Here is a 72,089-nt window from a genome sequence, read left to right as displayed (position 1 = left end):
TAAAATAAATCATCACAGCTCTCAAGCTTAAGAGTATATAATCTTGGGGCAGCTGGTGGCTCTGTCATTTAAGGGTCCGACTTCAGCCTAGGTTAGGATCTCACCATTCCTGAGTTCAAGCTTCGTGTCGGGCCCTGTGCTGACAGCCTAGATCCTGGAGCCTGCTTCGGATTCTGTGTCTCCCTCTTTCTCTCTCAGCCGTTCCACTGCTCACAGTGTCTCTCTCAAAAAAAAATTGTTTTTAATTAATAAAATAAAATAAATAAAATAATATAATCTTGGCAAAGATAAGGAAATTCAGCAACTCACACCAGAGTAGCTAATAACTCAAGCCTGTTGGTGAAAGCAGCCACAAGTCTGCAGGTGAATCACTGAAGAAAGTCCCTGGGCTAAAGCACAATGTAGGCACTGAAACCCAACAGATGCTCTGAGCACCAAGCTCTACCAGGTTGGCCTGGAACTGCCTCCAGCTAGAGGAATGGCCTTTTTAACATTTGCCAAGTAGCTATAAACCTGAGGGGTTGTAACAGGAGTCCTGTTCCAAATTGTCTCCTATGGTTGCTCAAGAGCCTATCGATAAACCCTTTTGGCGTTCTGATCAAAGCTTGCCTCTTCTGTTCCCTAGTAGGTATGTATCCCTTAAAACTGCCTGAGTGTGAACTCTGGCTGTACATGCTAAAAGGTTCAAAAATATTCAGCGTGGCAAGACCGCACCATCACTTTCACTGTATATAAATTATTTTTGGGCAAGAAAAACGTCAAGTATTCAACATAGATGTCTCTTGAAGAAATCTTTGAAAACAGACATGCTTTCAGTCTGTTGTTTTATTTAAGAATAACAGGCTTACGTGGGAATCCCACTATTTATGCAAAAAGACATCGGAGAGAGACTTGTCACATGTGCTCCTGCGAGGGAAACTTTCTCTCCCACTATTCCTCCCACTTCTAAAGAGGCACTCCTCAGGCTTGCTTCTGTACAAGCTTTAGAAAGTAGGCAGAACAGGAAAGGATGACAGTGTCATTCCCCGTGACAGCCACAGCATACAATGAAAACTCCTCTGCCACTCACTCAAGTGTATTCCTTTCTACTGAGGCAAATTCTGATTCTCTGCAGTCTTGACCTCAAACCACTAATAAAACCATCATAATTATGGACTTGCTGACAGCCTCCCGCCGACAGGAGCCATAGCAGCAGCAGCAGCAGCAGGAAGCATGAGGGTGGATCACTGTGTGGGACGGGGGAGGAAGAGATCAATAGCACTGAACGTGGGGTCTATTCTCCGAAGCTTCCAGGAACAGGGTGGGGGGAGGGTGTTGGGACGAGCCTCCTCTCCCCCAGAAGCTGCAACAATGTGGAAACAATGATACAGGTGGGAACCCCAGACAAAAACGGGCCAGAAGAGGCACCATGCACTTGCCTCTGCCTGGAGTGTCCTTCCCTGCCCCTCTCATCACAGGAATTCTACCCACCACTAAGGACCACTTAAATAACAGCAGGAAGCCCTTCCCAGCCTTCCTCTTCTGCTCTCCTCTCCCCCCTCTCCTCCACTAGTACATTCATCTTGACTTCCTTTAGGATGTTAACCTCTATATCACTTACTCTGCTTTATTAGTATTGAAGTGTATCCTGTTTATTGTGTTTGAATATTTTTGTGTTTGTCATAGAAACTATAGACAACTTGAGGGTGGAGGCCAACACTAGGTTCATCCCTGTATCCCCCCAGCACTAGGCATAGGGCCTTGTTCACAGCAGTAGGCAGGGCCTTTGCACATACTGTTTAACTTACCCAAGGAACACTGCTCTATTCTCCACCCACCCGGTTCCTTAAGCAACTTCACTACTACTTGTGAAGAAGGGAACGTTATCTTCTCACTCTTCATGCATCCATTTGTGAGGAATTCACAAAGTGACATTTATGGTCTTTTGTCCCACTCTGACACACTCCTTCATCCTAGGACAAGGAGCGACATTTGATCAGAGTGTTTGCAAGAAGGGATTGTGTAACCCCAGTTCAATCCTTCTCTGATTCTATATTCCAGCTTTCAAGAGGGTGTATTCTGGTCTGCAATCTTGCTTGTAGTTTTAAAGCATAAATTCAATTCAGAGAAGTCTGATGAAGCTTATTTGAGCATATACATAAGCTCTATCCTAAATGGTATCCATAATAAAGTTGGTATTTTGACCTCCATCTGTCGGATTCCTTTCTCTTCCTCTCAATTGTTTCCAAACTCAAGCAGGAGAGGAGTGTTTTGTATGTAGTGTCCTCCTCATGTCTCATTACTAGTCTTATTTCAGATCATAACAAACACGTCACTTCCTTGAAAGCTCTTTCCTGACCATTGAAACTTGGTTGGGTCCTCCTATATATCATATAGTCAATATAAGTAAATAAATAAAACTTTACATATGTTTTTTTTTTCCTTCCATACCACTTATCCCAAAGCCTATTTTTCTGTGGTATTGCTTTCTTAAACATTTTATTATAGAATATTTCAAAAATATACAGAAGCAGAGAGAATAGTATATGGATTTCCACATATCCATCAACTAGCTTCATCAATTACCTATCCAATTTTATTTCATCTACACCACCACCCACAAACCCAGACAACTTTGAAGAAAATATCCCAGACATCACATCGTGGTATCTATATTTACAGCGTGTATCTTTAATATACAAGCACTAACTCGTTTGAATTTTTTACTTTGCCTATTTGTAGGATTATTTATTTTAATGCTTGTTTGTTCTCCTTCCCTCAGATTACAAACTCCATGTGTCAGACACCTTGTCTGTTTTATCCTCATTATATTTCTGGTATATAACAGGTGCTCAATAAATTAAATGTAAACAAGCAGGAATACATTTTAAAGGCGAATACAGAAAACCGTTTGCAATTTCAGCATCCATTCCCCTTCTTTTGTTAACAATACCCAGGATTTGGGGGCACGTGTGTGGTTCAGTCGGTTAAGGTCTGACTTGGGCTCCGGTCATGTTCTCAAGCTTTGTGAGTTCGAGCCCTGCATCGGCCTCTGTGCTGACAGCACAGAGCCTGGAGGCTGCTTTGAATTCGGAGTCTCTCTCTCTGCCCCTTCCCCACTCTCATTGTCTCTCTCTCTCAAAAATAAATAAACATTAAAAAAAATAAACAATACCCAGAATTTCCTTCAACTATCAGTCCCCGTGACTCATTAAGTATTGGCTCTGCCCCCTGGCTCCAGGGTTATGGCACACGGCTCAGTGACCAAGCAGAGTAATGCGACCTCTCAGCCAATGTTACTGGTTTAGTGATGAGCATAGGACCCGATCACAGACAACAGGATGCTGGAAACTTGGTGGGCAGCCAGGAGTGAGGCAAGCACTCTCTCCTACTGGACGTGAACCCAGAGAATTAGAGCCTAATATCACTGCCAGGACAGAGTGTATTTGAAAATGGCTCTGACACAGAGGCTGTAGAACTAAGGGACAGATAGAAATCAGGCTCTGGAGAAAGCAGATGAGTCAAACCTTGTGGGAATCATACCTCCCTGGGATTTTTTAAGTTAGGTTACTCAACGATAGTCTTAAACAAGCTGGGTAATGGTTTCCAAGACTTTTCAGTTGTAAGTTCCTGTCTGATTACAATGGGAGAGGGGAAAGAAAGAGTAAAGAGAAAACTACTTGGATGATAAATAAAGTATATTCTTTTCACTGAAGGACTTGGCCTAGCGCTCACAGATGCCGAGTTTTACAGCTGATCAGGCCTCTAGCCCTTGGATCCCTCACTTATGTGATGAGGGGAACTAAGTGGCCTCTAAATCCCCTTTGAGAAATTGTGTGAGTTTCATGGAGAAAACCTGGGGAAGCACATGGTGGGATCTGGACTTCTTTGCTGGAAATAGCATCTGCTCACTGGCATATCTCCTTTCTTGGTTTAATTCATTTTAAAGCATTTCATATCTTCTAGGAAAAAAAATAATGACTTCCAAAATAAGAAAGACCCCTGCTTGGCAGGTCTCTGTTGGGCAACAGATAGTCTGTAGGACAAATTAGTCTTCCCTCACTCATTGTGGCCCAAGACCGTAATATAATATCAGCATTATGAAAACACATTCAGATATTAGGCATGATCAACAGGGAGCTGGAGATAAGCTTTCAAAACTTTTCCCCAGCACAGACTTTGCTTTCTGCAAAGAATAGGCTCACCTCAGCTGTTACGGAGAACACTTGCTTTCTCTTAAACACACAGGTCTTTATTTCAAACTCATCTTTCTGAAACAGTATGAAAATGTTCACCTGGTTGAGAGACAAATCTCAGAATAATATTCAAAGGGAACAAAAAAATTCATCTAGGCACGCCCGGGTGGCTCAGACAGTTAAGCATCTGACTCTTTATTTCGGCTCAGGTCATGATCTCACAGTTCATGAAATCGAGCCCTGTGTCGGGCTCTGTGCATAGCACTTACTTTCTCTCTCTCTCTCTCTCTCTCTCTCTGTCTCTCTCTCTCTCTCAAAACAAATAAAATTTTTAAAAATTTGTCATATATTTAGGAATCTCTTGGCTTTATAGTCTGATATAGTTCTTAAATTCTGTTAGGAAAAATACGTTTATGGAATTGCAACTAGGAATCCACTTTTATGGAAATGAGGTCAGAATAAACTGTGGCAGGGAAAGAAAATGGTCTCAAGAAACATGGAGATAGGTCCTCTGGCTGTAGCCCTCTCATTTGCTACCTACTCTCCCACTAGGTCAGAAGGAAAGGAAGTTGGGCTGTTAAAAAGCCTCTTTTTCCTTTTTATTCTCTTCCACTTCCCAGAGGGTGCAAGAGCAGGAAAGATCGCTCATTCAAAGATCCCTTCTCTGATCTTGCTGAAATCTATATTTATCCAAATTTCTGGTGGTAGAGATTTGGAAAGTCATTCTAGGGAGCAGTTTGACAATAGAGATATCAAAACCTTAAAAGCAGACAGATCCTTTGTGTCACCCAAGATGGATCCTGATGCTCCCTGACTTCTGGAATCCACTCCTTGGTGGAGCTCCTTCCCACAATGTATCATGGCTGCCAGACTGCAATAGCATGCTCCTGCTGCTGTAACAAGTGATCACACATCCAGCTACTTTAAACCATGTAAATTTAGTACCTTCAAGTTCCAGAAGCGAGAAGTTCAAAATGGGCCATAATGGGCTCATAGCAAGGTGTTGACAGGATGTGTTTTCTGCGGAGTCTCTCGGGGAGAATCTGTTTCCTTGCCTTTCCAGCTTCTGTGGCTCGTGGCCTCCCTCCAGCCAGCAATCACACCACTCTGACACCGATGTCTGCAATCACATCTCCTTCTCTGACTCTAATTCTCTGGCCTGCCTATTTTACTTCTAAGAACCCTTGTGATTACATCAGATCCACCTGGATAACCCAGGATACCCAACCCACCTCAAAATCCTATTTTAACAACACCTGTAAATTCCCTTTGCCAAAGAAGATAACATATTCACAAGTTCCATTGTTTTGGGACATCTTTGAGGGATTATTATTCTGTTTGCCACAGTGACCAATAGAAAAGGCACAAGTAACAGCCTCTGATTTCCTTTGAGAGGTCATAAAAGCCAATGCAACTTCTGTCTTGCTTTCTGGAGTGTTTTCTTCTGGGGAAATCAGCTGTCATTTGTGAGGACACTTAAGCGGCCCCTGTGGAGAAGGATGTTTTCCCACCCGCAACCAGCACCGGATTCCAGCCACGTGTGTGAACCACATGGAATGGATCATCCAGCTTTGGTGAAGCCTTCAAATGTCTACAGCTCAGCCAACATCGGCCTGAAACCTCAGGAAAGACTTTGGCCAGTCCTGAATCCCTGACCCAACAATAAAACATTATTTTTATTTTGTGCCTCTAAATTTTGGGGCAATTTATTATGCATCATTATAACCAACATACCCTTTGACCCAACAGTTCCACTCCTAAAAAATGTAGTCAGTGGCATGTGGAAAAAATTCTGAGGCCAGAATATTGCACAAAGCCATTACATGGACACAGAATTCTGAATAGAGAAACCCGTCAGAGTTGTTTATTAACGAAACATTAAAAACAACCTAGATATGCAGTTATGGGGGATTGGTTAAATAAAGTAAAACATACCCATGTAATAGATGAGCTTGTATCATGTTGCAGAACATAAAAATCATGTTGTAGAACAGTAGAAGTTTTCAAACTTTTTCTAGGTAGAACCTTTTGTGTAAGTAAAAATTTTAAGAGCAGCTTGCACAATCAAAGCAAGTCTTTCCAGTTGAGGTAGGTTCAGCTTCTCAGAGCCAGGCCCTGGAGGTGGTGCACCCCAAGAACACTGGGGATTCTGGGAGCACAGTTGGGAAGTCACTGTTCTAAGAGAATCTTTAATGTCACACAAGTCAGTAAGCCAACTGAAAGAAGCAAGATCCCTTTTTGTGGCAATGTGCCTGTCTACCTCGCCTACCCTTGCCCTCAGTGCACTGGCCTTCTGGCTTTCTCAGCTCTCAACCTAAATATTGCTTTCTGAGTAAAACCTGACTGGTCCGTTTCTTCTCGCCATACTAACCCCGAATGGATCAGGTCCCCTCGTCTGATGCTTTCGTACTATCTATAACTATTTTCCCCACTATTTATCACCATCATTTCATTATTTCATTAATAACTTTCTCCCACGCAGGACTGCTAACTTCAAAGTGATTAAAAACATATATATATAAACATATCATTTGTATTAGTTTGGTAGGACTACCATAACAAAGTACCAGAGACTAGGTGGCTTAGCCAACAATAATTTATTTCTCACAATCTTGAGGCTGGAAATCCAAGATTAAGGGGTTGGCAGGTGTGATTTTTTTCTGAGGTCTCTCTCCTTGGCTTACAGACTGCCAATTTCATTGTGTCCTCACTATGGTTATGTCTGATCTATGTGTCCCTGTGTTCTACTTTCCTCTTCTTAAAAAGAAATGGGTTCTATGGGCTTAGGGCTATTATGGACTGAATATGCCCCCCCCCCCCATTAATATCATGAAGCCCTAATCCTCAATTAGATGGTATTTGGAGGTGGGGCCTTTGCAAGCTAATTAGCTTTAGATGGGTAGGGCGCTCATAATGGGATTAATGTCCTTGTAAGAAGAGGCCAGAGCTCACTCTCTATCAGCTTCCTCTCTTTCTCTCTGTCTCCTTCCTCTCCCCGCAACGTCATGGTTATGTAGGGATAAAGTGAGTGGCTGGCTGCAAGCCAGGAAGAGAGCGCTAATCAGGAACCAAATCTGTTAGCACTCTGATCTTGGACTTAACCTCTGGAACTGTGAGAAATAAATGTCCCTTATTTAAACTACCCAGTCTATGGTGCTACATTATAGCAGCCCAAGATGACTAAAACAAGGACCACCGTGATGTGAATATCACGTTCTCATCTCTGTAGTGTTCTTTCCAAAACCCACAACCTTATCCTAACCTTGAAAAGAAAAAGAGAAAATCAGACAAATTCAGATTTGAGATAGTCGATAGGATATGTGTCCAGTACTCCTCAAGGCTATCAAGGTCTTGGTGGGAGTGGGGGTGAGGGGGAGGAAAGATTGAGAAACTGTCAAAAACCAGAAGAATCAGGGGAGGGAAGATGACAAATGTATTGTGTGCCCACTATTGGATCCTAGAACTGAAAGAGGACATTAACAGAAAAACTAGTGAAGTCCNGATCTAAGTTGGGGGGAAAATATCTCATAATTCTGTAGAAGCAAGGTAAGTTCTATTCTCAATACAGGAGTGTGAAAAGGGACAATAATCTCATTAAACCCACAGAGAAAAGTCCCTGTTGAAAGTAACTTGCTAGAAAATTCAGCTCTCATTCTATATACACTAGAAGCCTCTTGATAATCGTGTATAAAATCTATTAGAAGAATACTGCCTTCCTTTCTATTCTCCCTTACACATGTTACAGCCAGAATGCCAAGTCAGCTTGCAACTATATTATATTAAGAAAGTATATATTTATTTAAAAATAAAAAAGGGCTTCAAGTTGAATAAACTGAGATCTACAACCATTCACAAAATAAACCCAATACTAATGCAACTTTAACCCCTTTAAGGAAGATTGTTAAGAGATACAAAACTTCCAAGGGAAAATAAAAAGGAGTAAATGATTTAACAACAACAAAAAAGACATGTATAATCTTGCATAACCATATCAGAGGGCCATTCTTATAAATTTAAACCAATAACCAGAATAATACTCTTTCATTTCAGTGGTACTGTAAAAAGCCACTCAATTTAGAAACTTTTTGAGGACTCTTTCAGGGAGGGAGATACTTTTTTAAAAATGTGAGTACATTGTCTTTTGCTCAGATAATCTTTTATGTTATCTGAGCTGCCATCCTCTTTTCTGGCCTTTTCTGTCTCCTAATTCTGTAAATCCATCTTTCTCCTCTGTCTAAAATCAGAGAGCATAATTAGAGGGCATGTGGCTCCACCTTTTATGGAAATAGCTCTGCTCCTTATTTGCATGTGTTTGGACCCATTATCAGCTGTCTGTAAAAGCAGGAGGGTGACCATTCCTCCTTATTATCCAGGCAGATTCTGTTCAAAGCCAAAGATTAGAACAGTGCAAATGGTAGAAAATAGCTTTTTTTTTCCCTTTGAAAAATACAAGAGCAGTTTAAAGTGAATAGAAATTAGTGGATCAGTGAACTGGAAGGAAACGTTATTGCCTCTGAAATAGCCTTGCTCCCACTCAACTTTGCATAACAATATTCAGTTTGCTATTATGTAGCAGGACTTACAGCCCGATGCCCAGCCCAAATCAGGAAAGTTCTCTCTACCTTTGGCTGGATGGGAATGGTATGCACAATGCAACCAAACATAGCTAAACCTTTGAGAGAGGACGGGGTTTTGTTTTTTTTTTTTAAATCTAGGCAATTATTTCTGCCATTAACAGGTGTAAAATGTCTTCTAACAAGAAACTGCAGAACAGCAAATGTGCTTTTGAAATATGCAGCACAAGTTGCATATAAATAAGACATTCTAGGAGTCTGTCTGCTTCAATTTTATAAAGCAGATGTCTGCTGTCCTAAGCAAATAGTTCAAGTTGTTTCCAAAATATGGAGGCAAAAAGCAATAGAGGTACCATTTACACACTCATTAGTAAGAGAGGAAATGCATCTGCTTTGGAAAATTGCTGCTCACTAAAAAGCAAGTTTCCCTAGCAACGGCTACATCACACAACTCTTAGCCCACTTCTAAGCTTCGAGAGAAATTATAGGAAAATATATAAAAAGATTCTTATCGAATATTTTTTATCTTTGCCATGGGAACGTTTCCCTTAAACTAAGATATGCCTAGGGAAATTAAGACTTGCCATACACCAGGAAAAAAAATTTTTTTAAAGGACATATCCAGAATTACCCATCCTTTGCTAAGGGCAGAAAGATGGAAAACCATTCTATAACATCAGATGACAGGGAGGCAGGAAAGAGAAAGGTGGGGGAGAGAAAGAGGGAGAGGTGTAAACAGGGAAGCGGATAGGGAGGGGATTCCCTGCCTCTGGCACCATCCCAGTAGGGGATATAGTTGGTTTGGTGACCTTGATTCCATTCTTTCCTTTGTAGATTCTTTGGTTTCCATCCTTAATTGAATAATTGTTCCAAATCAAAGAATTTCTAATTAGATAATAACAGAATCAATAGGTAGAGGCTCTAAATCCCATAATTCTATCTGTAGTTACTTAATCTCATTTCCCACCTCAGCTGCCAGTGGTGATATTAAGGGAGAAGTTGGGCATTTCTTCCGTTATCCCTCTGTCTGAAAAGCTTTCATGATTCAAAAAGGTGCTTAGAATTCTCTCAAAGTTCATCCAAATCCAGTAGAGGATATCTTGATTTTTTTAGAAAAAACCCAAAAATCTATAAAATATGTCTCTTTGCCATGAGAACTGAAATAATGTCTAAAAATAAAGTGGAACATCTGAAATTTCTAGCATTTCTGGATTGTTCTGATATGTATGTGTTGTTTTAACTGAAATGCTGCTTGGGAACATAGCATATTTCCTCTCAGTGAACTGTTAACTTATAATATCATATTTGAATGTATTTTAATTCCTGATTCTGGTTTTAATGACATAAATACCAGCTTGTTTTCAATGTCTTTTAAATTCACCAGATAACATTTAATAGACTATCTCTTACTAAAGGATTACTTTCGGTTCTACATCTCAGAGAGCAAGCATGAGGGAGCCAAAATAGTAGGAGCAGTTTTCAACCCACCAATATCATGGTACTCTGAGATGTTGGGGGGGGGCGCGGGTGGCAGAGAACAAAGCAAGTATACGGCTTTAAATTCAAATGCACCATCCTGCAAAAAACCAAGATGATAACACAAAGGAAGAAAGAAGCTGAGATCAAGTCAGTACCTGTTCTGTGCTAGGCATTTAATTCACATTCTTCCTTTGGTCTTCACATTTTTCATATGAAGGTTTTGAAGCTCAGAGATGAAGTAATTTGGCCAGCATCACAGAGTAGTGATAGACCTGAGATTCAAACCCAAGTCTGTCTAAAACCATGTGTTCTTTCTGTATATCTCTCTTGTTCCTCTGGCAGCAGGGGTTATTTTTCCCCCCAATTTTTATAGCCAGACTTCTCCTTGGCAGGGCTCACAAACTTAAGCCTTTGTTCTTTCTAGACAGAACAGTTTGATTTACAAACGTGAATTAATTGCCAAATTTAAAGCCAGAGCTTTCATATAAAATCTTGACATGGGGCTTCTTCTCCTTAAAAAAAAAAAAACATGAAAAAATGCAGTAGTGCCAGGATTTCCTCATAGCAACTGATACCGGAGGGATGGCTGTGCTCTTTCTTCAGGTGTCCCCAGCCTGTCACACACACAAGTTAACTACCTGACTCTGATGGGCAGGCATCTGAGTTTGCCATTTCTGGATTCATTATACCAAAAGAAGTCACCCCATATTCTGAAAATCATCTGTAAGTAGAGCCAGTGCCTTGGGAACCAGTACAGGTGGGTGGCTAGAAGCTGCAAAACAGAATGAAGGAAACAAAGAAGACTGAAGAGCAAGATGGAACCTGTTAGTTCCTGGGTGGAATCTGTTAGTTCCAGGCACCTGGGTGGCTCAGTTGATTGGGCATCCGGCTCTTGATTTTGGCTCAGGTCATGACCCCGGAGTCATGATCCCAGGGTCGTGGGATCCATCCCCACATTGGGTTCCATGTGAACGTGGAGTCTACTTGAGATTCTCACTCTTCTTCTGCTCCTCCCCCTGCTCATGCTCTCTATAAAAAAATAATAATAAAAAGATGGAAACTGTGAATTTATTTTGACTTGTTCATGTTCTAACCAGGAAAGAAAATGAGCCAAGATGTTTGAAAATTAGTCATTAAAAAAAAAACCTGTCCTCAGCTGAATAATGATTTTCCATGAATTTCAGTTAAGAAGATAAAAAGAGCAGGGGTCAAAGAATCTAAAAACTAGAGTTCTCATTTTCACTCATTTTGCTAATTCACCTGGTGATCTGTAAGTAGCACAAAGCCCCAGATGGTTTCAGGTGCTGTATCTGTAAATGGAAGGAACTGGATTTTTGCATGGCCAGCAGCCATGCAGGCATAAATAAGGGAAGACAGTCATGGGGGAGGGGACTGGGTCTACACAGCGGATGCTGTTGCCCCACTGCAGGCCAGGGTTGCCTTCAGGAATCTGGGCTGAGGGTGGCCCAAATGCCCCACTTTGGACAGAATAGCCAGAGACATGTGTGAGCTGTGTGCATATTTTATTTTATTTTATTTTATTTTTTTAATTTCTATTTATTTCTAGGAGAGAGAGAGATAGACAGCGTGAACAGGGGAGGGTCAGAGAGAGAGGGAGACACAGACTCTGAAACAGACTCCAGGCTCTGAGCTGGCAGTCAGCACAGAGCCCGATGCGGGGCTCGAACCCACGATCCGCGAGATCATGACCTAAGCGAAAGTCGGACGCTTAACCGACTAAGCCACCCAGGCGCCCCAACTGTGTGCATATTTTAATTTGAAATGACTGACTTTAAAAAATATTATCAACTAATTCAAAAATTTTAAAACACCACTTAAGCCACCTGTGGGCAGTGAAAGAAAACGCCTCTGGGCTGCACTGGCCCACATTTATGCCTCTGGAAGAAACACTATTTAGCATCAGAATTCTGTGATTTTAAGTAATGATTAGATATAATCATCATTGGGAAGAAGAGAGGGGTGTAGGTGGGTCTGTTTTCAGTGAAAGAGCTCAAAAAGATGAAATGTGTGGCATTCGCTAAGTGGCCCGTTTTGCCATCCTCCTCTAATCTTGCATTTCGCGAGCACAAAGCAAGAGATGTGGGCAGATGGGTTGAGAGCATCACTCACGGAGTCTGATGAGGCGATGCGGCTCGAGAGGAGAAGGAGGAGCAGAAGGTACAGACTGCCCCCCAGCAAAGCATGATAATTGCACCCATTCCAAGGAAAAGCCACAAAGGAAGTAGGTAAGAACATTTAAAAAACATGTACTATGTGCTTGGTACTTTCTATATCCCATTTAGTCCCTAAAGCTTTAAGGTAGACCCTGATGTTTCCCATCATTATAGTAACAACAACGTACTGGGCATTTTTCACGAACCCGCTATGGTGGGAAGTGATTTAACTTATGTCTTCCATTACCAGCCCTGTGACAGGGTTCTTCTATGGCCAACACACAGATTGGAAGGGTAAGATGTCAAGCACATTCAGCAATATGGCCACAAATCTACAGCTAATTAATTAGTGGTGTGATTCGAACCAAGGTTGTCTGTCTACGCTCCACTTGCTCTTCTCTCTTTTCTGCATCTCTGGAAAGTCAGGGGACTGATCCAAATCCCATTACCAGGAAGCAGTAGGATCAAGATTGCGTAGCAACTCTGAGCACTCAGAACCTCTGGCTGCTTGTTGTACTGTCTGTCACCCCAGAAGCACCAGGCCAGACACAAGTGCCCAGGGTACAATGCACTTGAAAACTGTCCTCCCTAAACTCTTGAATTCACACACTTCCCCCTTTTCCTTTCATTTCTGGAACAAGTTACATAATCCCTGGCTCCCCTAGAGAGGGAATGCAACTCTGGGCTAAGATAATTAGACAACATTTAATAGTCATTCTTTCTCCTTCTCCAATAAAGCAAAAATATTAGAGTGGGAATGACACAGTACTTAATTTTTAAAAACGCACAAGAAAATACAGAGCATCTGAAAAAAATGCCAGTGTGTTGAATATATTTCTAATCAGTGTGCCACTTGCTTCCCATGTGAGAAAAATATTAGAGACATTATTTCCAAATACCAAAAAAAAAAAAAAAGCAAAATAGGCTAAGTATAAACTGTTATGAGCTAGACAGAGCCACACTGATACTGACACCAATAAGTACACAGCACATGCACTGTCCTAATCACTTTACATGCCTTCTCTCATTTCATCCTCACCCAACTCAACTTTTCAGGTTTGATCACTGAGATACAAAAAGGCTAAGGGATGTATGTGCCCTATGTAACACAGTAAGTGGGGGAGCCAGATTTCAACCGCAGGCACATGCTTCCAGTGCCTCGACACCCTCTCATACGTGTCAAGTGACAAAAAGTACAGTCTTACTTGGCCACAGCCGTTAAGAATTGTAGGATTTGAAGATTTCTCTTTTCTCTGGTTCTTCCCATTCTCTAGAAGTGCATGATTCACTTAGATTATGATTCAAACAGATAATCTTAGTATTTATACTATACCTATAGAAATCTTTTTAACACACATATTAATTCCTACAGATTGGTAGGGCACTGTTGAACACGAATACTGAAAATCACAGACTCCTTAGGCATGGGGGCACTCAGAATTGCATATTTAATAAAGTATTAACTAAATCACAAACTGAGATAGGTACTTACGTGAGGCACAGGCACACAGTGTCTGCTTAATAAATGTCTGATGAGGGGCGCCTGGGTGGCTTAGTCGGTTAAGCGTCCGACTTTCGCTTAGGTCATGATCTCGCGGTTCGTGGGTTCGAGCCCCGCGTCGGGCTCTGTGCTGNAAAAATAAAATAAATGTCTGATGAATGAATGAATGCCGTGTCTCTTAAAATTTACATATTCATTCAACAGGTATTTATTTGGTGCCAACTCTGCGTCGGGCACTGTTCTAGGCCTGGACAAACAGTAGTGAGCAAAACAGACAAAATCTCTGCCTTCATGGAACTTACACTCCGAGGGAGAGAAACCAAAAATAAACAGGATAAGGAAGATATTTAGTATGTTAGATAGTCATAAAAGCTAAGAGGAAAAAAATGAAGCAAAAAAAAGAGTATTGAGACAGGTGTGGTTTTGCAATTTTAGATAGGGTGGCAGAAAAGGGGGTCCTTGACTGAAAGAGTCAATGCTTTTCAAATAATTTCCCCGGTAAAGATTTTACACTTGCTTTTAAGCATTTCAAACTTTAGTTCGCAAACTTATATGCGAAGTGAGTATTTACTCAAATAGATTCAACTAATATTGTTGGGTATGAGAGATGTGGTTTCACAGATGCAGAGGAAATTGTAGAAAGTCACAAAACATGATAGAAAAAGAGGATATATTTTACAAATCCCCAAAGAGCAGGTCTAGTTTATTATTGTTATTTATATTGATATCTGATACTTCAAAACTGGATGTATTTCCAAATGAAACCTAAATAAGTCAATCCCATCTGGAGCCTTCTTGAAAGCAATCCACCCTCACAGATTCCTGACGTCCTTGTGTGCCCCCTACGCTGCTGCCCGTGTGGCCTTTGAGGTGGAGACTCTATGACATGGTCGGTCGCCCACACACAACCCTCCCAGGTGTCAGCAAAGCAAATCACGATGCAAAGCACTTATGACCACCAAGCAGATAAAGCAGATTTGACTTTTTTTTCTCTCTCTAAAATGTGAAGAATCACTGATGAAAACCCATTCGGTATCGAAGCAAAATAATTTCACAATATCAAGACCTTAAAAGTGGATACTATGGAATTGGGGTTAAAACTCAGATTATCATTCAATACACAACCATCTATAGCTAATTCTTTATAAAATAATGAGAAAAAGCCCTATTCATTTTCTTGAGGTTTACTAGCCTTATCAGCACTTTCTAGGGTGAAATTATACGTTGGCTCAGCAAAAATGTGTAAAGGGTCTTATTTTTTTTCCATTTTTATTATCACTTTATTTGTCCACAAAGAAACTTTTATCAAGCTTTCAGTCTGTAAATTTGTCTCCATTTGTCCACCGTTTACTACAATAGGTATCCATTTTTCTAAATATTTTTTTAACATTTACTTATTTTTGAGATGGAGAAAGACAGAGCACGAGTAGGAGAGGGACAGAGAGAGAAGGAGACACAGAATCCAAAGCAGGCTCCAGGCTCCAAACTGTCAACATAGAGCCTGACACAGAGCTCGAACCCATAGGCTGCTAGATCATAACCTGAGCTGAAGGCAGACGCTTAACTAAGATCATGACCTGAGCCGAAGTTAGACACTCAATCGACTGAGCTACCCAGGCGCCCCTACAATAGGTACCCATTTAAAAAATAGATAAATATTTGAAATTATTTTACTTTTGGAAACATACTAACCATTAGTCAAATATGTCAGTTTCTTTGATTTTACATTCACTTTCACACACAGGCTATGTCTGATTCTCATATAAGAACCTAGATATCTAAAAATATATCCCAAACCTACTTACTGACCATTAAGCCTTCTGAATCTATTTGAGTAAATAACATATATTTACTATGTAGAAAATCGATAAAGCTCTCAATTATAGTCAGGCGCACAGAGAACTACCCAAATGAATTAGAGGTGAGGCCACTCACCTACGGAGCCCTCACTCTGTCAGCTCCATTCATGTTTCGCTTCAGCCTAACAGCTAAATGTCACTGTTTCACGCCAAATGCACCAAGGTCCTTTCTGGTATCAATATGCCTACTTCAGAATGAGCAATATTTTAGCATCATCAGAATTAACCATCCACTAAATTCAATTTAATAAGGTGGCATCATTCTCAATGTTTCACCTTCATGCACAATTTATTATAATCTCATATGAAAAGCTAAAAGTCAGAAAACACATATGCTATCGTATTCCTGAAAAGAAAGCCCTCTTCTTGAGTAGTTTTAGACACTGGGTAGCAACTCAGACTGTAATTGGGTGTCTTCTCAGATCATCTGACAGAATTCGCCTTGAAAAAGAGATTAAAGACAAAATGTCAGGGTTTACCGATTGGTGAGAAATCCCCAAATTCTTCAGCCCTTCAGCACTGACAAGATGAGAAGCCTCAAACAAGGACTCCCAGGGCTGTTCTGAAAGCAGACGCAGTCCCTGGCTCTCCTCAGGCACTCCCTGTTTATACCATAGAGCGAGGAGACACAGAAATGCTTTATGTGATTTCAAAGGGAGACTAGAAATGCACTTCATCTGCATGTACATCTTTTCTTAAGTTTTATTTTTTATTACTTTCTTCTGGCTTACAAGAAAGAAAAACAGCAGGCACTAAAAACTGAGAAAGTAAAGAAGCAAACTGTAAGTAGGGACTGTCAAGTAAAATCTAATATTAGAAACATTAACAAGGGTGGTGTAACATCATTTTGTTGGCCTCTCGTTAAAATGGTGCATCTGAAGTTATTTTAAATTCAGGATAAAGGCTACCTTGAGACTTCACGGGAAGGTCCTAGTTAGATATAGGTGATACAGATACAAAGCTCCCATGGTTAAAAAACAAAAACTTTAAGGATGGAGCAAAGGAGCTAAATATTTGCCATGCTGACCTATAATTCATTGGGTCAGTCACTTGCTACCAACTAAATATGCCAGCTGTGTGCTCATCTCATAAAACGGCTAGGTTTTCCACGAGAAAAGCAGAAGCCAACCACAAGAGCGATATTTTCTCAGCAGTAGCAGTGTGCAAATAGGTATGTACAGTGAGCAAAGGCAGCGGGTGCCCCATCAGGCCAGAGGCTCTCGGCAGCGTTGATGCGCTGCTGTGGTCCTCTGCCTGGGCTAGCACATTGAACAATAACTCATATCCGTCACAAGATCACTCGCCAGTCCTCCTCGGTTAAATGGGTCTTTATTTTTAGAGAACAATGGGGATTATAGGAAGCTGGAGGTCTTACATCACAGAGCTATAAATAGTTGCTGTTAAAGGCAGCCCTATGTTTTTGTTTTTCAATTTTAAAATGAAGTTGATACCCAGGAGGGGTTTTTTATCTGTTGGACAGTTTCTGTTGTCCCAGTGATGTCATCTGATCGAGGTGATTAAGGACTTATTTAGTTTTTCAATCAGACAAACTGCTAGCTCTCAACAGGAATTTTAATCAGAAGGATTGCTTGCTGAGTTGAGACTGTCCCCAGCGAGCAGAACATTACTGACCTTTCTTCCACAGGAAATTTAAATTTGTATCATTTGGCTGGTTAGGATTTCTGCCATTTCCCTGTGGATCAAGATTAGAGATGAACTTTCAGTTCAGTCATACATTAAAAACGCAAACACATAAGCTGTGAAAAGCCAGAAGCCGAACGATGTGTTTCCCCTGATGCAAAAGGTCATGGCTGGTTTTGCTCATTCATTCCAGCTGACCACAGGCTCCTGTGCTTAAATGCCCTCATTTAGGGAACTCAAATTGGAAAATAGCCATACTTATGGGTCCTCAGCATGTTCACTGCATTAAGATTATCTGCTATACTTAACCTAGCTCTCTCATCTGTATGTTAAAGGAAAAAAAATATTTCCCTTGTGACAGACTAGACCAATCAGGACATTTTTTTTAATGTGTAAATGAGGTTATATTTATCAGAATAGCTCCGATTTGGTCTAGAAAGTTTCTGACTAATACCACCAAGAGGAAAAGAAAAAAAAAATTCCAAGTAAATACTCCTTGGAGAAACCTGCTGCTCTCAAAATAAGCATTTTCAGGGCACAGACTCCTCAAACTGCTGAGTCATCAAGTATTAATAAAGTAGGTTAGGGAATCACACAGAAAACAGATCCTCTACTTCAATATGGTCAGTAAATGATCTCCTAGATTAAATTTGCAATTGTTCTTTTATTTCTTAAACAGAGTTCATAAACTGATACAATTATGAAACAAAACCATCTCTAGGACCTGACACAGCAATCATTTAATGACTTCAGAAGAGGCGAAAGTTTAAAAGGTCTTACTCTAGGATTATACCAAAGATGAAGCAAATTTAATAGCAAAAAAAAGACACAGGAATCAAGGGTCTGAAACCAAGGTGAGGCTAACATTTCCACCTCAACATTTATCTCTAAATTAATCTTCAATTTCATTTGTTTAGCTACACTATAATATCTAATTCCAAGAGGATCTGCAATTAATTATTACTACATACCAGGAAACATTATGAAAATATCTAAATCTAACCTGATGTAACTAATATAGAGTTCTAGGTCAGTAAGCAGTTTAGAACTTTTTAAAAATGTTTTTATTTATTTTTGAGAGGCAGAGAGAGATAGAACACAAGTGGGGGAGGGGCAGAGAGAGAGGGAGACATAGGATCCAAAACAGGCTCTAGGCTCTGAGCTGTCAGCACAGAGCCAGACATGGGGCTCGAACCCACAAATCATGAGGTCATGACCTGAGCCAAAGTCTAAGGCTGGGAAGCAGTTTAGAACTGCTTTTTAAATGCTTATTTATGGGAGCCTGGGTGGCTTAGTCGATTATGCTTCTGACTCTTGATTTTGGCTCAGGTCATGATCTCACAGTTTGGTTCCTGAGCTCAAGCCCTGTATCAGCCCAGAGCCTGCTTTGGATTCTGTCTCCCTTTCTCTCTGACCCTCCCCTACTTTGCACATGCACGTGCATGTGTGCTCACACACACACTCTTCTCTCAAAAATAAACATTAAAAAATTTAGGGGCACCTGGGTGTCTCAGTTGATTAAACAATCGACTTTGGCTCAGGTCATGATCTCCCATTACTGGGTTCAAGCCCCCCGTCGAGCTCTCTGCTGACAGCTCAGAGCCTGGAGCCTGTTTCAGATTCTGTGTCTCCCTCTTTTTCTGTCCCTCCCACCCCCTGCCCCCCCTCAAAAATAAATTTAAAAACATTATTAAAATTTTTAAAATTAAAAATGTATGTATACATTCGGTAATTCTATTAATTTTACCATCTGTTTAAAAGATGCTTTGTAGTTTAGTCATGAAAGGGCTGGGGGGTTTTTTGGTTTTTGTTCTTAAATTTAAATCAGTGGGCTAGAGAATGTTTTATCTCAATAGGCAAGTCTGATGATGCATTGTTTTTATGAATTGCCTTCACAATGAAAATGAGTTGCACAAATGAGAGAGGAAAATCATTTCAGATTTTCAGCTTGGTGCGAATGCAAAATTGCTTGACACTCTTCCTGGGAGAATCAATTCAGATATGACATTGGTCATATCACTTCTATTGCACGATAACAAATATCAAAGATACCTTGAGAGAATAGCTCGCTCTTCATGGCAGAAGAATATGCCCAAAATGGTTTTTAAACTGAGTTTTCATGGTCTGTGAAATGCCATGGCATTATTTTAATGGTTAAAAAATGAAAAGTCAATAAAAATGAGTGATGTAAACATCCTTAATCATATGCCAAAGGTGAATAGATGTCTGTTGCTTTATTATAAGCTGGGGGTGGGGGGGGGAGGGGAAAAGAGAAACCATTGCCCAGACACTGTGCTAAGCAAAGGCATGTTAACTTAGCTCACATCCTCCACAATAAATTTAAAAAACCGAGTCACCAATTCAGTAGCTCAAGGTCATACAGCTAAAAGTCTCCATGGCAGGGTTCATGCCCAGAATTCAAATCCAAGTTTTGTCCAGTTTCAAGGCCCACGTTGTTTCCACCTCATATTCTGCAGCTTGGTTTCACACTGACCTGGCTCCTCCAGTCCCGCAGCTTTCAATTCGATGACGGACCTCAGCAGTTCTGAATAGCTAAAAGCATGCAGAACAAAGGTAGCTGCTTCCTTAAACTCACCTTGCTCTGTTCTCCCTGGGAATTCTGGGTAAGACACTCCCAGTCCGTCTCCAAGTGATTACAAGAAGTGCCCGAGCTAAACAGTGCATGCAAAGAGATTTTAAAGTCATTCCGGCATAATTATCCTAATCAACAAAAACCAAGTGCAGCTCAATTAAACTTTTGAGAAGAAAAGATTGTGTGGGAGTTAAATTAAAGCATAAGGTCAGGCTTTTACAAGGTGCTCCAGATTCTATCACCTTGCTCTAATTCTTGCATATTTCAGCAGTCACGATTTTTTGTGACTTCACAGAAATAACAAGTCATTTAAAAAATCCCGAGATGCTTACAAAAGTACTGTTAACACACACTGTGTATCCACATATAGCCCATAGCACTGAGAACATTGGGATAAACTTGGAGGTCTGCAATTGCAGTTATTTTTATATATAAACCAGGTGAACATTTAAAACAAAAAAAAGAAGAGGTGAGTGTTACTGAACCAACTTAGATTTCTCAGTTTCCATATTGTTTGCATTTCTCCTTTCATTTCTGGCACTATCAGTGTCACAAGGGTTTGAACGGATCTAGAGCAATTATCTGGAAACCCTCACACATAGACTGACTTGATCACACTGAAGCCTTTTATTCACATATTTTTTCAAACATTAAGTGAAATTACTCACTTGTAAAGATTCTTCATCTCCTTAACAGTAATTTCAAAGTTTCTTGAATAGTACAACAGTGAGAGCAAATAACTATTATCAAATTGTCAAACAGATATGTCATGATAACCCAACTGCATGAAACCTTTGGTTATATGTACACAAAACAAAGAGCATGTTATCTGTAGTTTAAGAGAAACTCACAGGCTTTCTGGACATTGACTATCATCCTTAAAAGCCACCTACTACCTAATTTGTGTGAAAACACTGTGTGCACATAGTAGGTTCTCAATCCTTAATCCTAATAAGCCTAAGCACTTAAAAGAATTTTGTTTAATGTTTATTTATTTTTGAGAGAGAGAGAGAGAGCACGCAAGCAGGGAAAGGGCAGAGAANTAAGTACAAATAACAGGTATGCCCTACAGGAAGTTAACTGTAACTAACTGTAGCAAGGTTAACTACAGCAAATAATTGGTGGGGAAGGGGGTATGTTACGCTGTCTGTTTTGATGGGAGCCATGAAAGCCACCTGGTTCTAAAGAAGGAAAGAAATATGTGGGTTAGNCCAAAGTCAGACACTTAACTGACTGAGCCACCCAGGCACCCCAAGCCTAAGCACTTTTAACCCAGAAAATTGTCAGAGGGAAAAAAATATGCATATGTATATATACACATACACACACTATAACAGTGACTGATTTCAGAACAAAACACTGATAGAATGAGTATGAGGCATACCATGTATTAGGCAGGCCTTGAGAAGGGGCAACAAGACTCCCCAGGAACAGAAGCCTATGAATGGGGAGTCATTCATTAAACAGCCCACATAAAGATGCTTGTTAGTACAAATTTTTTATGGAGTAACCAACTGCACACAGGGCTATTATAAACTTCAATTAAGTATCTCGATTTGTAGGAATGGAACACTACTTAAAAAGCCTTCAGGTACAAAATGTTTTGAGAATTTCTGTAATTTCAAAAAGGTCCAATCACACACTCACCCTCCTCCACCCCAATTTTCCATTGCTTCAGATGTTTTTATTACAACTAGCAGCTACAGAGATATTGTGAATGCAGATTTCAGCCAAACAGGCTCTTTTGCCTTTTCCATTTTCAACCAAATAAAATTTGATTTTTAAGGTTTTTGCCAGTCTGTCTATCTTTCAGATATATCACAAAACCTTAAAGAGAAGAATTAATATAAGTTGAGGCTTTGTTACAAAATGAAGAATCTACAGTTGTGCATAAAAAATGTGTTTTTACTTCAGAAGCTATGAAAAAATAAGCTGCACCAGTCAGAAGAGATTTTTGGAAATCAGATCAAAGGATGGCTAATATATTTTTATATGAAAAAAGAAGACAAGCTAAATTCTCAGCAGTTCTTGTCAAAGTCAGTTTGCAGTGGCTAGACGACAAATAAGGGCATCGTTAGCAACTCAGGAAAACTGCAGAAATCATTGAAAATTTCCCCTCTGGGTGCTCAATTTACCCGAGGCAAAACAAAACAAAACAAAACACCCAAAACCCTTAAACCAAAAATACACACTAGAAACTGGACCAGGCATTGAGATGACGGCCAAACAAATCTAATGAAGAGATGTAAACATGCAGGTTATGGTACATGTAAATATTTTCTTCTCCCTAAGGAGAGAAAGGAAATGATGACAATGGACCTCCATTCCTATTAAGTACAAATAACAGGTATGCCCTACAGGAAGTTAACTGTAACTAACTGTAGCAAGGTTAACTACAGCAAATAATTGGTGGGGAAGGGGGTATGTTACGCTGTCTGTTTTGATGGGAGCCATGAAAGCCACCTGGTTCTAAAGAAGGAAAGAAATATGTGGGTTAGGGGAGGTGGGTCTTTGGACCACACTCAACCCAGTGCTTCATAAGTGCTTGAGCACCAGCCTCCTGTGCTACAAAGGGTGTTGGCGTCAGCTCCAGCTCTTTAGTTGTGGCAGAATCAAGGGAAAGAGGGAGGAAGAAGCCACTTTCTAGACACTTGCTGTCATTTATCCCTTTGTTGCCAAAGTTTCTGGCAACAAAATGTANGTTAACTGTAACTAACTGTAGCAAGGTTAACTACAGCAAATAATTGGTGGGGAAGGGGGTATGTTACGCTGTCTGATTTGATGGGAGCCATGAAAGCCACCTGGTTCTAAAGATGGAAAGAAATATGTGGGTTACGGGAGGTGGGTCTTTGGACCACACTCANCAGGATAGGAGCGTAACCATATGCACAATTTACCTGTCATTGCAAGAGAAATTGACCTCTGGGGAGATATATTTTGTATGGGTGTCATGGGCCAGAAAATGTGATCAGGACTTTTGCTAATCATCTGAGAAAAAAGGTCTTCACATGATCAGAGATGGCTACCTTGAAGAACTGTGGAGTAAGAAGCAGAACGTTCTGAAGGGTAAAGCAGTATCATGCCTTTAAAAGACATGACTAAAAACCGTGACGAAGAACACGACCTCACTTGAGGCACAAAAAATGGATTCTGCAAATGGGATATTCAGCAAATGTTTCACCGCACGGTTCAGGAGTCCCTAACCAAAACTATAACGTATGCACAGGAAAAGGTTCACAAGAGAAACTTCAGAAACCTGTTGAGACAGACGGGTTCAGTTCGGGTGTCTTTTATTTCCCAAATTGTATTAAGACCTCAGATTTGGAACTAGAAAGCAAATCCAAAAAACTCAAGAATGACTGCACTGGGTAGAAAATTACTAGCAAAGAGATATAGAATAAGAATCAAAATAAAACTGTCCATACATTTTTTAAGTGGTTCTTATTTTTTAATCTTGCTAAATCTCAAACCTATGTTCAAACACTTAATAAAATTCTAAGAAACTGGACTTGATAAGAATCTTCATGTTATAATGGAGGTGGCCGTTTAGATCAGTGATTTCCAGACTCATCATCGTAAGTTAAAAAAAAGTTTAAAAAATTGAGTTGACATCTCACATATACTTATTTATATAATTTATGCATTTACTACTCTACTGACACAGTATATAAATGATACATACAACAAATACAATTTTTTATTTTCTTCATTTTAGAGAGAGAAAGTGAGCGTGAGTGGAGGAGAGGGCCAGAAGCTGAGGGAGAAAGAGAACCCCAAGCAGGCTCCATGCTCAGTGTGGTGCCCGTGGAGCCCGATGTCTCAATCTCACGACTCCGAGTCACGACCTGGGCCTAAATCAAGAGCTGGATGCTTAACCGACTGAGCCACCCAGGTGATCCCATCTAGAATCTTCTTAAAGCAGTTGTGGGGTAAATTAACACAGCCATTCAGATGTTGCAAACATGGTTTTTACTTGGCTGCACTTTATTCAGCAACTACTATGTGACAGGCATTTTATATTACATGCATTATGTCTAATTCTCACGAGAGCTATGAAATAGAAATTATTTTACCTATTTGATATTAAAAAATGAAACTAAGTGTCATGATCAACTTTAATCTACAAATAAATGGTGGAGCCAGGGTGAGTATCTTTAAAACAACAGAAGCAAAGTGGTCACAACCATAGGACATTATGTGCAGGGCTAGCATTTAGCCTAAGCTGGTTCCTTAAGGCCAAGAGAGGGGAACTGAGAAACAAATGATTGGCTATTAAAAATTACCCTCAGACACTTCCACCTGCTCCTCTCCCCTTCTACCCCAGCAAACAGCCCTTTTAAGTCCTACAAAGAGGCCTGCAGGCCAGAGTTCTGTAAGTGGTTATGGCAGTCAGGCACATTCGGCCCAGGCTAAGGTTCCACTCATCTGAAATCTCTGAGCCTGACCAGCACTACTTCCCTAAACACGGTTTTCTAAGCTTTAAAGAGAACGTGTGAAGGGTGACTTTTGCAGCCGGCAGAGCTCGTGTTCTGCTCTGCACTGAGGAAGGGAAGAAATGGAGAAGATGGAAAGCTGGGCTCCCTCCTTACCCTTCTTCCCGGCCTGACTCTGTGGTAGGAGCATCTTAGACTGTTTCTTAGCGCCTAGTGTTTCCAGCTGTGCTCTCAATTAGAGTCTGAAACTGGCTCCTTCATGCCCCAAAACTTATTCTTCCTCCAGATGTATATACAACTAATATCTGAACACTCTGGACCGACAGAGACACGCAAAAGATGAGGTCAGAGAGGCTGGGGTAGTTACTTTAAGGTAAAAAGGGGTGGGATTAGGAGAAATGCTGATTGTAAAACTGTTTGGCAGTTTAAGTACCACGACTTGAAATTTCACTGCTGAACTCGTGAACGGAAAACATGAGTCAAATACAGTAGTGACTCAATATGATTTCCTTTCCTGGACATTTTTAGAAAGATACATGACATACTTCTGTTCAGGTTGGCTTAGACAGTAGAAAAAGTAGAACAGGGGCACCTGGGTGGCTCAATCGGTTAAAACGTACCGGACTCTTGGTTTCGGCTCAGGTCACAATCTCATGGTTTAGGAGTTCGAGCCCCGCATAGGGCTATGCGCTGACAGCATGGAGCCTGCTTGGGATTCTCCCCCACCCCCACCCCGCCCCTGCCCCTCTCCTACTCACTCTGTCTCTCTCTCACACACACAATAAATAAACTTGAAAAAAAGAAAAAAAGTTGAATGGATGAGTCTGGAGGCCTTCTCCAGTTTTATACTCCCACACAGGCATTCTCCCCACTGGCAAACCCCTGTCCACTGTCCGCACCCTCTTCACTGTCCCCACCCAAGTAGGGCTTCCATGTGAAGCTTTCCCAACATTTGAGGTGGAATTCAGAACTCTCTCCTCTGCATGCTTCAAAAGATCTTAAATTTATGTTTGTTAAGAAAGAGGCTTGTACCCTCTTTCTCTCTCTCGTTCTCAAAAAAAATACATTAAAATTTTTTTTTAATTATAAAAAACAAGTAAAGATTTAAAGAAAATCTGGGGTCGCCTGGGTGGCTCAATTGGTTAAGTGTCCAACATCAGCTCAGATCACGATCCCATAGTTCACGGGTTCGAACCTCACATCGGCCTCTGTGCCGACAGCTTGGAGCCTGGAGCCTGCTTTGGATTCTGTGTCTCCCTGTCTCTCTGCCCCTCCCTCATTTGCTCTCTCTCTCTCTCTTTCAAAAATAAACATTAAGGGGCGCCTGGGTGGCTTAGTCGGTTAAGCGTCCGACTTTCGCTTAGGTCATGATCTTGCGGTTCGTGGGTTCGAGCCCCGCGTCGGGCTCTATGCTGCCTGCCAGCTCAGAGCCTGGAGCCTATTTCAGAGTCTGTATCTCCCTCTCTCTCTGACCCTCCCCTGCTCACGCTGTCTCTCTCTCCTAGAAATAAATAAAAATATTTAAAAAAAACCTTAAAGTTATGTTTTTAAAGAATAAAAAATAAAGAAAATCTGGAAAAAAAAAATCCCCCTCTATTCCACTGTGAGGGCTTGATCAAGCAAGTATTTAAAAAATGAATTTCAGGGTAGGGTGTAGTTAGGCAATGTTACACCAAATGTGGTATAATATGTCTTTCCTCCCCAACAAAAAGAGTCAATTTGTCATGTTTAGTATCTTTCTGAACTACCAGTGAGTTACTTTATGTGGTCTACCACAGAACAATATTTAGTCCTAGAAATAACCTAACTTAAAAAAATTTTCCTTTTGAGGCATCTGGTTGGCTCAGTGGTTTGAGCTTCTGACTTCGGCTCAGATCATGATCTCATGGTTCCTGGGTTCGAGCCCTGCATGAGGCTCTGTGTTCACAGCTCAGAGCCGGGAGCCTGCTTCAGATTCAGTGTCTCCCTTTCTCTCTGCCCCTTCCCTGCCTCATGCTCTGTCTCTCTCAAAAAAAAAAAAAGAAATTCCTTTTAACTTTAGTCATTTATTATAGGAGCATGACACCAAAACTATATGTAAAACACTGAGAATAACAAAACTCAAATCTTACAAATATTAGAAAGTAAAATACAGAAATCTACCAAGTAACTCAGGGTCCTCGTTAGCCATATTAAAAGATGATCTATATGAAGAAACTCCTTGAGCAAAACACTTCTGATATAGTTCAATATCTTATACAAATTATGCCAAGAATACTCATTTTTATTTATTTTTTTAATATAAAAAAATTTTAAGGCCAGGGGGGAGCAGAAAGAGAATCTCAAGCTGCAGCACAGAGCTGGATGCAGTGTGGGTGCTCAGTCTCACGAACCCTGAGATCATGATCTGAACTGAAATCAAGAGCCGGATGCCTAACTGACTGAGCCACCCAGGCTCCCCAAGAATAAACATTTTTTAAATGTACTGCTGACCCTAAATAAAGCAAACCTTCTTTCTGTCATTCCCAGCCCACCCACGCCAGGATGAAGGGCAGTGCGAGAGAAAACAAATTACTAAAATATCCATTTATTTATTCCCTCATAGTCTCACCTTCCCTCCCAATTCCACGATTTCACTTAACTACCCTCTACTTTACCTCTTCTCCTCTCGGATGCAGGTCAGTAACCAAGGAGAAAAGTGGAGATAACAAGTGAACCCTGTTGCCATGCCCTGATCCATTTTAGATTCAATTATTTTGTTAAGCTTTTGCTTTCCCCAAACTTCCCCATGAAGGCTTCTTCTTTTTCTTCCTCCCTCCCTTCCTCCCTTTTCTTTCTTTCTTTCTCTTTCTTTCTCTTTCTCTTTCTTTCTCTCTTTCTTTCTCTTTTCTTTTTTCCTTTCTCCTTTCCTTTCCTTTCCTTTCTGTTCCGTTCCGTTCCGTTCTTCTTTCTCCTGCCTTCCTGCCTTCCTTTCTTTTTCACCTTCTACACAGATCAGCAGTGAGGTGTGCATATCCAAAATAAATTGGCCAGGCTACTGAATGAGAACAAGTTAGGTCTTTATCAGATTTCAGTCCCATAGGATTTCAGCTCCTTTCTTTCTTTTCTTTTCTTTTTTTTTTAATGTTTTATTTATTTCTAGGAGAGAGAGAGAGACAGCGTGAGCAGGGGAGGGTCAGAGAGAGAGAGAGGGAGTCACAGACTGAAGCAGGCTCCAGGCTCTGAGCTAGCTGTCAGCACAGAGCCCGACGCGGGGCTCGAACCCACGAACCGCAAGATCATGACCTGAGCAAAAGTCGGACGCTTAACTGACTGAGCCACCCAGGCGCCCCATCAGCTCCTTTCTTAAACTGCTATGTATTCAACACAACACTCACTTGGCATGCATCTTGGGCTACCTTACTTCCCACCTCCTCTCCCAAGAAGAGTCAGGTCCTTGAAGGTGGAAACTATCTTAAGCCTTTTTGTACCCTGAGTGCCAGCATGTGCTCAGCGGGCACCCTATGGGTGATGGTAACATGCATGGGCCATTCTTCTCTGGTCTCAGGTGAGGAGACAGGACCTGGAGCAGCCTCCTACTCAAAAACATTCAGACCACTTACCAGTTCACAGTATAACCTACTGTAGGGAGTGTAGGGGTGTGGGGGGTGGTGGTGAAGAAATAGGTTTTATCTCCTGTGTAATGCTTATCAATTCAGGAGCAGCTGCCTAAAGCACTGGGTTGGGAAAGATCTGGACTGGGTGAGAGACTGCGCACTGATGGATTAGTGATGTCTGCCCCACTCACAGGGGAGGCGCATGTATGCTCAGTGTTTGCCATCCTAGCTCCAAGCACTTGGCCAAAATCTCCATTTCAGTAAGTTCAAAAACTTCTTCCTGCTTCAGTTCCTTTCCTAACTGAAGCATTAGGCCGGGGATAGAGGATTCAAAAGTCTTCCAGATATATATTGCTATGTATCCTTTTACATAAAAGTTTGGTAAAGAATACTCTTCCTGGTGAATCAGACTGAAAGGTCACCATGACGCACCTTGTGTTCCCCGCTCTTGCCCATAGCTTTTCCACAAAAGCAAAAGCATCAAAGCTCTTCATTCCAGAAGCGACACCAGCCAGGATCACTTAAGGACTCCAGCGACGGTGCAGCTACTCTCTTTCATTCTAGTAGATGCTGCATCCTTCAGTTTAAAGAACTCTATTCTCCTCATCCTGTGCTTTCCCATACATCTGTACATCAAAGACAACCCCAAGATCAGGGGTAACAACATTAGGAGATTCGGTTTCTGACTTTTCCTCTGAAATCGTTTCATAAAACCTTGCACAAAGCCGTTTCACAATGGTTGAGAATATAAATTCAGTATCTCCCCCAACAGGAGCAAAGAAATGTCCTAGGGGCTCAGCAAACTCAAAATAACATATCAAACCCCATTCTTCTTTGGATTTGTTTCTGGCAGTGCTCCCCTCAGCCAGAAAAATCCTTAATTTTTTTAATGTAAAAGATCAAAGAACCCATTTCATAATTCTTATCTAAAGCAGCATATTACAAAGCAAAGCACATCAAGTAGGGACAATCTCCACTTCCAGCTTTATAATCGAATTTATTTTATTTCTAAGGCAATCTTCATCAAGTTGCACTTTCCTAATCAAATTATATTGTTTAAAAAGGCAATTTTGCTTACTACTCACTGTCCCCTCTACATTATGGTAACGTGCACCCTTGCTCTCTCCACCCCAACCCTTCCAAAGCTCTTCTGCCACTTACAAACTGCTTGATGGCCTCTCCTCCTACTTTCTCTGAGAACAAACCACTTATGCCAGGGTCATTTAAACGTTCCCTTAAAATGTTTTCAGCGGTTGTAACGAAACAAAAGTCTTTCCAAGATAAAAGTATGTCAGAATGAGAAAATAAGTAAAAATCCATTCCTTTTCTCGAGAGTTCAAGAAATATTCTTTGCTCAGTTAAAGGCCAATTTGCCTTTGTAAGTTAACTTACAATCTTATAAAAGCTTCCCAAATCCCAAATGTTGGAATCATTTAAATAATTTTGCTAGGGAAGGAAATAGACACACACGCAGGCATTATATAAGGAGAAACAGCCTAGAACAACAGTAGCCTAGCTGAGCCGGAGTCTGGAAGATCTGTGGGTTCTAAGCCAGTTTACATCTTAATCTACCACCAAAAGTCTTTTTCTCCTTGACTGCTGACTACAGGAGCCCTGGAACAGAGGTACAGACACAGTCAGGCAGAAGTCAGAGGTGCAAGAGAGGCTCACCTCAGATTGGAGCAAAGAGTGAAATTCCACACAGGGTGCCTGGGGGGCTCAGTCGGTTATGGGTCCGACTTCGGCTCAGGTCATGATCTCATGGTTCATGGGTTTGAGCCCCATAGAGGGCTCTGCGCTGACAGCTCAGAGCCTGGAGCCTGCTTTGCTTCAGATTTTGCGTTTCCCTCTCTCTCTGCCCCTCCACAGCTCACACTCTCTCTTTCTCTAACTCAAAACTAAACATTAAAAACATTTTTTTTAAAAGTAAAATTCCATTGCCTTTCTATACATCAGCTGAGCCTCTAAAACATAGTATTCTTCCAAAAAGGAAAAAAAAAAATCGTATGGTACTGCAATTTGTTTAAAGGCAGGCACTGTATAACATCATCAGGTGCCTTATGGCCAACAGAGCCCTGTTTAGTATGAAATACTAAGCTGAATAAAAATGGGGGAGGGGGGAAGAGCTCAAAACCAGAAACCATATGAAAAGTCTATACAAAATGGGATTGTTTTTTTCCTGCAGCTAAAAGTGATCCAGACTAGGGGTGCCTGGATGGCTTAGTCGGTTGATCGTCCGACTTTCGCTTGGGTCATGATCTCGCGGTTCGTGGGTTCGAGCCCCACGTCGGGCTCTGTGCTGACTGCCAGCTCAGAGCCTGGAGCCTGTTTCAGTCTGTGACTCCCTCTCTCTCTGACCCTCCCCTGCTCACGCTGTCTCTCTCTCTCCTAGAAATAAATAAAACATAAAAAAAAAAAAAAAAAGTGATCCAGTCCAACCATTTTTCTTGATAGGACACTACCTACATTAGGAGCACAAGATCATGGAGGGCAGAGAAAACAAGACTGAAAAAAGCTCTCCAAACACACTTTGTAAACTACGATCTAGACTTTCAAAACTTACAACCAAACTGAAATTTATTTCTCTTTACTAACCAGATCATTGCAAATATGTCGTATCTCAAACTTCCTACCCCTTCATTTTTGCCACAGAGGTTCACTTGTCTTTAAAACCAAAACGAAAGAGCAACTATTTTTATTTAGTTCAAGAAATGACTTAGGTGCACACGCAGGGACAGATCTCACAGGCACCCAGTTGTGCTTCCTCATGGACTGAATACATACCATTGCCATGAATATATCCTTTACCCTGAAATGCAAATGAGGTATGAAAGTAATTTTTTTTTACAAAAATGAGCCCTAAAAACAAGTCCTTAGGTAGAATTCTTTAACAGTAACTAGTCTGCTGATGATGGACCTTGTTTAAAGCACCACACAACAATGTGTGTTTACATCACCCTTTTATTTCATAGTTAGAAATAATACAGTTCCACAGGGTAAATCATCAATAAATAACGTTGTTTAATCATTAAACGTAAAAATCCCAACTCTTTGGCATCTGACAGGATTCTATTTCTTGTCAAACTAATGACTGTATAGATATAGTTAATCTTAGTGATCATTCGTCAATACAATATGTTACAAAGGTGCAATTTACTTTGAAATATACAACAGCTGAAAATTTCCAGCCCACCAAGAAATCTGATCAACTCAGTCTTAAGAAATGGGTCAACTTCCCCAAGGCTCTTTCACATGATTTGTCTCAGTGAAAGTATAATAAATGTTTATTTAAGAGTTCCTAGGGTTTTCTAATACTTACTCTGTTCTAAATAGAGTTTGCATTCATTCTGGCTAAATAAAAGTCATATCTGCACCAGGAATGACCCACTCATTAATAAAAGGCGTTCTTATTTTATAAGCAAAATTGCTAACACCTAAGAAACTCACAGTCCCCAAAATAAAATTTAAAATAAGCAGTTCTATGCTGCCAGAAATGCCAATTCGGTAATAAATTGCACCTTCAAGAGTCAACAAAGAAAAAAGAAATAGAAACTTTTACAAAAGGTTAAGTTACATACATTTTCCTCAAAATATATTCAAGAATAGTTGAGCTGTATTTGTTACTAAAGCCAGGGCATTATTTCTTTAGCAACAAATTAAACCAGTGCAATTGACATAAATTGTTAAGTAATCCAGGATTAACCCATTAAAACTGTGGAAGCCCTTTAGGCTCCCACACTAATCCTAGAAACTGAAATTTCAATGAGCGCTCTGAGCTGCACAGAACTAAAACTGGAATGACCCAATGCCATGCTGAATGGTATCACTTCATACTTAGTTTAAGCATTCGAGAGTAGAAATCATGAGTCCTTCTATTAAAGTTTCATTCACTTACAGAACATTCAGATGCAAACAGTATTATGCCTATCATCCACAATTAAAAGAATCCTTTCCGTTTTAAAGTTCCAGATGAATTTTAACTTAGAAAGGTAACTTTTTTAACTTATGAAAAGTTCATATTGGAAACTTTCTGGAAAAGCTTCCCCCCACCCATTGTAAAATAAATACTTTGTATCCCAAATTTAATTGTATTAAGACACACTTTAATAATGCTATAAAGAAATATTTTACAGCCATAGAGATCAATAACTTTCCATGCGGAAATAAAAAAATTCATTGCTCAATAGTATTATTGAGGCAAGTGAAGAAAGATTATTCTCTTGTCAATCTGAAATGTTAATTTGTTTCAGTGCAAAACCAGTTATAAAATCTTTAAACTCAATATTTAAAAATAAAAAGTGGTCCAATTCAGCAATGTTCAAGTTCTAAATTTTGTAAAACAAATCATTACATACATTTTATAGTAAAATACAGAGATTAAAGAAGTACTTGAGTACTTAAAGATATAAATTTCTAATGAATCATACCAAGTCAGCAACAACCAAGCAGATAACATTCCCAATTTGAGTGTCAGAATCATAAAGATGGTATTACTGTACCGAAGCCTTTTTTCCTAGCTAAAAAGCTATACAGACTAATGGCCAACATTCTGTTTTCTTTGCAGTTGCGTACTCTAGAACGATTTTCCCCCAAGTACCTGTGATTTCATTCCTGTAGTCGAAATTTGATCCAAACAATTTTTATGTTCCAGGAACACTGAGCTGATATAACCATCTATAACATGAAGAGTCCTGTACAGAGTACAACAGTGGATTTTTCCAGCCAAGCACAGGCTGACCTAAACTGGTTTACACTCTCTGCAAGTCATTCATGTATTATTCCTAGCAAACACACGGTCCCCTCTGAGGGTTAGGTGTTGAAGCTGGTACTGGAGCACTTCTGTGTCAGCTGGCTCCTTGATGTTCATTTTATCTAGATTGAGGTAGTCCAGAGATTTGGAGTGAGCCCTCTTACCTTTAAGAAGACAAAGAGGCAGGGGCCCATGGAGGGCCTTGTAAGGTTCATAAGGTAAAGATTTAGTGCACTTGTCTCCTGAGCTGGGCATCCGCCTTCGCCTCCTGCCATTGACCGCTGGAATCTCGTATGGCTGGTAGTACCTACTTCTGGTTTTATACAAACGAGAGGAACGTGCAAGTCCCGCATCCAGCTGTTTGGAGCGCAAGGAAGGCACAGCTTCTCCCTTACTCTCTTCACCTCCTGTGCACTTCTGGGCTAACTTCAGGAGTTCCTCACCGGTTGTGAAGCCCACCAGATAGTTAGAGTCCATGTGCAGAATCTGGTAGCCCGACACAGTCCGGCGCATCGGCGAGCAGGGCGTGCTGGAACAGCGCGGCTTCTCTGCTTCTGCCTTTCCCGGGGAGCTCGCCTCCGCCACTGGCAAGGGCAGGGTGGCCAGGGTGCTTCTGGTCTCTCCATTAACATCCACTTCCATTTTAGGCACCAGTCCGCACACCCCTGAAAGCAAACAGACTCAGATTGTAAAGGTATGAGGCACAGAACCCTGGGCCAAGCTGGTCATTGTAGAAGGCTCAGGGAGCATGAAATAACACTGGCCTGAAGAACAGCCAGCGTACAACCGCCAGATTTTTATCTGTGTCTATAAAGCATTCCGGAGCAGGCATAAAATGACTACTACTTCTCTGACTTCAAGAACTCAAAGGCAGGTTAAATTAAAGTCTGGAGGACTATTAAAAGGTTCGGATGAGGAGCAAACAGAAAACAATACTTCTCTAAATGGGGCACTCCACACAATCGCACAGTTTATTCCTTGATGTGATATTAAACAAATCAAATACAGATCTCAACATTAAGCAAATAAAAATATACACAGTTTTGCAACTGTGTATAAATGTTCCCAGCTTGAAAATTTAAATCTTTACACTTTCCATCATTTAATTTAAAATAAGTGCTTGGCTCTTCATGCCTACGATTTTTTTTCCAACTGTGTTTGAGGGGCATATAAGGAAAGATGAAAACGGATGAATTTCTACAAAGGTTCCAATCAGATCCCCAATTTTTTTTTTTAAGGTATGAAGGTGCCTTCAGGATAAGTTCCTCAAATGTTGTGGATACTCTTCCTCCCATATCCCCAATAAATTGTTTAAATCAAACCATTTTGTAGTTTAAAAATAAACCCCAAATCCAATAAATCAGGCCATTTTTAATACTGAATTTATATAAAATATCAGATGCACTTTGACTATTTAACCAGAAAATATGCTATTGATTTGAGAGTTATTTTATTTTGCAATACCTAAGGCCCTGCATTTTGAATAATTTAAAAAATGGCAGAACAATTCTCAATAAATGCTGCTATTATTCATCACGATTACCACATTACACAGTTTGGAAAACCCAACTGATAACAAGTACCACAAATAATGGCCAGGTTTCTAGAAAGCTGCAGACAAATCAAATTTTGGAAAATAAAATAGTAAGAAAACCGAGCGACATCCCTGTCATCTCAGGGAAACTTTATTTCTACTCGAGCATCAATTAGAAGTAGGAAACCAGAGTTTATGTGTCTCAGATTGCTAATCAAAATGATGTCAAATAGTAACAAACTTTAAGATGAAAAATTTATTGAAAAATAAATTTATTAAATTCTTATAAACCCCTTTGTAAAACAACCTTTTCGTAACTGAAGCACTTCCCAATGTTTGTGTATTCATTTAAAATCCAAGCAATTCTAAAGCTTAACTTAAAAGAAAAAAATAAAGAACCTTATTTCCTCATTTACACACTATACTTTCCTTCATTAGAAAATAAACCGAGGGGCGCCTGGGTGGCTTAGTCAGTTAANAAAAAAAATAAAAATAAAAAAAAATAAACCGAGACTATGAAGAAGTTCCCAGATACTATTCTGTCCTCACTACAGCCCAAAACTATAGCACAACTGAAAACTAACAATAATAAGGATTCCTGAGATACATACAGCAAACGCCAAAGGGATCCACAGAGCTCTACTTACTTCTTGCTCTAAATCTTAGACTATGCATTTCCAAATTGAATTTAATCAAAATACTGTAGCTCTTCAGATCTTCCGGCCTTAAAGTGATTGGCTTCATTCTATATTACTAATGTAAAAATAAATTTCTATTTGACCGTGTAATTTATTTCTCTGTTAACAGGACAGGAATCGTAGGTGACTATCAGCTACTATGACATGCATGCAAAAAGCTGAAGATTTCTTATCTAATCAACTTCAGAGAACCCAAGCCTCATCAAACCTTATGCTGAATAAACAAATGGTGACTCTAAGCCAAATGACAAACTAATTTAATACTTCCTTTCTCACTAATTCTATAGCCCAGAAGGAGCACAGGAGGACAGATCCAAGGTCTCCAACCTACCTAAACTGACAGGCAGCTACAGGCGGGAAGTGTAGATACTTCTCTAGATATTCCATTCTGAAAGATGAGGAGAGTCAGTGAGGCTAAAATCAACAGGGGCTGCAGAGGAAAGGAAGCACACACCCAGATGGATGCCCCACGCAAGAATGATCTAGGTGAGGACACTCCAGCAGTTAGTCCACATTAAATGACACAATGGTTTAGGTCTCTTCCAAATCTGGTAACCCATGACAAACCACAGACCTCGACCAGCCACCTTCCTGCATTCTCATTTGTTCCTTTATATACTTTCCTAAATCCATGAGTTCACACTCCACCCATTCTGATTTGGGTAACAGTTCAAACAGAGCTAGAATGGAAGTCTTCTTTTTTTGCCTCTGAGGGATAAAAATAGCTAAGCAAGGTAACACACAAAACCACCATAAAGAAGAGCAGGCACAAGCTTCTGTGGTCAACAGGACTAAAAGTTTGTTCCTATACTGAGCCAATTCTACTGCATCAGGGCAGACCATCAGGAATTCTTAGAATTGCTAGAGGATGAGGAGAAAGAATGGCAGGACACAAAGGTCTGACAGAAAAAGGCAGAAATTATATATTATCTAGAAAATAAGCACCTAGAAAATGAGAAAACTTAAGACAGTGAGTAAAGTGATGTATAAACGTCAAAATTTGATGGGACATGAAACATGAGGTATGTAACCACCACTGCTTGAGTTTTCCAGTTTCCAGCAGCCAAACAACACACATGAAATATCACCTGGCCTGGGCAAAACTACCTACCAGGATCTGCAGACATCAATCTATCTGATAGACAAATGATTTCACCCAGACTGTCAAAAAAAAAGAAACAGCTATGGTTTAAGAGCTCTGGAAATTTCAGCCAAGCAGCCCTGGTGTAAGAAATCTATCAGGTTTTGCTAATAACGTGTGCTCTCTTGTTAGAAAACACTACTGAACCATAAAGTCAAAGAAACAAGCATTTCTAATATACTCTTAACAAATATTTAGCCTAGTAACTAAGGTCAATACTCTACATCAGATTTCTGAATTACAGTCTCACTGTGCCAGAACATAAAAACGCTATTTGAGATACACACAACAGGCTGCAACCTACTGAATTTCTTCTGACGCACAACTGTAAATTCTGGAGAACTGTTTGCACTTTTTGCTACAAAAACATCAGTATTTCTGCTCCAAACAGTCAGGCAGTCTCAAAACTAACAGCTCTTTGAGGTGGCTTCATTGGTGTGTGCAGTGTGCTGCCAAATGCATGAGAACATCTTGAGACCTTAATATTCATGTAGGAGTGTCAATGGTGCAACAACCTGAACTCTTGCAGACTGCTTAGGGTTTTTTTCTTAAAGGCTCCTTTTTAATTCATGTATTGCCTTTCTAAAGAGCACCCAACTGTGCAGCATGAAGAAAGCTATGTGGCGGCTGGGTTTCAGAAAAGGCAACGCTGGTTGGCAAATATTTTGTCTTTAGCTAGGTGGAATGCTGACCAAGCAGCATGCCTTCCATTCTTCAGTGTGACTGAAAGCAAACTTTTTATGCTATTAAGTTCCTTAGAACTTCCTGACTGCCTCTGCACACTGGAGCAAGATCCTGGGAGCAGTTACAGAATCAACGTGCACAGGTTATCTCTTAAGTGGGCAGAAGTAGTACAGAACACATCTACAGTGTGTCCTGAAGAAGTGTAGGTACTTATTAATTTTGCAATCCTACAAAAAAGTAAATAAATAAAAATACACCAGTGACGCTAAAGACAGATGTCCAGTATTTCACACAGCAAAATTTCTTACTAAAAACACTGATTAGGAAACATGGCGACCATGACTACAACTGGAGATGGCCTTGGTTTGGCAGAACATGCTTTGTATTTTTACCATGAAAAATTTGCTTATGGGTTTGTTATTCTTTACAAACCGCTCATGACTAAGCATTTTGTTTCATATCCTAAAATAAACTGCGCATCACAAATGCATACTGCCAAGATAAAAGATGACAAGAACTGTTGTAAATACTGCAGGTATGTGCAACAGGCACCCTCTCCCACCGCACCAATAAGAATGAACATGAGGCGGGAAATCAGGCACAATGCTAACTTCTGGACGGCTGAACACCAGAAATCAGAGACCAACAATAACCTTATTGATTCCATTAATGCCTTTCATATATAGTTTAAAGCAAAAATAAAAACTGGAAACAGAAAACGGGAAAAGTATTGTTATAATAAGAAAAGCAGCAAAATCTCTGTTGATAGAAGAGTCTGGAACAATACAATGAGAACAGAAAAGTCAACTTGTAGCTGAACACTAGTTTTAAAAGTGAGTTTCTTAAGTTCCAAGAACACATATAATGCATACATATCTTTTAATTTTTTTTATATAATTAAAAAACATTTTTTAATTCCTATCAGTTCCCTCACAATCTAATCCATCACAAAGGTACTGACATTTACTTATAAAACACAAAAGACCTGACAGTATTCACGGGTGCCATTTATTTCTTTGAAATAGATGAGGATTCAAAATTAGATAACACTCAAAATCAGATGTTACAAGGTTACATCTTCTGCTAGAAAATGTACACAGTGCGTATTTTAAAAACACTACGTACCACATGCAATTATGAATTTTGGTTGCAACTAACGCCAACAGGTACAAACTACAACACACATGTAGGGAACCCAGTATAGCGAGATGAGCACATTCAAAAGACTGTGACCTGTGTAAAATCTGTTCAGCTTTGAACATTCCCCAGGAAGTCAAACTTCCTAAGCATTTGGCACAAGGAGCCTTAAAAAAATATAACCTAAATGCCTTAGCTCCTTAGGCCAGCTCTGAAAATAGTTGAGAAGTTTCACAACTGCCATACAAAGAATTCTTTTTGAGAAATAGTGCATTCTGGGAATGCATTTTTTTTTAATCAGGCTATCAAAAAAAGTCACCACCAGTAATCAAAAAATTGTTCCATATGCTTGAACTGCTTTTAGTAACTCACAGCAATTCCATTTAAGAGAAAACAGATATAACTGTCTAAATATACAGAACAAAAATGTCACCATGTGAACCAAATCCTTTTCAAGAAATGAACCATTTGGAATAAAGCCGGCTCTTGGAAAATGGAGTCTCTTAAGCATGACTACTGTCAATCTAGTAATATCTAGAACTGCCTAATTTGAATGCCAGAATGAGCTTGGATGGCATGGATGCTGAACTTCTGAAGCCATGAAGGCAGGGCCTTGCCCAGAGCCAGGCACGTAGTTCCTGATTTCCTGGCTCTGTCAACTTCATCATGCTGGGCTTGCAGCACACAGTTCCCAAACTTGTACTCATGCTAACATCATCCAAGGAGCTTCAAGAAATACTGATGTCTGTGCTCTGCTTCAGATTTGCAATTAAATTCATCAGGGGTACAGCCTAGGCTCTCCAGAAGATTCTACCATGCAGACACGTTCAGGAACTTGTCAGAGAACTTATTAGGTAGAAGAATTTCACTCCTGTAAGTCCCTGCCTTTTTCTGTTTGTTTGTTTTCAATCAGTGATTATTGGTCATCTTGGTGGGTATTATTTTTGTATGTTTCGAATTGCTAACAACCTACCCGAAGGCCTTCTAACTTACTGTTTCTAATCCACTGTGGGATTAAAAACTATTTGCTAACTGAACTTGTTAGAATTGGATATAAGATAAAAATAAATCAGTGCTCAATGAGAACAGGGCCCCATCATCTGCACATACTTTGGTTTAGTTACTTTAGCTTTTTAGCAGCCTCTGTCAGATACAGCTCTTTGGACAGCAGTCTGGCAATTACCTGTACTTTAAATAAGTGGCATTGAATATACCACCTACCCTACTTGTAGGCATTTACCTAAGAAGAACAAAAATATATGTTCACACGAAGAGCTGAATATGAATGCTTTTAGCAGTTTCATTCTTAATCACCAAAAACTGCAAACAATCCAAATGTCCATCAACAGGGAAATGGAAAAAGAAAGTGTGGTCCATCCAAACAATCGAATATCACTCAGCAACAAAAAGGAGCAGACTAGCATTACACAAGTGAAAGTTGCAGACAGAAAATGTTACATACTGTATGATCCTATTTATAGGACATTCTGGAAAAAATCAATGACTGCAAAAGGCTACAAAGGGGTATAGGGAATCTTGGGGGATGATTAAAATATTCTACACATTGACTGTAGTGGTCATTCCACAACTGGATACATTTGTCAAAACTCATTAAACTACACAAAAGGGTGAATTTCACTATATATGTTATACGTCAATATGCCTGACTTTAAAAATAAAAGAAGCCTGTCACATATTTCCAAGGTTTTGACTATCCTCATTTTAAAAATTCTTCAAATTATCTAATCTCAGAATCTGAGGGAATCTTAATGGCTGTTCAATGTGTATTTGAATACCTCCAATTACAGGTAACTTACTACTTCTTGAGTTGGTTCATTTCACTTTGTGCAGACATGTTAGACTGCTCTTTCATTTACAAATATATCTATAATTATGTATACATACATATGTCTACAGGCATGCTTCTAGAGAAAAAGATATAGACACACACACACACACACTCCTGTACCTTCTTCTCACTTCTCCCAGTTTTGTGCTTTCTTTAAATTAGATGAGTTAATAACCCAGCCACATTATTTCTTACTCAATATCTTCTAAAAGCATTTTGTACTTTCAGTTTTCAAACTTCTTGCTTTTTCCCTCAAAACTGAAAATTTCGTAATGTTTCCATTTGGTCAAAGTTTTAAAATGCATTTTCATAAATCTGATAAGCAATATTTACCTACTGACACAAAAGTGTCTGTTTTTCCCCATCATTCTTTTGAGTCATTGTGCTGCTGACTGCTAATTTGAAAATCACTCATTAGGAAACTAGATTTTTTTCCCCAAGGATTCCCCCCCACCAAGGATTATGACGACTCTAATTCAAAGCAAGGACCTACAAAGACACTGCCCAAGCAGAATGACATACCAAAGCACGAACGCACACTTATATACTTTTTAAAATGCTAAAAAGCCACAAAGATCATTATTAAATGTTTTTCACCTTCAAAGAGGTGGAGTCACATGGATACCCGTGTTAGCACAGATACACAGATGACACACTGAAAAAGAACTAAAAGAAGACAACAGCCCTGAATAATGTTAACAAGTTTAAATTCATGGCATAATAAAAGGAATGTCACACCTGCGGTGAACCGCTAACATGACCAAGTAAAAACGATGCTCCCTTCAGTCACCTGTTTGCCACTCTTTATGTAAGATAATATACAACTGGAACTTTTCTGCAAATTATTGTGCCAATCCCTAGGGATTCAAGCTTTACTAAAATTTCCCTGAAATTAGAGCAACTACCTCGTAACCACTCTATTTTGAAATCTTACCCCATAAAACCTCCTGTGTCTTAGGGGAAGAAGAAAAAAATGTACCCAATCAATAGAGCAAACACTTCAAGATAATAACATTCTCATTCTGCAACAGTAATTTCAGTTCTCATCATGAAAAAATTCGTAACTGTAGTACACATATTTGCAATGATACACTGACATTTCACATTAATCTCTTTACGCGGTCCTTAAATCACATTACGATACTACGTTCACACAACTGGTTAACAAACAGAAAAAGCAAAATATAACTCACCAGACTAAGTCCCAGAAGATGTCACTGTACAATGTCCAATGAGTCCCAAGGGAACACAGGCATACTATTTTTTCTGCTCTACTCCAGATACTAATGGAATATAAAAATAAACCTTTAATTTAACAAGTAACACAACTTACAAAGCAATTATAAGAATTCTAACTGCAAAAGAGGATGAAACTAGCAGGAGGTACTAACACCAGGTACAGGTTAGAGAAGATACATTATTAATTCATTTGATTAAAACAATTTGAGTTTGTTCAGCTAAATAAAACTTCAAACATCTCATCGTGTTTGTTCCTCTGTATTATGCTGCTGAAATTCAACCCTGACACTAAGAGCAGCTAACTGGGCTAAAGAGAGAGACACAAAAACTTTGGGGTTTAAAAGTCAATTCTACCGCCTCTTCATGTGTTCAGGAGATTCAGCGTGTCCTATGGAAAAAGTAACCCTGAGGCTGAGGTCAAAACAAAGAGGTCCTAGCCCTGGCCTTGCTAACAGCTCTGCCTCTTGACCTTGCTTCAAGGGTAATATTTAATACGAAGACAATATCATCCTTCCTCCTCATACAGTTGTTACGTAGATCTAATGAGAGGAGGCAGGTGAACATGTTCTGCAAAGTCCTTTATGGATGTGTGATGTTACTGTAATGTAATTAGGTTTTGGCGTCTACACATTTTAGCCACAAAATAGCAACGATAAAAATCCTTCATAAGACTGCTGCTTAGAAAACACTGTTTTTCTTTCTTTCTTTTTCTTGAAGTATTTGAAAAATACTTCTTCAGAGTTACCATATTGCATAAAGTTTCTAGCATTTATCTCCTTTGTGTCTTGCCCTTACCTGGGAAGGNTGAATATTTCAGGGCTACATCTATCACAAAGTGAGATAAATTTCATTTTGACTTTTAGAAATTTTAGAATGAAAACCCAAGATGAGGAACATTGGGAAAAAATCTGGATCTGTTTTAATGCAAAATAAAGAATAGTTTTCAAAACCCAAGTAAAATCTCAAACTTTCATAGAATTTGCATCACATACTTGGTGATACACGCTTCTTTTCAAACTTGTAAATGCACTGAAGAAATATATTTTCCAACATTTTTCAACAGGCAAAGAAAAATCAACCTAAAACTTCAGTCTGGATTGGAAGACAGAGGAGCCTTAAAGTAATTATCCAACTCGTGCCTGGGAGCTGATGTCTAGGAAATGGTTGGTAATTTCATAGTAAACAAAGCGTAGTAACTGATTATCCCTAATATGGCAGTGCCAAGCCAAAAATAGAATACAAACACAGAGTTCAAGGGAGCCACCCGGGCAACACCAAGGTGCAGCAGCTCCTTCACAGTCTCATTTTTTACTCATTTCGGACTTTGCTTTCTGTTGTGTGTGTACCACCTGCTCTCTGTGCACAGGGGCTAAGATGAGGAGGATAAAGATGATGAAAAGGGGAAAAATTAAAAGAATGAGACCAGACACTAGTATAAGAATTTAACTTAAAGACTGCCTATAAAGGAAACTAGTTAAAAAAACAACAAAACAAAAAACGAAAGGAAGGGCTAACCCTCATCTACTAGAAACAATTGAGTGTAATTTGAATGTTCCCAAAGGACTGGGTTTTTAATAACAAAGCAACCAGTATTTTTGAACACCTTCTTTATGCCAAAAGCTGTAAGCGATTTATAGCTATTCCATGTGGAAAATACGACTCTCACTTTGAAGTATTCAACCAAGTAATACTATTTGAGAGTCCGAGCAAGAATCTGAACGCCTACCAGTCTGACTCCAAAGCCCATAGAGACTGGCATAATGGGGATGATGAGTTAATACACTTTGTTTACTATGAAATTACCAACCATTTCCTAAATATCCACTTCAGCTCCAGGGCAAGCGGAGATAATCACTTTAAGGCTCCTCTGCTTTCAAATCTAGAATAAAGTTTTAGACTGAAATAGCATTTTTAGAATACTTTAAAAATCTATAAATCTCTTAACACTTGCAACTGATTCTGGCCAATGTTTTGAACATGAAGGCTTGGCGAGGTATCAATATCTCCTCTCAAAAACAGTCAGCAAGAGGGAAAAGCACTCACGTGAAATTCTTACAAGATGTACTAAATGCTGTGTAGAAAGACAGACTGAAGTAAACAGACCAGAAGCTAGAATACATAATGCTTCCAGCTAGAAACAGTCGAAACAAACAGAAAACCCTGTGACATTACCCTGTAAGCACTGTAAACAGGGAAAACTAAGCATGGCCAAGGACTTCCCACAGGCCTCTGGGTAGGGAGGCCATGAGTGACTAAGCAAAAGACACCCAACACACCACTGCAAATGAATCTTCTGCAGACAGAAAAGTTTGCAAACATTAACTAGGAAGTGTGTCAAATTTCACAGGCAAGGTGATAGATAGCAAAACAGGTAAATAAAGAAGAATGTCCTTCAAAAGTAGGGTGGCCATGTGTCTGTTCAGAGCTGGTTCTCTGGCATGATTATTTATAGCACGCCCTTTATCTCTCGAAAGTGTCCCAGTTTGGCAATTACACTGTTATTCTACTCAAAAGTAATATTTAACAATGAAAAGGCAATGCATTAAAAGGGGGAGGGGAAGGGAAAGAAAGTCCCTTCTGCTTGCACACTGGCTTCCCATACAGATCTGAAACGTATTTCTTTGGGGGTATCCACTGAGCCATTCAATTATTCATTTACTCATTCTGTCATTCAACAATATTTCTTGAGTCTTATCCCAGCATTGTACAGGCACCAAGGCAAATACAAGAAGTGAAGCTGGAGATTAGGTGAGAAGGAAAGACAGACAGACATGGAAATACAGACATCTAACACACAGAAAGGGAAACTTGAGTGGTCTTAGGAACCCAGAGATGGAGTGTTTTTTCTACCGAGAGCTCCCACATGGAAATGTTCAAACCCACACAACATCTCTACATTCAAAAAAGCCCTAAGTATCAGTGCACAGATACACTAACAAAAAAGCAATAAGGAAAAAAATTAACATCTATCACTTCCGCACCATATGGTTATAAATATGAAGGCCAGGCAATAGCCTTGCAAATTCTGGTAAATAAATCCCACTAATCATTAAAGATCATGTTATGAAAAGAAAAATTTTACACAAACGAAACTGGTAGAGTAGAGGTTATGGGTTCTAATTCTAGATTCCAAAACACAAAGGAAAAAAAAAAAGGGAAACAGGTAGTATTTCTCAGAGTAGCTGTTTGAGGACAGATCGGTAATTCTAAAAAAAGCACTTGGAAAAAAACAGCAACTTTTAAAAGTTGCATTCAGATTAATGAAAATATTTTGCAACCACCAGTCTCAAAGATTACTCTAAGAACAAAAAAGAGAAGGACCAAAACATCTCCCAAGTCACAGAACACTGAGCAGAAATAAAACGGTTTAGCTGCCAAACGACAGCACACACAATGAAAACAAAATGCTTAGCTGTGCCTACCCTACATGCTCCCCTTAGAGATTCCTTTAACCTTACTTTTCCATTTGTAACTCATAAAAACTAAACCGTCAATAATTTTAAGAGCTGTTGAGTAGGGTGTGACTGTTCCGAAACCATCCTCGACCTTACAAACAAATCACTAATCTCACCAGGGTGGTAAGACAGCCCATAATTGGTTCAGTAAAACAAGTATGTGTCTCTCACGTGAATATCAGTTCTTTCAATAGCAAACCCCTCAAAGTGCAGCATTCATTTTCCCCTCTGTTTCTGCTAGTAGAAATTACAGCTAGATTACCAGTGTTGTCTTACCATTATGTGAAGTCACCCTTCTACTTTTAGAAAAAAACCTGGAGTTTCACTACAAGTATGACTGATGGTAACTGGAAGTGGAGGTCTACAGGCAGTCTTTACAAGAAATTTGCCTCCTAGGAAGCATAACCGAAACCCGACAGGTGCACTCGGTGCAACTGGCTAACCTTCCATATATGAAAGTTTAAAAGCAGGAACTTCTTCGGACAGGCCAGTGATGAAACCAAGAGTTCTCTCTGGAGGAAAAGAGGGGATTCTTCCCCCAGAGGATATAAATCGGCAACGGCAAAGAAAACTTAAGCACTGTATATAAAGTTTTATCACTTCTACCACACCTAAGGGTGTACAATAGACTTCCAAAGTATACAAAGTTATACCAAGAAAGTAAACAAATTCACAGACCATTATGCAAGGTCAATAAATATTCTATGTATTCTTATATCCTATAACAGTCACTACTAAACAGTCTCATTTGCTATTAACTAATATGTTGGCAGAAGCATTTTCTATACACCATTCTTATCAAATCAAGAGGTCTAGGGGCTCATTAATCCTTCTATTTCATCCTAGCCATTTTATTAAGTTTATCATGCACACATGCACACTGAAACCTGTGAAACATTCACTAAACATAATTGTGTAAGCATAAATCATGGCCTTGACTTAATAAAGTACCCAAAGCTTCTACAATAATAACCAACACTTTCGTTTGAAATCACTGGGAAAATAAACTTTGAGAAGAGATCATTTATATCTCCGAGAGTGTAACTTTCTCTACAGGGTTAAAACACACACACACACACAGCAACTAACAACTCTAAATTGTAGGGTGCCTCATCTGAGAAAAACAATGTAAAATGAAGAGTCTAGTAACGTCAGAAATGTTTTGCAAGAATTGCTCTTTGGGCTAGGAGTAGCAAGCATGCGATAAAACGCTTCTGCCTCCATTCTTCCTCAAATGATTAAAAAGTTCCCAGCCCCAGTTTTACCTATGCACAACCGGGCACATACACTGTCAGGCATCTTGGCTCGACACTAATCGCTAACCCACCCGGATGCAAACTGACGTAGGTGGAGAAGCAGGAAGACCCTAAGGATGTAGAACACTTGCAAGGGGAAAAGGATGGGGCCATCGTTCCCTTCATGTTCTCCTTGCTGGCAGATTTGCAGATTCCACCACTAGAGAGAGTTTGGCAGCTTCACAATGGGGCCGCCTGCTCAGCGTCTGACTGCCGCCCGCCTGGAAACCCCTTTCCTCCGCTTATCACCTGCCCTATAAAAGTCCACCTGCGACAAGTGGGGAGAGGGCGGCGATGCCCAACAACAAATCTGCCGCTTTCGCTTCTGGCCATCAAGCTGCCCCAAACTACAAGCGCGCCCCGCCCGCCCCCGCTGTACCCGCAGACGCGCAGCGGGCGCGGGCTGCGGGCTCTCGGGCGACCTCATCCCCAGGACTGCAGCGGGGGCGAGGAGGGCCGGCGAGATAAGACCTCCAGGGCTCGCCCGGAGGCGCTATCTGGCCGGGGCAGTCGCACCGGGCGCGCGGCCGGGGCGCGCCTCCAGAGGCGCAGCAGGCCGGGGAAAGAGCTACTTCTCAATGGGGGCCCGAGGCCGTCTGCCCCGCGGTGCGGGCACGCCGGCGGAGGAGCCAGCGTGCGCGCCAACGCGCCTGGACTTCCGCACCGCCGCGCCGCGGGAGAGGCGCTCCAGATCGCCCCGTCCCCGCACCTCCCCGGCGAGCGCACGCCGCGCGCACACGGGGGCGCACGCCCCCGCACACTCACACGCGCTGCACACTCACGGCGTCTCCAGCCCCACCCCTGTGCCAAGCAGCCGCGGGCTCCCCGCACCCCGCATGGGCCCCACCCAGTTCACCAGACCCCAGCCTCCAGCTCGGGGGCCCCTGGACCAGCTCGCCGAGGCTCGGGGTCCCTGGGGTCGCCTCGTCGCCCGTTCCGGAGGCCCGCCCGCCCGGGGTTCCCCAGCACCGCGCGGGCACCGCGGGCACCGCGCGCCCGGCCCCGACACGAGGCAGGGAGGAAGGGGCGGTGCCGCCACTGGGGCTGGCACCGAAGCTCGGTGACTGGAGCACCCCCCAACCCACTCACCCATCACCACCACCACCTATTCTGCAGCACAAAAGGTTGCAGGCGGAACCGCCGTCCCCGTGCAACCTACCGGTGGCCCAGGGCTCCGCCACCTCCGCCGCGCCTGGGCCGCAGAGCCGGAGAGAAGGGCGGGAGAGGCGCAGGGCTGCGGCGCCGAGATCCGGGCAGAGGCCGCCAGCCGAGCCAGCTGGGTACCCTCTCCTCTCCCACCGCGCTCGGCGCCAGCTACCGCCCGGCGTAGTCCCCGCCTCCTCCTCCGCCTCCTCCGCCCGCCTTCCCGCCCTCCTCCCTCCGGCTGCGGAGGCGCAGCCCCTCTGCGCTGGGCCCGCCTCCTGCGCCCCGCTCCGGCACCGGAGAAAGGGCGGGCCGGCCCGGGAAAGGCGCTCAGAGGCCTGAAGTCGTTGGCGGGGGCGGGGGAGCTGCGGACGGGGAAGGAGGGGAGGCGTCGTAACACCTACTCCCTGTCCAGACCTGCAGCCCGACTGAGGCGCTCCGACGCGCCGGCCTGGCTGCACGCACGTTTCCTCAGTTAGGTGGAGTGGTGATGTTTGTCATTCGTGTCTCTGCTTAAAGGACTCAGCCCTGAGCACACTGGAAGCCCACGAAATTACAAGTTTGACCCTTCAAATCTTAGAAAACTGCTAAATCTCTAGGGACTGGAGTGAGGTGAATTCGAATTCAGATTCTGATTGGATTGGCTATTTTTGAAGCCGCAGACTTGATCTTTTCCATTCTTGTACGAAATTCTTTTCTTTGATCAAGACTTTTCTGCTCGCAACTCATATGCATCTTCTCTGCCAAACAGGTTCACAGACTCAGTGGTAAGAATGTGACACTCAGCTCTCAGGATATGCCAAGACTTTTCACAAGCATTTCCAAATTTACACTTCTCAACGAATTTGTAAGGGAGTGACCAATTATCGACATCTTAAAAATTTGGAATGTTTAACTTCCTCAAGGTCACATGTCTAGTTAGTGCCTGACCTGAGTCTAAACCCAGGATGTGCAACGACGAAATTGTTCATAAATGTTGCTAATTTATGTTTCAGTCCCAATCCAAGACAGTTTATTGTTACTGTTCTTCTTTTTTTTTTTGATAAAATACTTTATCTGAACGCAAAAGGCATAAACTTAATACAAATTTAAACAAATCTTGATTCAAAGTTATTCCAAAATCCCCTGAGAATATAAAGACAAATCCAAATACCCCTATTTCAACAGAGCGATGCCCATTGGCTTCTCCGCTACAAGACACTTTATACTACCTCTCTGTGTCCTAAAGTGAGTATGGGAAGTTAAAGGGAGAAGGAAACTTTGAAGAATATTCTCTAAAGAACAATTTCAGAAAACGTAAATTACTTTATTTCCAACATAGATATGTATGTAACTTCTCAAATAAATGAATGGATTTTATTGTTTTGCATCAGTACTTTAGGACAACACACTGAAAGTTATTTCAGATCATAATCTGTTTGACACAGCAATGAATTGTTCTGATGATCATTCTCATAATGCTACTTCCAAAACATTGTATATTTTGTATTAGGAAACTTCCTTTCATTCTGTCCTGTCTGCTATCTTAAGACCTTTTCGGAAGAATGCCTTGTACTAGCTCTTTTTGCTCTGAACGTTCAGCGATGTTCTTAGGCCAAAAGCAACAAAGTGCTGGTTTGCCCTTACATTTTCTGGGTTTTTTGTTTGTTTGTTTGTTTTTAAGTTTATTTGTTTATAGAGACAGAGGGAGAGAGAGACAGAAAGAGAGACCTCTCCGTGTGCACGGGGCATGCCGGGCAGGGACAGAAAGAGAGAGCCCCAAACAGGCTCTGTGTTGTCATGACAGTGCAGAGCCCAATGCAGGGCTCCATCCAGCAAATTGTGAGATCATGACCTGGGCTGAAATCAAGAGTCAGATGCTCACATGACTGAGCCACCCAGGCACACTTGCCCTTGAGTTTATTAGGCTTCACTGTAGCCCTCTTGAGAGAGCATTGTCTCTAAATTGTCTCACTCCTTGGGTGGTGCTTGCATCCTTGCCTTAACTCCTCATCCAATCAAAAATTCAGTTTTGGAGTGTCACAAAGAACACCTACCTAATAAACCGATTCATGAGGCGGTTAATGATTAATAATTGCTTTATGTGTGGCCCCTGAGTGACATGTCCATGCCACCTAAAGACTCTGAATGGGATTGCCTTAATTCAGATGTGTTGTGGCTTGTAGGGGCTGGGGCTCAGGGGAGGTGGGGAATGCGGAAGCTCTTCCCAGAGCTTTTCTATATTCTGTGAAGATCTATTCAATCTATAAAGAAAAATACTGTGCTTATAAACAATAGGGACAAATGCAGAATAGACCTTGTGATCTGAAAGACCTTCTAAAGCTGTGGAGTCCACTCCATCTCAAAAGTCCCTGTGTAAATTACATCTTTGCCTCAAGCCATCCTTCCCAGAAAAATCACTTTAAAATGATGATTGTCTGGGAAGGATTATACACTGATGTAAACAGTATCACCTGGCAAATAGTCAGCTTGCAAGAACAGGATAAGTTAGATTTGATAATAACATAGTGGATATAAAACAGAAACTGCTAGGGCTCCTGGATGGCTCAATCTGTTAAGTGCAGGGCTTTGGCTCAGGTCATGATTTAGTTCAAGCCCCAGGTAGGACTCTGTGCTGACAGCTCAGAGCCAGGACGCTGCTTCAGATTCTGTGTCTCCCTCTCTGTCTGCCCCTCCCCTGCTCACACTCTCTCTTTCTTTCATATATATATAAATATTAAAAAATTTTTTAAAACCCCCAGAAACTACAAAGCCAAGTGTGCAAGAAATACCACATTGCACATTTCCTCTAAATCCATTTGTTTGTATCAGGGCTAACTAAGAAAATAGAGACTACTTCACGTATTTCCAAACAGAAAACTAAATGCAAGGAAATGATAGCAGGCAATGGAAGAACTCAGAAGCTAAACAGGGGTTGGTGAAGCGAGCATGGTCCCTCGCTGGAGAAATAAAGGGAGAAGACAGGGTTACTGGAACCCAGGGACCCGGCAGTATGGCCAGCCTGGGAGATACGGCCACAGAGGAAAAAAACAGCTATGGCAGAGGAAAGGGGGGAAATGTCCATAGATTCTCCTCTCCTCCCGCCCTCTGATCTCCTACCAGTGCCTGACATTTAGCCAAATGTAGACTCCCACCATCATGAGAACCAGGAAAACACCCTTCAGAGATTAGCCCCTCTGCAACACTGAGGCACACAGGGGAAGGGCATGGAATGTGCATCTAGGGGCAAACAGGCCCTGGATCAGCACATCTTTAATTCGCTTTCAAGGCTTCAGTCTTTATCTTAAAGTTTTTTCCCTATTCCCTTGGGTAGGGTCAAAGTTCCAAGAGAGTTCCATGCCAGGCCATGGGTAGGTGGTGACGACAGGCAGTGGTAGGAAGTCCTTTGGTTTATGTGCATTTATCCACAGAGGTTTCTATTGTCCTTTCCCAGAGCTACCACCTACGGCAGCAGGCTTCAGTGCACAACATGTCCATAGATGGGTTGGCCCTGTCCTACACACTTGAACCCTCCCTTTAGCTCTCTCTTCTTCTAGCACACATGTGGAGTCCAAGAATATTTCTAAGGTCTAGGACTGTCCTACTAAGCCACACACATTATCAGTCATTTATATTTAGGATCTTCTATCAAATATATGATATAGGTAGGTTGAAAGTTTAAGAATAAAAAAAATCATGCAAATATTGTTGAAAACAAAGCAAGAGTAGCTCCATTAATATTAAAGTACACTTCACATCAAAGAAAACTGATTTAATCATTCAAAATGATTAAATGGTCAATGTGGCCAAAAGACTAATGTATACCACACCAAATAGGAAAGCTGCAAATTACGTAAAAACAAAAGCTGGTGAACTGAAAAGAGAAATAAGCAAACATATAATTATAGTTGAAGACCTCAACACCCCTTTTATAAGAACTGATAGAACAACTGGACAATAAATCAGCAGGGGTCAATAACACCATCAACCACTAGGATGTAACTGACATCTATGGAATACTCCACCCAAGAACAGAAGAATGTATGACCTTTTTAAAAAATGTTTATTTTATTTATTTTGAGATAGAGAGCATGAGCAGGGGAGGGGCAGAGAGAGAGAGAAACAGAGAACCCCAAGCAGGCTCCATGTTGTCAACACAGAGCCCAAAGTGGGGCTCAATCTTCTGCATAGCAAGTTCATGACCTGAGCCAAAATCAAGAGTCATGTGTTCAGCTGACTGGGCCACCCAGGGGCCCCTGTACAGTCTTTTCAAATGCCCATGGAATATACACCAAGAAGGACAATATCTTGGTTCATAAAACAAATCTGAACAAATCTAAAACAAATGAACTCATACAGAGCATCGTCTCCAACTACAATGAAATCAAACTAGAAATCAATACCACAAAGAAAACCAGAAAATGCCCAACACTTGGAACAAAAGAACAACCTTGTACACAATCACATGAATCAAAGAGGAAGTCTCGAGGAAAAGTTTAAAAACACGTTTATTTAACAAAATAAAAAGGAAAATAACATTTCAGAACATGTGGGACACAGGTAAAGCATCCTGAGAGGGAAATGTGTAGCACTAAAAAGAGTACATTAGAAAAGAGGAAAATCACAGATCAATAATCTCTTATTTCAAGAGTCTAAAGAAAAGAGCAAAATAAACACAAGGCAAAAATCAGAACAGAAACCAATGGAATTGAAATGGAACAACAATAGAGAAAAAGAATGAAATGGAAAGCTGGTTTTTTGAAAGGATCAGTAAAACTTAGTTTCTAGCAAAACTAAGAAAAAAAGAAAATCCAATTGATAAAAATCAGGAATAAAACAGAGACCCTGAAGACATTAAAAGGGAAGTAAGGAAATAATATGAACAACTATACACTCATAAGTTGGACACCTTAAAAGAAATGGACCAACGCCTTGGAAAATATAAACTACCCAAATATACCCAAATATGAAGTAGATAATAAGAACAACCATGTAACTATTAAAGAAATTTAATTCATAACTTTAAAACTTCCAAAAAGCAATATCTGGGTTGAGAGAACTCCTAAAACCTCTATCATACATTTAAAGGCTTAGTATCAGGGGTGTCTGGGTGGCTCAGTCGGTAAGCAGTTAAGCGTCTGGCTTCAGCTCAAGGTGTGATCTTGTGGTTTGTTGGCTCAAGCCCCATGTCAGGCTTTGTGCTGACACCTCAGAGCCTAGAGTCTGCTTCCGATTCTGTCTCCCTCTCTCTCTGCCCCTCCCCCACTTGCACTCTGTCTCTTCTCTCTCAAAAATAAATAAATAAATATTAAAAAAAAAGAATTAGTACCAACTCTGCAGTCCCTTCCAGAAAAAGGATGAGGACTGAACACTTCCCAATTCATTATATGAAGCTAATACAACACGGATACCAAAACCAGAAAAAGACACTACTAAAAAAAGAAATCTACAAATATCCCTCATGAATATAGTTGTAAAAAACTCAACAAAATACTTGCAAATAAAAATCAGCGGTATATAAAAAAACTATACACTATGACTGAGTGAGTTTATTTCAAGGATGAAAGCCTGGCTTGATATTCAAAAATCAATCAACGTTATCCATCCATAGTAATTAATTGATAGTAATATTAAAGGAGAAAACTCATGTGATCTCATCAATTGAGAAAAGTCATTTGACAAAATTCAATTCAACAGCTATTCATGATTTTACAAAAAGCTCATAAAAAATGGGAGTAAAGAGGAGGTTTCTCAATTTGATAATGATCATCTTTTAAAAAAACTACAGTTAATATGATACTTAATAGTAAAAGATAAAATGCTTCCCTCTAAACACTAGGAAAATATGAAATTGTTTGTTCTCACTACTCATATTCAAATTGTGCTGGAATTTCTAGCCAGTACCTAAGGCAAGAAAAGGCACACTGATGGGAATAGAAGAAAGAAAACTGCTCCTATTTTCAGATGATCTAATTTTCTATAGAAAACCCCAAGAAATCTACAAAAAAACCCCAAACAAACAAGCTCCTAGAACTATTTAAAGAGTTCAGCAAGGCCTCAAGATACAAGACATACAAACAAAAATCTACTGTATTTCTGTGTATCTGTAATGAGTATATGGAAAACAAAATTTAAAATACAGTATACTTTACAATCACTCCGAAAAAGAGGTATAGGTATAGGGTTTATATGTTGAAAACTACAAAATGTTGATGAAAGAATTAAAGATCTAAGAAAAAAGAGAGACATACTGTGTTCATGGATTGGAAGAGTCAAGCTAGTAAAGATGTCAGTTCTCTCCAATTGGTTTAAAGAAGTCCTTACCAAAATCCCAGCAAGGTTTTTTTGTAGACAGAGATGAGTTTATTCTATAATTTATATGGAAAGGCACAGCCCCTAGAACAGCTTTTAAAAAATCTTAATAAAGAAGATTAAAGCAGGAAGAATCAGTCTACTCCTTTGGAAACTGATTTTTGACAAAGAAATGAAAGCAATTCAACCAGTGGAAGATAGCCTTTAGAACAAATATTGCTCCAAGTAATTGAACATTTTGGAAAATAAATGGAAGCTCAACCTGTCTTACACTTTCTACAAAAAATAACTAAAAATGAATCTTGAACTTAAATGTGAAACATAAAACTATAAAAACTCTAAAACTTGTCAAAAACAGTTAAAAACCCTGTTAAGAGGATCAAAAGACAAACTGAAGATTGGGAAAAAATATTTACAGATCATATACCTAAAAAAGAAATGGAATCTAGGATATATTTTAAGTGTTTAAAATTCAACAGTAAAAAAATCAAATAGTCTGACTAGAAAATAGACAAAATATATGAAGAGATATTTCACTGAAGAGGATATATAGATGGCAAATTAGCAAATGGAAAGATTGCTAGCCATTATGGAAATGAGATATTACTTACACAACTATCATAGTGGCTAAAGTAAAAAATAATGACATCAAATGCTGGTGAGGATGTGGAGAAACTGAATCACATTGCTAGTAAAAATGTAACATGGCAGAGCCACTCTGGAAAACAATTTGGAAAAACACTCTGGAAAATATTAAACATGCAGCTACATATCACCCAGTGATTATACTCCTGAGCACTTTTCCTAGAGTAATGAAAACGTACATTTACCCAACAAACTATACATGAATACTTACAGCGTGTATAATAATAATGCTCAGCATTATTCATTATAGTCAAAAACAGGAAGCAACCCAGTGTTCTTCAATGGGTGAATGGTTAAACATGGAATACTACTTAGCAGTAAAAAGAAACAAACTATAGATTCATGCAACAATCTGCAGAGAATTATACTGAGACAAAAAAGCCAATCTCACACGGCTACTATCTATATAATTCCATATATAGGAAATTCTTGAAATGACAAAATTATAGAACTGAGGAACAGATTAATTGTTAATTGCCAGAGGGTTAAGGCAGTGATGTTGCACCATAATATAGTAACATGTAGCACTATACCGTAAGTTACCAATGGGGAAAACTCTAACAAATTCATGGAATCTCTCTGTATTATTTCCTATGTTGCAAAATAACTCAAAATAACAAGCTTTAAAATATTGGAGTTTAAAAGCAGCACATCTGCATATTTAGAGCATATTTCTAGAATCATAGCCAAGAAGTGAAAAATATTAGTTTCCCCCAGGGAGGAAAAGATGATGGCTGGGGAACACAGTGGGAGGTAATCCTTTTAGTATATATTCTTTTGTATATTTTTGAATTTTGAACTATGCAAAATTAGTGCCTATCCAAAAATAAATTTTCACATGTCTATTTTGTAATTCCTCAACCATTCAAAGTCTGATGATTTCCAATTGTTAACAGTCTTGATTAATCTGTTAATTTTCTATTCAGAAACTACGTGAAGTGGCTCTTTTCCCCTTCCAATCATTAACCTATTGCAGTATCACAAGTTCTTGTTCTTCCTAAACACTTAGCCAAAATCCTTCTCTTTTCTTTAATTATGAAGATTCACTTTTATATACTCATTCTTTTCCAGAATAAGAAGCAGTTTGTGGGAAAATCTTTGTTCTCATTTGTTACTATTGTAGTTACTACAGTTTGTTTACTATGAAATTACTGACCACTTCCTAGACTTCAGCACCAGGGCAAGAGTTGGATTACCTTAAGGTTCCTCTGATTTCAAATCCAGAATGAAGTAGGGGCACCTGGGTGGCTCAGTTGGTTAAGTGTCCAACTTCAGCTCAGGTCATGATCTAATGGATCTTGGGTTCAAGCCCTGGGTCGGGCTCTGTGCTGACAGCTAGCTCAGAGCCTGGAGACTGTTTCAGATTCTGTGTCTCCCTCTCTCTCTGACCCTCCTCTGCTCATGCTTTCTCACTCTCTCAGAAATAAATAAGACATTAAAAAAACAAATTATCAAATCCAGAATGAAGTATCAGGTTGATTTTTCTTTATGTATTGAAAGAAACAATTTGGAAACTACAGCTGACCCTTGAACAACACAGGTTTGAATACACCAGCCCACATATACAGGTATTTTTTTTTATAAATACAAAACAGTACTGTAAATGTATTTTCTCTTCCTTATGATTATCTTAATATTCTCTTTTTTACAGCTACTTTATTGGAAGAATACAGTGGATAATACATATACAAAATATATGTTAATCAACTGATTTTGTTCCTGATTAGGATTCCACTCAACAGCAGGCTACTAGTAGTTAAGTTTTGAGGGGTTGAAAGGTGTATGTGGATTTTCAACAGCATGATGATGGGGTGGTTGTTCAAGGGTCAGCTGTATGTGTTTTCAATGCATTTAAAAGCTTGAAAAGAAGCACATGTCACCAAATACGATGCAAATTATATCAAAGTTTGAGATTTTACACAGTTTTGGAAAACTATTTTTTATTTCGAATTAAAACAGATCCAGATTTTTTCCCAATGTTCTNAAGTTAACCCAATTAACTAGGAAGGTAGGAGATAAAGATAGAGTCTCTTACACATTATCTCTCCTATTATGTAACAGTTAGAAATATGTTTCTATTCCTTAATATGAATTTTAACTTTTCTGCTCTGATGTTTATTGTTCATTTCCCTCCCTTACTGCTGGCTTTGCCTCTTTTTGTCTATCTGTTTCTCTCTCTCTCTCTCTCTCTGTGTGTGTGTGTGTGTGTGTGGTGTGTATTATTCGTTAGTTACCCCTAGGAAGGATAAATAGGCGTAGCTTATTCTTAAACCTTAGGACACTTCACCTTTTGAGAGCCAAAGCCGACATGAACTTTCTGCTGAAATTCCTTGATGTTGTTCCAGAATGAATATCTCACTGAAAATAGGGTGAAGATGATTTAATATTCTGGATTACACTCCTTGGAGGAAGGGGTTAGAAACAAGGGCAAGTTAAGTCCTGTGGGGCAAGCCATAGAATTTCACTAAAACGGGGAGGGTGAACATTGTCAGCAAGGGAAAAGAAGGAAGAGCAAGACAAATATTGTGTACTCTTTTTTTAAAAATATTTTTATTAAATTTATTTCTAGGAGAGAGAGAGAGAGAGAGAGACAGCATGAGCAGGGGAGGGTCAGAGAGAGAGGGAGACACAGACTCTGAAACAGGCTCCAGGCTCTGAGCTGGCAGTCAGCACAGAGCCCGACGTGGGGCTTGAACTCACGAACGGTGAGATCGTGACCTAAGCGAAAGTTGGACGCTTAACCGACTAAGCCACCCAGGCGCCCTTAATATTGCTTACTCTTAAATGATCCCTTTGAGGGGCTGAACTTGCCCAATTTTCTTTTCTCTTGGACTAGGGAAACAGACATATTTGGGGTATAATATTAAAGGTTTTTATCCTTGGTTGTAATTAATTTTCTTGAGTTATTCCTTATTCTTCAGAGAAAACTGTTTCACCCACACAGCCTTGACTGCCAGTGCTTTTGGGGAATTAGACTACATGGTAATAAATCAAAGTGTAGGATTTCCAGCCCCAGGAACATGGAGTCCAGGCCAGTACCCTAGCATGGCAGACAGCGGGGACTTCTAGAAAGTAGTAGCTCCCAGTGCAACTGAAGGCAATGGAGGGGATGTGGCATGAGGACCAGCTGCCCAGATGAGGCTTCAGGGGGTGAATGTGACATGAACCTTCTCCTTAGCAAATCTCATAAACATGGAAACCACCCTTAATAAAAGGAACCCCAGTTCCCACATTTGCCTCTCCCCTTCTTATCTTGGGTGCTTTCTTTCATGAGGAACAAACTCCCAATGTCAGAGAATTATCAGGTGTGTAGTCACCTAACCAAATAAGACAACAAATCAATCTGAGACCATTTTAACAGGTTAGTTCCTATTAAATCAGTAGATTAACAAGAGGAATGCACTGTATCTACACAAGCATCCACCTTAATTGAAAATGGCACAGAGCCACGGGTCCATAAGGCATCAACCTAATGTATATCAACTCAAATTTATGAATATATGTGACATTTCTTCGATGTTTCTGTATTTCCATATTGTTTCAATAGCCACAATTGAAATGTTGTAGCTAAAGAATAAATGTTTAAGATGCTTCTTTTACTGTAAGCTTCCAGTTGCCATTTGAAGTCCCCACAATGACATATAACTCTGACATTTACATTTCAAAGCATCCTGCCCTTGTTGATGAACAATCTGCATACAATAAGTTCTTAGCTCAAACCCTAATGTACTCAAAAGGACAGTCAAATCGCAGAATTTTCATATACTCGTTTCTGTAATAGTACAAATATATTAATGTGCACCACACAGGTGATTATCATTTCTTGGGCTTCTTGGAGCTGAAAGAGATTTTTATATTGAAGTTATCATCCTACCTAAGTATTCAGCAGAATTCATGGATAGAAGACTCATAGGGTCACAATGACCCAGATCTCAATGGTCAGTAATCTCTGTCTCTCTAAACTCATTGTTGAAAAATTTTTATTAGGAGACTGGACTCTCTTTTCGCTCTACATGACCAAGACTTTGAAATGTTCAGAGGTATATACCTGTGAAGGAAACTGGTATTCAAAAAACTTTGTGCAGTTTTTTTCCCCCCTCTCATCCTATGCTAATGTTGATGATTTAACAATTGTAAAGTCCAATTTAACCATTTTCTGGAAAAATCCACTACCTGAAGTCTTATAAAATAAACTTGGAGTAGAAAGTCCATTTAATCACTTCTCAAAGAAATATTTCTTGCTGGCAGAGAAAGCAATTTGATATTAGAAGGCTGCCTATTTAGAATTTGAGCAAGAATTGCACATACCCTCATGGGTTTGGGCAGATTGTCCAGGTCTTCCTTCCGGTGCCTTTGTCCTCTCTTTCCTGGGCAACCTGAAGACAAGAACCCTAAATGGTTTCCAAGCCTAAATTTCCACTTCTCCAAGCTCTTCTTTCTGTTCTTTGAACATCCAAGTGTTTACCTGGAAAAGCCTCCATGGCTGTCTTACAGAGAAAGCTTCTCTCTCTTTTTTTTTAACAGACAGCATCTGGTTTTTTTTTGTTTTTTTTTTTTTTGAGGAGGTGGTACCTTCACCACAATTTAGTGAGTTTAATCAATAATTATTGTATTAAGTACCCTTAGCAAATAGTGGTTTGACTATGATTTCCTTATAAGGCATTGTGAGTTTTGCACTATCACTTTATTATTTATGAATCTTAAGCCCATTCTTAATGACACAGCCAGAAATTATAAGTCTGCTCTTGGGTTCTTGTGCTCCTCAGTAACATAGCCATCTTGGAGATGCTACGTTATTAATTCTATCATAATTACCAGGCAAACGAAGGCCTTTGTTTCTCCATGCTAAATCATCAGAGTCATAAAGAAAGAGTTGTTCTTTAGGAAAAATTTTTAAAAGATTCTTATTTATTTTTGAGAAAGAGACAGAGCATGAACAGGAGAGAGGCAGAGGAAGAGGAAGACACAGGATCCAAAGCAGGATCCAAGTCTGAGCTGTCAGCACAGAGCCCAACACAGGGTTCCAACTCACAAACCATGAGATCATGACCTGAGCTGCAGTCAGCTGCCCTGCTGCCCCTGAAAGAGTTAGTTTTTAAAATCACACTGTGTATGCTTAAGTTTGGGCCTTAAGTCAAACATGGTGTGTGTGTGTGTGTGTGTGTGTGCATGTGTGTGTTTGTGTGTGTGTGTGTGTGTGAGAGAGAGAGAGAGAGAGAATGCAAGAGAGATGAGACATTACTATATTCTTGGAGGACGGCTGATCATTCTTTCCACCCTAAAACTTAGCTTAACTTTACCATGTCTCTGTAGTCACATTTTTAGTTCTTGCCTTTCCATTGCTACAAATCCTGGATGAGCAACTTTCTTCATTCCCACATACATCCTGGGAGCATACCTGTAACATACAATCAATATCTTCTTGGTCTAGATTCTATTCCATCAAATCCCCTAGTCCCCAGGATATTCAGCAAAGCGCTGTTGAGCACAGAGCAATTGCTCACCAGCCCTTGAGGTCTTACAGAAGGTACAGACCAAAGATCAAAGCCTTTTTCTCTTTTATTACCATCATTCAGTGCTAGTACATAGTGAGTACTCAATAAATATTGAGAGAAGCAAAGAAGGAAGGGGAATTTTGCAAATGATCTTGCAAAAACATGCAAAAAGCTGGGTTGCTTACAATTTAAGCACAGTATAAAGGTTTTGGTGGTAAGGAAATCCCGGTGCCTAAGACCAATCAGAACCAAGAATGACATTTTACATACATGGGGAGGGGAAAATACTAACACACATGAGAGTGGTGATGCTCATGATGATGATGGTGACAATGATAATAATTCTTACTTAAGACTGATTTTTAACTGGAGAACTAAAAAAATGAGGCGAGAACAAACTTTTGATTTGATTATAATAATATCACTTACAATCATTTACATGAACAACTTCTATCTAAGCCAGATTACTTTGCAATATGATAATGATAATAAACACTTTAATAAGGTAAAATTATGTTTATTATAATTTTATTCCATTAGAGTATTAATCTATATATACTTCTTCATAGTTGTCAGGCAGCATAGTGTTACATTTATTCGGAACACTGCTTAGGACTTTAAAAGTGTCAAAGGAGATATTGCATCTATTCAAGGAAAAATATATTTCCCCCAGCTGTGGTGAATAAGTTGTTTTGCTCTTTTACTAGTTATTCATATCCTCAAACCAGGTTGGGTTTTCTTTATAATCAGCCTTGGCAAACAAGTGCTGTTTTGTTTCAATTACAGGCAAGTTGATAGCTTAGAAATGTAGCAATTTCTTATGAGCAGTACATACAGGCATAAGCAGAATCAACACAAATGAATAGCCATCAGTGTTGAGAAATACCTGATTTTCTTTTCCTGAAATTTACTAAATTTTTTGCCTTGGAAATTCTTAAATTTTATAGACTATGCCCAAATGTGTGTTTTTCTTTATTTCTTATGTTTGTTACACACTATATATATATACCTTTTTTTTCCCCCCCACTGAAAACATTCACCTTTCAGTCTGGGGAATTGATCTCCATTATTTCTTCAAACATTAAATCCTCTCTTTACTTCTGGGACTCCTCATATCAAGATGTTAGCTTTCATACTTATCGCCTCCATATTTCTTAATTTTTCTTTTATATTTTCTGTGTCATTATCTTTACCTGTTCCCTTCTGGGAGAACGCCTCCATCAGACCTCCAACATATTCATTAATTCTGCCTCTGCGCCAATTCTACATTGTATCTTGCCTATTGTGCTCTTTATTTCAACTTCTAAACTTTTTTACACTTATTTCTACCTGTTACTTTTTACATTTTCATATGGTTTCATATTGGCAGTATCTTTCCTAATCCGTTGGAGTGTATTTATAATGCTTATTTTGAATCTTTGTCCCATCAGTTGTAAAACTCTTTCTTTTGGTGGACTCTAATGCAGTTTGCTGCTTTCTTTTTTAAAAAAAGCTGTGCTCCTCAGGTATCTCCTTATTTTAACCTTTCAGTTAATATCCCTCTTGGGGTACTCACTGCTCTGTCCAGCAACATATGTGGGGGAAGACCAAGGGTCAAACTCCACTCTAACTCAGACCTGATGCTCTTGGAGTGTTTGTGGGGCAGGAGACAGGTGTGAGCCTAAAGGTGGGGTGCCACGGGGACCAGAAAAACATCTTAGTTTGTGTCACCATTCCTGGAGGTGTGGGTGAGGAAGCAGGGGAAGAGAGGTGACTATTCAAGGCTACTATCCACCTACTTTTTAAGAAAAACTCCTAGCCAACATTTGGGTTGCCAAGGTTTTACACTTGAGGACACTTGCATTTATATACATTCTAGAACAAGTGAGGCAAGATGGAGAATACCCTGGACTAGGACCATCATGCCCTCACACCAACATTCAAAATGGCTCTCAGTCTTTCCAGGAATTTCTGACAGCTTCATGTCTATCCTGATGTTTCTTTTCTTTTTTTTTTTTAAAGCTTCTTTTTTTTTCTTTTTAAAATATTTCTATTTATTTCTAGGAGAGAGAGAGAGACAGCGTGAGCAGGGGAGGGTCAGAGAGAGAGGGAGACACAGACTCTGAAACAGGCTCCAGGCTCTGAGCTGGCAGTCAGCACAGAGCCCGACGCGGGGCTCGAACCCACGAACCGCGAGATCATGACCTAAGCGAAAGTCGGACGCTTAACCGACTAAGCCACCCAGGCGCCCCTATCCTGATGTTTCTATTTCCACTATTTCTACTGGCATTGATCTTGGGGGAGCGATCTTGTGGTGCTTGATAGCACAGTGTCTTGATTGGAAGGGGTGATTAAAACTTACCTTCCTTGGGGTGCCTGGGTGGCTCAGTCAGTTACGTTGCCGACTTTGGCTCAGATCATACTCCCAGAGTTCATGAGTTTGAGTGCCACATCGGGCTGTCTCCTGTCAGCACAGAGCTCACTTCCGATCCTCTGTCTCCCTCTCTCTTTGCCCCTTCTCTGCTCATGCTTGCTCTCTCTCTCTAAAAAATAAACATATAATAAAAAAAACTTACCTTACTCATACTCTATATAAAATCATGCGTAGTGCTCCAATACATCATAAACATTGTTAACATTTTGTGCAGGCCCATAGTGACAAGATGTTTGATTGCAATATGGAACTTTTGGGTAAGTAAATGGTATTCCATGATAAAATATATTAAGGATGTGAGATTGGGAATGATAAATCAATACATAACAACAAAACGTGTGGCCCTGTTTTTCTCTCTTCTGAGACACATGATTGTGTTGTTTTTCTGATCCAGAAAGAGAAAATCCTTTAAGATAGCATCATCCTTATTTGTAAACCACCACAGGCCCACCAAAATCTGGCGAGTGGAATTTGCTTTGGCTGTTCTGATACATAGTAGTGCTAACTGCTTGCTTGCTTTATTAGTCAAGACTAAACTTATGCTTTAAAAACAGTCAACCTTCAAATCCCAGTCCTTTAACACCACATGAGTTAACATTACTCTCTCGTGTTATATGTCATCATAAAAATGCTCTGCCTCATGCAGTCATTCAAGGACACAGGCTGAAGGACCTTGTACTACACTAGCACATGGTGGGAGAAGAGAGGGAAAGGACATCTTAGATCTGCTCCACTGCGCCACTCCTGCTCCATGCTCATTGGCTAGAACAAGTCAATTTGCCAGGCTTGCCCACAAGGGGCCGGAATATGCTGTTTTCCTTATGCCTGAAAGGAGAAGCGATTGGATATTGACACTGGTAATGTCTACCACGTGTCCTCAAAGCTGTGTCAATGGATTTATGATATAAGCTTGGTTTCCTAGAGGACATACTACTCAGATTCTCTTCTTAGCTTTTTTATTCACTTTTTCCCCCAGCAGATTTACTTCTTCCACATCCCTAATGAAAATGTTTCCCAAGGTTCAATTTCCATCCATATGCTACACTTCTTATGTACTATTTTTCTTGAAGATTTAAGAATCATCTATCGTGGTGTCTCTCATAGTTCTTTAACCATAGGAGTCTAATAAATATTGAATTCTTGATGAACTAATTAAATATCAGCTCAAAGCTAAATGGTGGTTTTAGAAATTCTATATTTGCTATGCATATTTAGTAATCTTTTAACCATAATATTATAAATCTTCAGCATTCTACCTTCTTTTTTCATAGTTCTCCCCCTCTCCACCTTTTTATTCACCTTAACTTTACTATTAAAAAAAGTATTAACTGTATGATGGGCTCTGGCCTGTGATAAACCAGAGTTTATAAGTAAGAACATCATGGGGATATTCAAATGATGAAAAAGTAAACAAGAGAGCAAAATATTGTTTTTTATTTCTTGCTTTAAACCATTGAGTGAGTATCTTCATTTTCAGTTGTCTCTGATTACTGTTATACAAATAATGCTAACTTCAATGCCAGAATAATTTTGGAAACAGTGTTATTTTATTTAGTATCTTCGATTAGAAGCTAAAAGAGTTGTGAGTTTCATAGGTAGGAGCAATGTTTAGGGCTAGATGACCAAAACTAATTTTTTAAAATATTGCAAGTCACTTTCATCAAAAGTCTTTTACATGCTATATAAGTAATTCAAAAAACAAAGTTGTTCATTCATTCAGTTAAAAAATATATCTATTGAGCACAACTGTGGCTAAGACATCTTGTATAACTTGACTTTGAAATCTCTGACATTCAGGTACCAATGAATATATACAGACACATGTATATATATGTCTCTGTATCTATATATCCAAAGAGAGAACAATGCAGATAATCTCGTTTTTTTTCCGGGTGTTTTGTCATTGGGTTCCATGGGCTGGGAAAACTTTTTTCTTGTATTCTTTTTTGTTTCTTTAGTCCAAAAATATACCAATGGGAAACTATGATTCTATATGGAATTAGAAGTAGAGTTTTTACTCTACAACAAACATATTCATAAAAAAATTATACATAAATCAGATTTATTTTCAACTAAATTATACTGAGTCTCTACTATAACTGCCTGCCAGAGTGCTAACTGCTTTTAGGTATCTTTTATATGTTTTGTAAAGAGCCAGAAAACAGTACCTGATATACAAAAAATACTGTGTTTATTATGAATTTTTACATGTTTATTGGAGCATAATTAAAATAAACCAAACTGCACTTATTTCAAAAGTGCAATTTGTTAAGTATTGATATATGTACACACTTGCGAACCCATCCCAACAACCAGGATAATGAAGATATCCATCAGCTCCAGAGTTACCTCTGTCATCCTTTCCTCCACAGTGATCTGCATTACCACCCCGTCCACCTCTAGGGCAGCCAGTGATCTGCTTTGTCCTTATATTTGTTTTCATACTCTAACATGTTACATACATGGAATGACACAGCCCGGATTCTCTTACAACTGGCTTCTTACATTCATTACAATTATATGGAGACTCATTCTTGTTGCTGCATGATCTATAGTCTGTTCTATTTTAATGCTGAATAGTATCCCATGGTTTGGATATATTGCGATTTGCTTTTGTATTCCTCTGTTTGTAGACATTACAAATAAAGCTGCTAGGAACATTCAGGCTCAAGTATCACTGTGCGTACGTTGTGATTTATCGTGGATGGATTTCTAGGAGGGGGATGACTGGGTCATATGTATGTGTTAATTTTTAAAGCAGTTGTCAAACTCTTTTCCAACGTGGTCATATTTTACATTCTCACTAGAGTGTATGAGGATTCTAGCGGTTCTGTTTCCTTGCCAACACTTAGTACAATCAGTATTTTTAATTTTACTCATTCTGACAAGGGTGTAGGTGTATCTCATTGTGGGTTTAAATTATAGTTCCCTGATGACTCGTAATGTTATGCACTTTTCATATGCTTTTATTTTTTGCCATCTATGTATTTCTTTGATGAAGTATTTATTGAGATATTTTGCAAATATGGATGGATATAGGAGTGTTTGTACCTTCAGACGTGTTTATACTTTTTTTGTTTTTGCAGTATTTTGAAAGTCTGAAATTATTTCTGGGTAAAAAAGTAAAAAAGAAAAAAATTGTTATGAATATGTTCACAAGAATTATAAATGTTAAATCATCTTTAAGGATATATTTGAATTTACAAATATAATAAATATTTAAATTATAAATGTATACAGTATAATATTAAATAACATATAATATTATATTAAATAATAATTTAAACCCCAAATNTTTAACCCCAAAGAATGCTGGCAAAGATCCAGAAGTGGAGGAAGACAGGTGTGAAGAAATAGAAGCATAAAAAGCTTCCTATCCATTGAAGTGTGCTGAGTCAAAAAGAAGTTAGTTTCAATTTTGACTTGCATAATTAAAGATCTGTTTTTTCAATGCAAGTATAAACAAGAAATGAAATCCGTACAAATCACTGCAGAAGACAGAAGCAAAAGAGCCATATTCCTTATATTGGAAGACAAAGGACACAGGGCTTGGCACCAACACATAAAAATAAAGAACTTAAAACAACATGACAGACAAATCAAACACAGTTAAAGATTCTTTGAGGCACCCCAAAAATGCTCACAACATAATGCTAAATAGGATGTGTAATATGTAAAATGTATTCAGAACGGTCATAATTATGTTAAGCATACACATATATATATTCATAGCATAGGAAAAAAAACCAAATGAGGAGCGCCTGGGTGGCTCAGTCGGTTAAGCATCTGACTTTGGCTCAAGTCATGATCTCACCATTTGTGAGTTTAAACCCTGCATCAGGCTTTCTGCTCACAGCTCAGAGCCTGAAGCTGCCTTTGGATTCTGTGTCTCCCTCTCTCTCTGCCCCCCCATCCCATGCTCCAACTTTCTCTCTCTCAAAAATAAATATTTTAAAAAGAGAAAAAAATCAAGTAGAAGTAAATACATCAAAGTAGTTGCCTTTAGGTGGTAAAATTGTGCATAATTTTTATTGTCTTAATTATAGTTTATGTTTTTTCAAAGTTGTCTATAGTGAGCATGAATTACTTTTATGCCAAAAATAGGAGTTGTATTTTTCAAAAAGAAAAATACGGCTTTCCATCTCTCCCTGTTTCTAGAGCTAAACCTGATTAAATGGTGCATGAAATGGCATCAAGACCTTCTCCCTAACATTTTCCATGAAAAATGTAAGTCTGCCCCTCGGGCAACATTGCTGAGGTAACAAGTTTTATCACTTAAGTTGTTTTACCTGGAACACTATCCCTCACATCAATTTTAGTTTCATCTTGGGTATATGAAAGGTCACAGCAAGAAGTTACAGGAATAAACATTAATGTCAGTCAGTTTTGATTAACGTGGAGAACTTTCTCCCATTTCAGAGGACCCAGAAGAGGGGGGGTTTTCCTTTAATTTTTCAGTTGTTTGTACTATTAGATAGTTTGGGATCACCCCCAGCAGTGTTCCATTTGCCTTCATGGATTCCCAAAGGCAGCACAGAGCAGAGATTAAGAGCATGGCCTCTGGAGACAGGATCTGGACCTGAGTCCCAGCCCTTGAGTAAGCTAGTGTCTTTGTGTCTTAGTTCCCCCATCTCTGAAATGGGGATGATAATACTATTACCTACCTCACAATTATTTTGAGAATTTGATGAATTCATGTTTATAACATACTCTGAACAGTGCCTGAAACACAGTGAGTGTTCTAGAAGTCTTAATTAAATAGATAAAATAGATAACTGAATTGTAGTCTATGGCACTTCCACTTTCCAGCAATCTCTTGCCCCCAGAGTAACACAAAGTACTATTTCTCTATCTTGTCATACACAGAATTGTGAAACACATTGCATTTTTCCATTGGCCTCCTGTTTCCTTTTGAGCTTCTAGTCATCTAGTGGTTTTCAATACTTTCTTTATCTTCCATCACCTCCTCAAAAGGTACCTGTCCCCATGGACCCTGCATCCTTGCAGTCCTGCTTTCTACTTTCCGGAATCATGGCTGGGAATAATCTCCACACCAACTTCTTTACATGCTGTTCCTTTGCACAGAATCTTTCTGGAGATAATGCCTCGATCCTATGTATCCAGAATGGTGTGACAAAGAACAGTGGTCAGAGGACGTTAACAAGTGTGCTCAGAGAAAGGAAAAGGTGTTCAGAGCACCTATAAAGTCAATATAAAGTATTCTGGGTTTAGCAAAACTAATCTATGCAATTTTGAGGGCTCTATAATATGCTAATACGAATGTCCCAGTAGGGAGGACAAAGTGTGTACCATTTCTCAAGCTTATTTGCTTCATGGAAACTTTTATTTTCTTTCTATATTCCCATTAACTCCTGGAAGAGTTGGCAGAACACCACTTTGAAAAATGCTGTCTGTCTTTCCTGAAAGGAGTGACACTCTGTGGTGAAAACTTTCCACAGTTTTGTGGGGAAGAAATGTTTCTGAAGACACCATTCAAATTACACCATTTTGCTTTGGTGGCCAGAATGGATTCATCATCAAAATCTCAAAAGTAGTTTGATGCCCCTCATCCTGCTACAGGCCTTCAAACATGTGCTTATTCTACACATGTTTATGGAGAGCCCACTGCACGGCTGGATGAGTGCCCCCGACTTTGTTTCCTTGGTCCAGACTACAGAGCCTTACTGGACAGCTCAGAAGGATATGTGCTGAAAATATGGATCAGACACTCAGGTAAGAGATTTTTCCCCCTCCTTCATGGCACCTAAAAAGCAGAGCCAGTCCTCCGTGTGGATGTATTGTGGAGGAAGTAAACAATGGTGTGAGTTCTGCTTGGTCCACGTTTCACAGCACACGGTTCCTGTGTCCTTGGCAGCATTCACTCAATCTTTAGTGTAAGAGCTGTATGACTTAAAGTCCAGCAAGTTACATGAGCTGATAATGAAAACATTTATGAAAATAGAAAATATTTACTATGTTAGGCACTTTACATATGTTAAATTTGCTTTTACTTTACTTGGAGGGCTAAGTATATTCCTGTCCCTGGTTGAAATGTCAGGCAGATACCAGAATTTTAGGAATCTTAACAAGAACATATGTCTTCTAATCCCCTCTAGGCACAAGAATATTCTTATTTTAATAATTAACATGCTCAGTGCAGTGTAATAACTAATGTTCCAAGCTTTCTTTCAAGGTAGTGCTCCCTTCCTGTCTCAATGCGGGCAACTCCTCACGTCCTTGCTTCAGAGGTAGAGTCCGGGGCAGGAAGCCCTGCTGGGTTGGCCCAGGTAGCACCTCTGGGGCTCCTGGGCTGGTGGACCGCCAGGGCCGATTCCTTTTCTGGTAGAGCTCCGCAAAGACACTACTGCTAGGGCCCTCCCACTGTGAGGCTCAGGATGCCTCGACCCAACTAGTCGTCATGGCTCCTCCTTCCTGCCCTGGGCATCTACTTGGTGACCCATCCCCTCTGTGGTGTGCAAGTAACTAAACAAGGAAGCCATGAGACTGCAGTGGCTCTACTGTCTTGATACGCTGTGTAATCAAGCCGAAACTTAAACCTGAGTCAATTCCTGTAAACGCACTCCTTTGAAGAAAATGAAATCTAAGAGCAACCAATCACAATCAGCCAACTGGTTACTCCTAAATAAGGTACCCAGGTAAGCTACATTCAATCAATTTCCTTGCTTTACTTCCAGGTTTGCTTTATAAAAGGTTTTTCTCCCACCTCTTGTCCATGGAGTGTTCCATACCTATCCACACTTGCTCTAATAAACTCAGGTTACTTTTTAACACTGGGTATCAGACTGTCTTTCCAAATAGGGATTCTTCACATACTTAGAGTTCACATCTGGTCCATGAGAAACAGCCATGCTTTTCTGGCAATCAGCAATAGAAGTGTACTTCGTGGGCAGTTCAGCTCTCCTCCCTTGGCTCTGCCACCTCAGGCCTCACATGACTTTTATGTGCTTCAACTCCAGGACACTCATGTCAAGCCCTCCCAGTGCTTCTCTTGAGGGTCCCTTATGTAGGTGAGAAGGAACGTTATTCACTCCTCACTGTGGTGAGGATGCTCAGACCGCCAGCAACTGTCTCCAAATAAATTCTTTTGTTTTAAATGTTTACTTACTTCTTAAGAGAGAGAGAGATAGAGCATGAGCAGGGAAAGGGCAGGGAGAGAGGCAGAGAGAGGATCTGAAACAGGCTCCTCACTTCCAGCAAAAGGTGCAACACAGGACTCAAACTCACAAACTGTGAGATTATGACCTGAGCTGAAGTGAGATACCCAACTGGCTGAGCCATCCGGGTGCCCCTAAATTCTCTTTAAAAACAATTCTTTCTTTTGATCCATCCAAGCTCTCTTACATGCTTGGGGGTAGATATTGAGCTGAGGTTTGCAACGGTTGATAACTCTGTTTGCAGGTACTGCATCAGTGGCCTATTGAATACCTTGCTACAAAATGTGAAGATACATTGAACCTATGATTTAGTTCTAGGCCTTTGGGGATTCAGTGAAAAATGACGTAGGGAGTCTCACTCTAACGTCCTGGTATACAATCAGTGTCTGATTTTAAGTGATAGAGGTTCTCTGATTACTCATTAGATTCTAGTTACTAGAGTACAGTAGAAGCATCACATGGGCAAGGATTTCTATCCTTTTAAAAAGTGCTGTATCCTCAGCTCCTAGAATGCTTTGAGCTTAACATATAGTGGCTCAACAAAATTTTGTTAAATGCATGTATTATGTTACAGATAAGACAACTGAGGTTTAGAAAAGTAAGTGACCTCTCCAAGCTTATTCACCTAGTAAACAATGGAACCATGATTTGAATAATTGCTAACAGAAAGCAACTAATGGTAATCAGGTATATATTTTATTTAAGCTTTTCTTTTTTTTAAAGCTCTTCTTTTATATATATTCTGTCACTTTATATAGAATTATTTGCATAGATCCTTATCTTATTTTCATAGAAATCTTCTAGAATTTGGTTACCCTGTATTTCGGAGATTCATGCTGGCTCATCGCCGGACTAGGAGACAACCTGACCTCGGATGGCCACACTGCCATCTGGTGTTGAATATATGAATTGCAAGCTTAACATTCCTCTATTACAAACTATTAGGATAATGGTTTCTTTAAACTTTACATTCAGAGGTGTCTGGGTGGCTCAGTTGGTTGGCTCAGGTGGTTAAGCATGTGACTTCAGCTCAGGTCATAATTTCACGACTTGTGGGTTTGAGCCCCACATCGGACTCTGTACTGACAGCCAGCTCAGAGCCTGGAGCTTCTTTCAGACTCTGTATCTGACCCTCCCCTGCTCACACACATTCTCTCTCTCTCAGAAATAAATAAAACATTAAAATAAAAAACCTTAAACTTTACATCCATTAAGTCATTTAATCTTCACAATGGCCCTGTAAAATAGGTACTATTTGTATATCCATTTTATAGATGATTTATACACTGTCAGGACCAGGACTTGATCCCAGGTTGTCTAGCTCCAATCCTCACTCTTTTTATTACATTGTCATGTTTTTCTAGTAGAGGAGAACCAATTCACTCTATTTCAGTAATACTAGATATTTTAGGCCCTCTGCCTTCTCGCACTTCTCCAACCTGCTTGTTGTCATTTTATGGGTTTATTATTATCTCCACCAGCCATATAGTTGATATTAGATGGAAACTCAAAATCATTTTATTTACTCATATAATTTTCTTTTCCTCATTTCTGAGTATTTTACCACCAATCCAAGTAAGAAAAGTTATAGCCTGGTTTTTCAACAACCATAACGAAGCTTAGTCTTTAACATCGATCATCTCTAGTTCAATAAGCACTATGTAAGAATTCACATGATATTGTTATAAAATAATAATCCACATGGAAACGTTTGCCTCATTACTTTATAGTTATTACTCCTAAAGTTAATATTTCACTACCCGAATGGCTTGGGAGAGAACAACTCTCCTTTGCTGAATCAGAAGATCTAATTATCGTATATCATTAATCTAATGTTAAAGCACATTTAAAAAATGAGTAGGTCAAATATTCTTAGTGAGACCAACTTTTAACACTATACACATTATTTTCATGATGCTTATATCTTTAAAATGCCTTGCAATTTACAGGGCACTTTCACATAGTTTTTTTTTTTTTTTAATTCTCATAATTACAATTTGAAGTATTTATAGTCTCATTTACAGATGAGGAAGTTGAGACTCGAAAAGGTTTTTGTGATATATCCAGGGACATAGTTAATAAGTAGTTGAGCTAGGACTAGAGCTCTGTCTGATTCTAATCTGGAGCCAGACCATTTAAAAGGCTTTCCTAATATCCATACTAATGTCAACTTCTAAATGATCTTTCTCTCCCAAGAGATACATCCATGAGAAAAGAATTTCAAGGTCAAATGCATTTGGGGAACACTGTCTATTAAATTCCCCACTGGAAGAATCAGACTTGTTATCATTTTTAAAGGCTGTGAAAGACTCTTGCATTAATGAAGCACATTTAGCTTTGTTTAATCTGGGCTTATTCCCAGATTTAATTAATGATTGAACTTTTCCCCCCAAGTAATTGCTAATAACAGACAAAAGACCTGCATTAACAACTGTTCGGCATTAACTGAACAGTGTATTACCAACTATTCTAAAAGGCCCAGTTCCACCAGTACTCCATGTGGACAGACTATATTTTGGATAAGGTTAGCAAAGATTAGAGCAAGAGAGTTGTGAAAGAACAGAAGTGTATGCATTTGTTTTTTAGTTTTTAGGTCAAAAGGACTTGCCTCACTATAAATGCCATGAAAGTAAAAACCATTTTTAAACATTTTTGAGAGGCATGTAGTATAATCCACTGTCCTCTCCCCCCCTCCCAAAATGTGTGTGATGGAGAAGAGTGGCATTGATTTCTCACATCAGTTTCATTATTCATAAACAACTGTTTATCAGAAAATTGAAGACTTAAGCTTATTTTTCTACTTAATAAGTGGCATAGCACAGGGCTATTCTGATGTAGAAAGATCATTTGCAAAATGATCTATGTTTAAGGGGGTTATGACCTTCATTACTTAATGAATTGACCAATGTCTCATATGTAGTTTTCTTTTTTCTTAAGTTTAATTTATTTTGAGGGGGTGGGGGTAGAGAGAGAGAGCGAGCGAGCGAGAGCAAGAGAGAGAGTGAGCATGCACACACAAGTGGGAGAGGGGCAGAGAGAGGAAGAGAGAGAGAGAGAGAGACAGACAGACAGAGCCCCAAGCAGGCTTTGTGCTCTCAGTGCAGAGCCAAATGTGGGGTTCCGACTCATGAACCACGAGAT

At 39.8% G+C, this 72,089-nt stretch overlaps 1 protein-coding gene across 2 annotated transcripts; it reads right to left on the bottom strand.

Annotated features, from left to right (window-relative positions):
• Window positions 1–30,947: 30,947 nt before the first annotated feature.
• On the bottom strand, window positions 30,948–47,097 carry MACIR (macrophage immunometabolism regulator). Of its 2 annotated transcripts, XM_077757152.1 has the most exons (3): window positions 46,946–47,097; window positions 40,991–41,080; window positions 30,948–33,419 (listed from the first exon to the last, which is right to left on the bottom strand). In XM_077757152.1, exon 3 carries the CDS (start codon window positions 33,394–33,396, stop codon window positions 32,773–32,775), a length of 624 nt encoding a protein of 207 aa, XP_077613278.1. In that variant the 5' UTR covers window positions 33,397–33,419; window positions 40,991–41,080; window positions 46,946–47,097; the 3' UTR covers window positions 30,948–32,772. The 2 variants fall into 2 exon arrangements, with proteins under 2 accessions (XP_077613278.1, XP_077613279.1); XM_077757153.1 differs by lacking the exon at window positions 40,991–41,080.
• Between the last annotated feature and the right edge of the window lie 24,992 nt (window positions 47,098–72,089).

This window comes from Crocuta crocuta, unplaced genomic scaffold (assembly GCF_008692635.1).
Source record: "Crocuta crocuta isolate KB4526 unplaced genomic scaffold, BGI_CrCroc_1.0 scaffold131, whole genome shotgun sequence".
NCBI lineage: Eukaryota > Metazoa > Chordata > Mammalia > Carnivora > Hyaenidae > Crocuta > Crocuta crocuta.
This window is presented reverse-complemented; position numbering and strand designations above follow the sequence as displayed.

Excerpts from the sequence above, each read along its gene's own strand:
- MACIR (XM_077757152.1), bottom strand. The coding sequence starts at position 33,396 with ATGGAAGTGGATGTTAATGGAGAGACCAGAAGCACCCTGGCCACCCTG.